At 40.4% G+C, this 72089-nt stretch overlaps 1 protein-coding gene across 9 annotated transcripts; it reads right to left on the bottom strand.

The window, feature by feature from the left end:
* Positions 1-412: 412 nt before the first annotated feature.
* Positions 413-34337, bottom strand: ECI2 (enoyl-CoA delta isomerase 2). 9 transcript variants are annotated; one of them, XM_075142606.1, is made up of 12 exons: positions 34175-34323; positions 19658-19713; positions 19072-19185; positions 15178-15340; positions 13781-13879; positions 11962-12153; positions 11075-11144; positions 9086-9188; positions 7325-7445; positions 4022-4111; positions 1777-1920; positions 413-959 (listed from the first exon to the last, which is right to left on the bottom strand). In XM_075142606.1, the coding sequence occupies exons 4-12, from the start codon at positions 15283-15285 to the stop codon at positions 804-806; spliced, it is 1083 nt and encodes a 360-aa protein (XP_074998707.1). In that variant the 5' UTR covers positions 15286-15340; positions 19072-19185; positions 19658-19713; positions 34175-34323; the 3' UTR covers positions 413-803. The 9 variants fall into 9 exon arrangements, with proteins under 9 accessions (XP_074998707.1, XP_074998706.1, XP_074998708.1 ...); XM_075142605.1 differs by having other exon boundaries at positions 15178-15389; positions 34175-34292; XM_075142607.1 differs by lacking the exon at positions 19658-19713 and having other exon boundaries at positions 15178-15389; positions 34175-34337.
* Between the last annotated feature and the right edge of the window lie 37752 nt (positions 34338-72089).

Genomic DNA, 72089 nt, shown 5'->3' on the forward strand with positions numbered 1-72089 from the left:
TTCTTCATGATTTCCTTTTGTTGGGATGAGCTAAATGCCCACCTGCTTCAGCAGCCTGACCCTGTCCTCTGCAGTGCCTGGTACACTCTCTACCCAAAGACATCCACGAAGCGTGGAGAAATTTTCTGTTGAAAAATAATTGTTTTGTTAATTTAACTCCAAAATGGCTACAGTAAAATGTCATACTACCTTTAATAGGATTTTTCAAAGAAAAAGGGCAATACGAAGCAATTCATGGAAAAATATATTTAAGATTAGAATCTTAAAGCTCACAAAAAACATCTTTGAGAATCTTCAAGTTAGTCAAGTGAATATTTTTTGTAAGACTATTATATTAACACACCTCCAGGAACTTACTTTCTCTCTCACTGAGGATGTTTAACAGAAGAAGTAAGACTCAGCACAACAGTAATTAAATACTTCTATTTATTTTTTCATTAATACAGTATTTCCTTCCCCACAGATGAATAAAAAGCATCACTTATAAGACATTTATTGAAGAGCTATCAAAATATGGTGCTATTGAATCTGTTGCTTCTTTTGGAAAACAATCTGCTTTAGTATTACTCAGAAACATCACTGCTGCCTACAGAATAATGAACCTTTTGTCCCCAACTAAATATCCATAATGGATCCAAGGCACATAACATTGTATTAATTTTATGAACCAGTTTTAAGCCAATACTCAGAACAGAAATATACCACATCAAAAGGTATAAGAATTATTATTTGAAGAGAAAGTTCATTAACGGTAAGGGCAGATTAAGCTATTGCCAGAAGGTGAATTATTCTACTGGTGAAGATTAGAGTTTTGATTTCTTCTGAAAGAAGCTGATAATAGCATTTGCACATTCATCAGATAACCACCTCTCTTTCAGGACTTCACACTCTTTACTGTTGACTGCATGGAGCTTCTCCTTTTCCATACTTCGTAACAGTTGCTTTGACACTGCCAAGGACTGGAGGAGAAAGAGAGGAACATCAGGAAGTTATGTTTTTTATACTTTAATTTAATGTTTCAGAAAATAGCACGATAAACACATTGGAATTCAAACAGAATTGTATTAACTGTACTTTTTAGCTTTTAGTCAACCATTTTGTTGGAAGTAATTACTGCATTTAATTACTAAGACTGCTAATGAGGTGGAGGAGGTTCATGGGAAGCGAAACAGCAGTCCATTAAGTGCTCATAATCAGAGTAGACGGGCATAAGAAGCGAAATTTGCTGAACTGTCTGCAGTGCCAAATGTAACCTATGTTATCAGCAGTTGGCACGAGCGTCTCCTCTTGTCCAATGTAACATAATACCATTGTGACTCAAGTAGTTTTGCAAAACCCAAACTAGTGAGCAGGATGACTGAATTCAGCAAAAAGTAAAGCCACCCAGCGTCACCTTGAGCACCCACAGTGCACACAGTACAATTAATATTGCAGAACCAGTGGTAAGGCTCTTAAACCTAAACTATTGCCAAAATAAAAATCTAAGAGAAGGCATCCAAGGCACGCACACAGAGACTGCAAATGGATTAGTTAGTTAGTTTTTAAGGCTTTTCAGCCATTGAATCTCTGTGTACAGTGCACTGTCTTAGATTCTGCCAGGGTAGAAGAGTGGTATCTGTTTCACAGCAGCAGAGGGACAGGGACAGATCTGTGCTTGAAGGAAAATATATTGAGCCTTGTTATTTCAGTTAAGGATGAAGTGAAACCAACTAACAGGATAGTTTGGCAGGAGGATTGGGAATGCTTACAAGGTGGAGAAAAATTTAAAATACTGACATTTTTGGGGAGGCTTGCATAAGCTTCTAATCTTGCCCAAACTTCCTTCTGAAAAGTCCTGTCGGGGAAGACTTCAGTCACAAGTCCCTGGGCACAGGCTTCTGCTGCAGTCAGCTTTTTATTGAAAAGCAAAATCTCATTTGCCTATATAACAAAAAGTAGAAAGTGTGATTCAACAAGACACAAGAATTGAGTAATCTGACAGAAAAGGTATAAACTTCCAAGTCACATTTATTTTACTCTCTTGCTCGTTAATGTCTGCCCTCTGAAAAGAACACAGAATCACAGAATAGATGAGGTTGCAAGGGACCTCCAGATACTGTCTAGTTCAAACCCCCTGCTCAGGCAGGGTCAGCTGGAGCAGGTTGCCCAGGACTGTGTCCTGTTGGGTTTTGAGTATCTCCAAGGATGAAGTCACTTCTCCAAGGACGAAGATTTCACAGCATCTCTGCACAACCTGTTCCTGTGTTTCACCACCCCCACTATAAAATTATTTTTTTTACATTCAGATGGAATTTCCTGTGTTTCAGTTTGTACCGCTTTCCTCTTGCCCTGTCACTGGGCACCACTGACAAGAATCGGTCTCCATCTTCTTTACACTCTCCCATCAGGTATTGATAAACATTGGTCAGATTCCCCCAAGCCTTCTCTGCCCCAGGAAAAACAGTCCCAGCTCTCTCAGCCTCTTCTCATATGTAATATGCCCCAGTGCCTTAATCATCTTTGCGGCTCTTCGCTGGGCCTGCTCCAGTATGTCCACGTCTCTCTCGTAGCTGGAGCCCAGATGCGAACACAGCACTCCAGCTGTGGTCTCACCAGTGCTGAGCAGAGGGGAAGAATCACCGCCCCCAACCTGCTGGCAATGCTCCGTCTCATGCAACCCAGGATGCTGTTGGCCTTCTTTGCTGCAAGGGTGTGTTGCTGGCTCACGGGCAACTTGTTGTCCACCAGGACACACAGGTGCTTCTCTGCAAAGCTGCTTTCCAGCCAGTAAAGTCCCCAGCATGCACTGGTGTATGGGATTATTTCTTCCCAGGTACAGGACTTTGCCCTTTCCTTTGCTGAAGTCTATGAGATTCTCCAATTCTCCAGTCTGTTCAGGTGCCTTTGAATGGCAATGCATCTGGTGTATCAATCATTCCTCTCAGTTTTGTATCATCTGCTGAGGGTGTACTCAGTCCCATCATTCGGGTCATAATGAAGAGGTTAAATAAGTACTAGACCCAGTATCAACCCCTGGGCTACACCACTAGTGACTGGCCTCCACCTCCTGTTGTTCACCAAGAGTCTACATGTCTTTTTGAGCAGAGCTCCAAGGTTGTTACCTGAAATTACCACATCATAAATGTGTTTGTTCACTTCCCGCAGTGACTCCAAGATTTCTAGAACATATACTGGTAGGTTATATCTCACTGAATTGACTACCCTTGATACTTGGATGTTTATGAAGCACTTGCTCTACTTCTTGCAGATTTAAAACTTGCTCAACAAAAATACATCCTATTAACACAGGCAATTATATCAGGTAAGTATTTGAAACTATCCAGTTGTTTTCTGTGGGATATCAAAAGTAGTAGAAAGAGAATTATGCTGTTCAAAGAAAAGAAAATTTAGATTCTGCAGTCTCTTCTTTTTTTAATTTTTGTGGGTTTTTTTTTTTAATTACTATTATTTAGTTTCCTTATTTCTAGAGTAGATAGAGGAAATAAGAGTATAGACAGAAGACCAATATATATTAGAACAAAATAGATCATCTAAAAGGTCTGGAAGTAAATACATAAATAGATTGCTTCACGTTCACATTTGGAGGAACGGTTGAATACAAGTTTCCCACAGGGTTGGCAGAAACCACTGCAACACTTGCTCCCTTGCCTGATAAAGGCAGCCTACCAAGACATTTCTTAAGAGTGCTCTTATTTTCTTTTTTTAATCCTTCTTTACATCATTCCCTCCCATTGCTGGAAGAAAGATACAACTTTTCACATATAGAAATTGTCTCAAGCAGGTGGAGGAAGCCATGAGAAAGAAAACCTTCATCAGTATCGCAGTATGGCTTTACAAGTGGTCACTACTCTGTTATGTTGCCTGTGCTGACACTGTCATTACATTTCTTGATCTTTGTTTCAAAAGATGCGAACAGGAGCTTTCTTTGAGGACTCTTGCTGTGACTCCACTTGCTCTTACAGTTGGAGGATACCAACACACAAAAGTCAGATGATCCCACATACAGTGCAGACATTCTTACCTTAGCTAAGCCCATGATTTTTGGAAACAGGTACGAGGAACATCCTTCTGGGCTCTGTCCAAGTTGACTAAATGGGCTGTGAAACGTAGCCTGGAAGGAAAAAAGAAAAAAACCCAAACAAATGAAAAAAAGAACAAAACAAAGCAAATCTCACAACAGAGCACAAGACTAAAGTACTAGGATTTGGTTTTCATTTTAAAGCTTCTAATGTGACAGAGTTCACCAGAAATACATTTGACCTGTTTCCATAATAGTCTTTAAATACCATCCAGTAACACTGCTTCATCCTCTCAATGCACCTAAGAGCTGACTTTGTCTGTGTAATTCAATTCCCTTATCATAACAACCCCATTGATGAAGTTACCTTATCTGAATACAGTGCTTAGAGAAACTAGTTTGCATGTGCAAAATCTTTACAGAAAAGATGTTCATACACATCTGCGCTAAAAGTTATTAAATACATAGCCCAAATAACTTAAGAGAATCATAGAATCATAGAATCATACAGGTTGGAAAAGACCTCTAAGATCATCGTGTCCAACCGTCAACCCAACACCACCATGCCCACTACACCATGTCCCTAAAAGAGGTAAAGAGCATTTTGCTTTCTGAAGGCACACTAAGTTTATTCTATTCCTGAAAACTTCAAGTCATTGAATCTTATTTCCTCAAATTTTATGCAAATTTAAGAAGAACCTGTGGCAGAAATGCATCATGGGATCATACAAAACAATACCCTAATTGCAAGTTAGAACCGAACTGCAGAATTTTATGTTTTGACAACTTGCTTCAAGCAAGAAAGACAAAATGATTGCCTGTATTTCCATTTAAAAATATGAACTGATACACAAAGAGAGCACAAGTTGCCAATGCAGCTTTCACTGTGATAGAAGGTAATCATCTCTTACTGTACTGCAGATGGCCATACAGCAAGACAGATCAATAGACTTCCTAGGAAGAAAGTGACAACTATATCATTGTAAGAAAAGATTAGACAACATCTGCCAGGATACAGGCTAGTGTAATTGGTCCTGCTTTAGCAACGGGAGATGAACTATACCAGGGCTACAAACTGGTACCCCAGGAACTGGAGCAAAATCCAGTACAGAAAGCAATGTTAACTGATCACCCAAAATGCCGATCTGTTGTCAGACTGGGCTGCACAGTGTCCCGTAAATGTGGTTGGTAATGATCTCCTCTGGGAATACCTGGCTGAGAATAAACCCAGATCCTGACATAGCAAAGCTGGCCACTTCTGGAGTAGATAGTCAATGCCTAAGGCACTCCAATCAAACTACTAGAGAATGTGCAATTAAGTAGGAATTTGGTTGAGAATGACCTTACTGCACGGGAGTTCACAATCCTGGAAAGGGAAGAATAGACAACAATCACCTTTGAGAAGGCGTCAATAAACCTGAAGTTAATAGGAAAGTTCTCATGAAGACTGATCAAAGTGAAAAGCTAAGTTAGACCCTACAGAATCCACAAGCAAAAGCTGTCCCAGTGGAGGTAGGAAGGTACTAACAGATTGTCTCAGCTCTCGTCACTGACCTTAAATACAAGTACACAGAAAGTGAAAAATACGTCAGACAACTAAGTATGAAATGAATATAAGCATGCAGAGATTAAAAAAAAAAAAAAACAGAAATACAAGGCAAAAATAAGATGCATTTACCAATGATTATGTATATGAGTGTAAAAGGAAGTTCAAGTATGAATCTCAAAGTATGAAGTATGAATCCTTCAAGAAAGAAGGATACTATTAACAGGACAAAACTTTTAATGCTTATTTGGATTAAACTTCAACTAAATCTATACTAACTTATGGCTGTAGGAGATGTTATGCCGAGGGCGAAGTGATTAGAATTCAAAATAGTCTTAATAAAGTGGAGAGGTACAAGTAAGATGCTATTTAATACGGACAAGTTAAAGTTTGGCATGAATAACTTCGTGTACAATATACGATAGGAACAACTGTTTAACTGGCAACTCTACGGTAAGGGATCCAGGTGTTATAGCAAATCACAAGTATGTAAATTAAGTAACATTGTGGAATGTCAAAACAGAAATACAGTCTGCAGCATGTGGAGAAGTTCTTCTGCTCTACTTTGCATCAGTAAGACATGAGCTGGAGTGATGTGTCCAGTTTGTACCACTAAGCTTAAAGAGATGCAGAACTGGAAGGAGTCCAGAGGAATGTGACTGCAGGCCTAAGGAAGTACATGAGAATAAACTGAAAGAATTGCAGCTGTTTAGCTCAAAAAAAGAAAAGATTGAGAGAGTGGATGTAAACCTGAGATATATCTAACAGTTGTAAGTACACTGATGACTAAGTACACTTTCGGCTATTGTAAGGGAGGATGAAAATAGTCTGTTCTTTAAATTCAGGAATGAGAAACAACAGGTTCACCAAGCAGCAAAAAAAGATCAGATGGGATGGGAGGAAGAGGGAGAACCCAACAATCTTCTAGTGTAAGAGGAGATCTAGGGACCAGAATAGATTGAATAAATCATGCATGTTATACAAGCGTACGTCAGGAGTGACACAGTTCTAGCTGATCCTGTAATGGGGCAAGCAGAAGGAGTTGGTCCCTTGCCGCTCAATTTTCCTAAGCCTCATAGTGACAAACCCAATCCAACAGGGACTTTGACAAGAAATCTGACACAGTGCTGAAACAGGAGTCAAAGTACCACCCATCACAGACCCTTCTGCAAGCAAAAGCTTGCCTAAAATTAATTAAGACCTTAGGTTAAGTTCTATATCTGTTTAACAACCTTATACAAATGAACAGCACAGAACATAAAAAATAAGCTATATAATGGGATTCTGTGCTATGCCTTAATATAGCTTTTGGTTATGTATTTGGCAAGTTACCTGAAAAGGAATCTTAAGTTGAAAAGCTTAAGCAAAGCTTTTCCAAAGTTACCTTGGAACACAGATTAGATAAAATACCAGTTACTGCACTTCCATTCCATAATAATCTTTCGCTTCCCCTCTCATACCTGAAAGGGGCCTTACAACCATCATTTCACATCAGCTACTCTTTACTTTACCCACTGATACAGTAGTTTCTAAACTGGAGTCAGCAACTTGAAAACGGTAACTACAGCAGGGAAATTCCATGCATGTTAACCACTGGCTGATGCACCCTTGTGCTGGTAATTAATATAGGTGTTCCTTGACATGATATAAAAGCCTTTCACTTGTGTGTTCTTTTCTGTCAGATTACCCCAAATGAAATAATATTTGCTACAGAAAGAGGCTTAAAGACTGCCTTGGGATCAGCTATGTAATGTACTTACCCTGTCAGAAGCATAGATAACGTCACACAATCCAAGGATTGTTACAGAAATTCCAATAGCTGGGCCATTTACCACTGCAATCAGTGGTTTAGGAAAATCAATAAAATGACCCACAAACTCTCTAGAGAGAAGGAAAAACAGAATGTAAGAGACACATCCTAGTCTTCTTCATCAACTTTCAAAACACATGATTGGATACTGCATAAAAAAAGCCATGAGCTAGATTCTATGTAGGATGTGTTTTTGTCCCTTTCCCAAACGAATTCTGACACAGACAATAAGACCTATTTGAAATACGTGCATTTCCTTACCAACTAAGAATCAAACACGTACATGACAGCACAGCTTTCCTCGTTCCTGCAATCAAGTTATGAAAGTGCTGTCCTCTTCAGCTACAGTTACTGAATACAGCCCACTAACAAGAACAGTCTTTTGCCCTGTCTATCTGCCTCTATATCCACACCAACTCCACCCATGGGATAGCCGTTCCTTTCACAGATTCTGTTCCGCAGTGAAGCCCCAGCAGGCACCAAAATTGTGATACTTCCACAACGCAGAATTCCCTAGTGCTGTTCTGCCTGGGTTTGAGAAACAGTGTTTTGTTTCATTTGACAGCTACTTCTCTATCCAAGAAGTGCAAAATACGTTCTCAAAATATAGTATTTTTCAAAGGTGAACAGTGTTGTAAAAACTCCACTTCTCTGGCATCTTTGTGCACCAGTTGTAATGAAGCACTCACTGTGCTTGTGTAATAGTAATAGCATAGCAAATACAGTCTTCTCACACGAGCAAGATGAAAGACCATAAAGTATACGTGAGACTAATCATTGTGCTGAACACCCTACAAAACACTGCAAGCTGGAACGCTTGCCACATATCACTGAATAACACCTTTGCAAAGGATTCGGACTGCATGATTATCACTTTGTAGGGGCAATGGTGATCCACAGACAGCTTGCCTAAGTAAAAGCTGCAAAACTGAGTACTTTACTTGCAGTTCATCTTTAAAATATAAATCAAAAACATAGTTTGCTTTTCTGTGTATTTTAGATTTTCCATCAATCTCAAGTGCTTGAGGAAGCAATCCAACTTGCAAGAATCTCTCAGAAGTAATCATAACATACAGAAGTAAAAGAGAAGACAAAATCTGCGTAAATAGGGAAGAAAGAAACATGATGTTTGTCCCAAAAAAACATTTCAGCCACTGAATCAAATGATGTCCCTGATCTTTTTGGCCTTAGAAAATAAATTAGTCTAACAGGTAGATTCAGACTCAAAGATGGAACCAAATCTCAGAATTCCTGGGCGATTTTGAACAAGTTCATTACACCTCGTCTCTATTCAAAGAAGTCTGACAGTGGAAATATTTTGGCACGTCCTGCTAGTGTAGACACTGTTGGGTATCAAAAAAACCATAAATTTTTCATGGCAGCTTAAAAACTAGAGAGTCAAAAATCATGTTTTTGTCATTTTATCTGCATATACTTTGGAGACTAAAAAATGAAATTGAGTCTTTAGCATCACTGTACTTGAAAAGATTTATAAAATTCACCTCATTTCCTCATTTATTTCACACAGTTAATACTACTTCTCCCACATGATCTTTGTGTTTATGCACATGTGATCCCTTAAGACGCAGTCATCTCAATGGATGTATCATAGCATAACTGGGTCCCTGCTGTCATATTTTCTAATAATGCCTGCAAATTATATTTTACCCATTACAGTAACTTATGCATATATGAAACCAAGATGTTCTACTTGAGTAATACTGCTCCATCTTTTGCCATCTTCTCCATTTCACCGGGCTGGATATTAGTAAAATTATTCAGATCATTTCCACTACTATAGTAGTCTCCATTTCCTGCAGAGAACACATATGAATAAATGCACCAATGGTTTCTGAGAAGGTAAGAGAAGACAAGCTTCCATTTATTACATTTACAAAAGAATTTCATTCTATGTGCCTCACATTATTAGGTAATTAGAGGGATTGTCTCAAAGTATACACACTACCTTAAAGGACATGGTTTAAAAATAAGTTTTGACTGACAATTCACTGAAAAACAATAGGTAAAAAGCCAAGGAATATTAAATTTGAAAGATTTGAGGGGGGAAAAAAAAATTTCTTTTTTTCCGTAACAGTGTCAGATGGAAAAAAAAAAAATTTATTTCTTTCTCTTCATACTTGCTCAGGTTTTTTTTGTCAATTCACAATCACAATTCACACAGTAAGATGTGAGAAACTTTTTTTTTTAAAACAGGAAAATGGAAATGTAAGTTTATGCGTCTCCCTTCACCCCACCTTCAAACTGATGAAGGAATCAAAAATAGACACAATAGCCTATTTAATATGTAATAGAAGTTTCACGTTTTTTATGACCAATTAAGGAAAAGGCATAGCATTCTAAGGATAAGACTGACAGCACTGCATTGAAATCATTGTACGGAAAGATGTATTCTTCAATAAGAAGCAGATAACCTGTTAGTGAATGTGTAAGTCAGCTTGAGGCACCATCAAAAAGCAAGAAGTATTTAAAAGCTAGACTGCATGATTTAATTGTCTAAATCATCCTATGTTCCATGAGGACATTCACAGGATGGGACTTTTCACCTGTTAGCACATCCATTACTTTACACTGCAGTGCTCTTACTAACTACGTAAAATGGAACAGAAAGTTTTGTGCAGGTTTGTCCTAGCTATACATGTGTTAGACATTCCAGTTGTGTGAACTACCCTTCTCATTTTGTGAGGGTTGTTGTGCCTAGTCATTGCTAGTGAAAGGAAATTCAGCATCCTGGGAATACAAGGTGTTGGTAAAGAAGACAGCGGAGAAGAATACATATGCAATACGTATACCTCAGAAGTAACAAGTAAACAGGCTTAAGGCCAAATTCACCTTGCGACCACGCTACTTAGCTGCCAGCCAAAGCTCGAGCTTTGGCTAATTTCCTAAATGCACACCTATCTGCAAGAAAGATGGGCCAGACAGGCAGTGCCTGCCCTCAGCCATTCTGTCCCTCCTGCCTGCCCTTCCCACTGTGTCGTTCAGTCAGCGTCAGGGACGGACCAAAGGGTCCTCCAGAGAATCCAAATGACATGTCCCCAGAACAGCTAAACTTCACAGGCAGCATGAGTTTGGGCTGTCCTTTCACATTGTCGCTGCAGTCATCTAGCTGCACACATCTGGTGACTGGGATATATACAGCTGGGCCAGGTTGCAGCTTGCCTGGCCAATCCTTTCCTATGGCAGTCACAGGAAAAAAAAAACCAACATAAAGTATCATTTTTTTCTCATGAACATAGGTAAATATGCAGTGAAAACTTTCTACTGGCCATGCCAGTGCAGGATTTGAGGGGCTTGTTTTTAATATGTTTCAATGTATCACAGAGGTAGAGAAAATTGACTAAACCCATACCAATGAACTTCAAAAGCAGTAGCAAAGATGCTGTGGAGCAGATATATCAGCTACTCAAAAGTAATAAAGCCCTTAGGATTATTCCATGTCTATCTTCTCACCTCAGAAAAATGTTCTGATGTAACAGCAAGCTTGCTAAAGAATTTGAAACACCACCTTGAAAGAATTTTGCCAAAACACTTTGGAAGAATCTTTGGTCTACACTAGAAGAAAGAATTTCCTCACTTACACAATTTTATCTTAGTCTAAATATAGGTAGATAGTTCATGTCAGTACAGTACTTCGGCATAATATAAAACAAATATAAGAGAGGCATATGAAGTATGGTACCAGTAATAACTGCTATGGTAGAATCATCTTTTCCAGCTTCTTCAAGTGCTTTGATAATTTCTCTGTACATCTGCATAAGAGGAAAATCAACAAAGTACAAATGTGATGCTGCAAAAGATCATAAAAAGGAGATTCACACTGACAACAAGGAACTTGAGAGACAGATTAACTACGGTCCTTTTAAGTATGAAAAAAAAATTTGCATCCACAGAAAGTATTACATGTGAGGTATTTCTGACCATAAAGACACATGTTTGCAATACTCAAGACTTCCGATGCAAACCTAAAGGACAAAATAAGGTTCTTTAGAAAATAGACATTAACTAGAAACAGCTAGTTTTAAAACCTGAGAAGCAGTTTAAGTGGGCAAAATAATATGTTAAAGAATTAGCAGTAGTGGGGTGAAGTCTCTGTTCTGATATCTTTGCAATTGTGAAACGGGATGATCACATTCCGAACAGGATGGACTTCCTCATGAAGACAGCTATGGGAACCAGAAGACTATATGGACGTACACCCAACAGTGCTGAGCCAAAGTAGGCTGCACACATACTTTGTTATACATAAGGCTACAGTCACAAAACAGGCCAGTCTTCCTGCAGTTTGCCATTTTAGTTTAGTGCAGACTGTAATCCTATAATAAGTTTGGAAAAAACCAAGAAACACAGAAAAGTCCAATCCATAAAATTTTAGCTGAATGATTTCATTTTGTACTGGATATTTATTCCTTCGGTTGTCATCGGAGTCAAGATACTAAGCCCTCATAAAATTCAGACCACCATGCTTCAGTCAGTTCTGCTAAACCTGTAGTAAAGATTCTTTAAAAACTTAAGTAGCTTACTCAGGAAAGAAAAAAATCACTAATCCTCCCAAGTTAATTTCTTTACCTTATGGTTGATGGCGTTTTTCCTATCAGGTCGGTTAAACATTATCTTTGTGATATTGTTTTCGGTGGTAACTAGTATTGTTTCATAGCCATCATGTCTGCTCTCTTCTGGAGAAGCATCTTTCTTCTGGCCAGCAGATTCTGCAGAGACCAGACTTGAGACAAGTTCGCTATATTTCTGTCTGGCATTATCCTGTAATGAAAGAAAAGGAAAAAAAAGAAAAAAGTCACACAGGATTATGAAAGACACAAATGGAAATCAGTTTGTTATGCTATTTATAAAATGGGTACCTGGGGTGGCGGGAAGGGGACTGTGCTTTAGGACAAACGCCCAAAAAAATCTCCATTAGAAAGCATTCTAATTAGGATGAGAAGAGGAACATGCTGTATTTAAACACTGCAGATCATGCTTAAAGTCAAGTGGAAAACAGCAGCAATGGATCCGCAAAATAAAAGTGAGTAGATGCTGGGATGATGACATTTATTTTGTTGGAGAAGCGCCCCCATCCACGCCTAAGACTACCAGAGACCTTTGTCATATTCCCAGCATTTACACATTTCTATGGATCTTTTGTTTCTGCTTTCCAGTTGGACATTTCTCCAACAAAATGAAAGTTTTTATTTTAGAACATGTGTTGCTGAAAATAAGAGTGCTGAAATGGGTCTATAGCATTTTAAAATTGCTTCAAGACTCTAGTTTTCATTTAGCACTAGCATGACATGCAAAAGCCTAAAGCATCCTGCCTCCCTATTTCTACAGTAAGCAGTGATTTAAACAAATTGTAAGCTCTTGGTTGTTATAACCTATTTTCTTGAAAGAATAATATACTTTGAACAATTCCATGATCCATAATCTGTAGCACATGAAATTGTCTACTCCCTCTCCACTATAACTTCAAAAACAGATTCTTTTCCTTAAGTGTTTCTTGGATGTTCCTAAAAGCTGCAGAGCCATTTCAAAAAAAAAAAAAAAACAAACAAAAAACCAAAACACACCCCAAAACCCCAAAGCAGCACAAGAATATGTTATGTTCATGAAATTATGCAGGCATGTTTTCTTTTAAAAGAAAAAACGCAAAAAACCCCTCTGTATTAAGTAATATTTTTGACTGACCTCAGAAACTACTCCTAAACAGCAGGCCTAATGAAGTAGTGACACAGCTGATTTGTAAATCTTATGCTTCCTTCATTCAATAGTAGCTGAAGAAACTGTGGTAGCTATATGCAATGTCAGACTTACTACAGTCTGCATGAAAAAAGAACGCTTATGTATCTTTGCATGTATACTCTTCCTGCTCGCTTCACTTGGAAGTAAAGACTTCTTTAAAGGTTATGAAAGGTATTAAAATGTCAAGATACACTGAGAAAGAATGAAGAGAGGCTCTTAATACTCCACTTTTTTCTAGTCTTTTAGTCAGTGGCATTTTTAAAATGACAAAGTTATCAATATGCTGGATTCACAAATTTGCTCTTTGTTGTAAGAACTGAGAAGCTCAATCCATCTTTCTTAAAGGGAAGAGCAGAATTGAACATAGTGTGAAAAACACTATTTTTATTGAAAGTCAACACATATGTAAGATATCTTACACTGGTACAAGCTGGTAGTAATAATGTAGAATTAGGCTTACACAGTAAAAAATACTCCAAACATTGAAGCAGTGAAATGACTATAGAATACAGTGCAAAACATTTTGGTGTCTGAAGCAGAGTCGCTCAGCTACCATATAATATGTTTAGACATCAGTCATTCACTTACAGGCCATGCTTTTCAAGGTAGAGTAATCTACAAAGTATCTAAGTGAAATTATAGGTATTGTCACCTGAGACAAATTGCCAAGAGAATTCCATGCATCCCACTTGGCTTTCTTGACAAAGTCCAGCATACCTGGTTTTGGAGAATTGCAGGGACCTTCAGTAGCCTGAAAAGAGAGTGAAACAAAACTTATTTAAACCTTTGATTAAAGTTCAGATGCCTTGGTAGAAAAGATGACAACTGTTAGGAATTTTTATCTCATGAGGATATAGAATTCAACTCTGAGACAGAAGGAATACCTAGTGGTTGGGCAATATTCAGACAGTTCAGAAGTTTTCAGTGTCTGCTATTCCCTAATACCTGGTGCTGGGCTTTCAGAAGCACCTAACCAATATGAGACACTAGTTTGCAAAATGCCCATGCATGTTAAGTTCTCCTTTCTCAAAAATTGTGAAAGTTTTATACTTAAAAAGAAAGTTAAAGACTTGTAAGCTGTGTGAACAAAGAAACCATTGCATAGGACCTATTAAGCTGGATCTTACTTCAAAGTTGGCTCTACTATGAGCAAGGGCATTGGGCCAGTTGAACCGCAAAAGTCCGAGCTATCCTGAAGTATTCTATGATCAGTTTTCCTCAAGAAAAGTACACTATTGGAGAGAAATATTTCAGGTAGGAGGCAGGAAAGAAAGAATATATTTATGAGCTCATTATTATTAACTAGTAAAACTACCTGGAACAGTCAGCTAAGTTTTTATTTGAAGAAGCAATTGATTGCCTTCTTCAATATAACAAGCCACAGCCTGTACTGACCCTGCAGGCAATCTTGATCCACAAATACTTCCCCAAATACCAGTACAAGTCCCACTAAGGACTTGCAGCTATTGCTACAAAGGTCTCCTTCCATAAAGTAGTAAATAACCTTCACTCAAAGTGTGGAGGAACAGTTCCTTGAATTAAAAAAAAAAAAAAAAACAAACCAAACCAAAAAGATTACAATGACCACGCAAAAAAAAAAAAAAGAAAGAAAGAAAAAACCCCAGAAATCAACCTTCAAAGGTCAATACCATTATATTATAAGCCCAGCTGACTGACTGTAGATACAATAAATTTAAGAGGAAGCATGTGGTATACTTTTTTTTCCTAGGCATAAGCCATTTTCAGAGCTGCATCAATATATGCTATATTATATGGAAGGCATCACACAATTGATGTAAATTGGCTCTATTTCTTTGAATAAAGGTTTCTATTCAAAGCATGATTTACAAGATGAAAGGTTTGGCCTCCCTCAGCATTCAGGCAGGGTTTGAGGGGCTGGTATTTCAAGAACAGAATTTGAGTACCTGAAATGAAGAGCTTGTTAAGACACAATACATTTGAATGACCCCTATTTTAAGTAAAGTATTTTACAGGTCCATCCCCTTAGATTATAAATGCTCCTTACGAAACAAAATAAGTCAAGCCTACCTGTTTAAACAAAGCATAGAGCTTCAACTTAGTTTCATTCCCAGGATCCTTTTTCAAAAGCTTCAGTTGTTCTTGAGCCTTTTCAAAGTCTTTCTGGCTGGCTTGCATGGTGGCTGCAGTCACGTGCAGGTGAATTGCTGGAATGCAAACAGCTTGCGCTCGCCTGGTAGTAAGTGGAAAAAAAATCCCATTGCTTGGGTTTTTGTGTAAGACTAGAGGAGAAACAAATATATTGCTTTTTAAAGACATTCAAAGTAAATGTAAAACATTAAATATTCTACCTGCACTGATTAAAATGACAACAACAAAAAGCAAGATCTAAAAATTACAAGAAAGTTGCTTTAGAAGTTTGCTTTAGCTGCAACATAATTAACTTTTGGAGAATATGACATTATCTCTCTCTAGTATGTAGTGCTAGATTTAATGCTGCCAGATGACAAAGAAAGTATGCAGTAATATACCAGATGATCACATATAGACCACTAAATGGCAGTAGTGGTAAACTAATGTTTTGCTGTTTCTGGAATAAATCAGAGCCCTTCTGTCCATGACAAACAAGTAACAAACACAGAACAATTTTATTAATGGTTTAAATCTCTGTATGTAACATTAACAGCTTTATATGTCTATGAATTAAAACAAGTATGCAGCTTGTCTGTTTTTTGTGACCTTTTAAGGTTTGTGTGCTTCTATCTAGAAACCTTTCAATCTGAAAGCATGGCTCTTCAATCAGGGCAACATAAGTGAAGGCTAATTTCAAAATGTAATTTGGGAAAGGACTGGCTGTAAAACAGCCTGTAGACACTTGAAAAAAAAGAGGTGGTCAAAATATTCTGGGAGAAGAACTCTCCACCAGGAAAAAAGGTAATTCCATTAAAAAAAACCAAAAAAACAAAAAAACCCCCAAAAACCCAAACCCCACATCAAAGAACCAAACCTAACCCAAGCCTATAATGTTTTGTAAAAGCAGGTTTACTTCAACAGAGTTTGGAATCAAAAGCCAAGAAGTCTAATAATTTTGGCTTGTTTCAATAGGGCAAAAGCATGTTGTCTCAGCTTTCTTTGGTTAAATTAAGTATTTTACTATTTTTAAAACGTTAGCAGTTTACGTATCAACGTTCCTTCTCTATTTTAGTAAAAAAAGAACAAAAACCCCCCAACTTTCCCCATTCTAACTTACAGACACAGCTGTCATGTTAGAACATCATATATGATAGACTTCATAACCAGTCACATTTGAAAAATTAATGATTATCTCAAATGCAGGCAGATAGAATGTTTAATCATTAATTTAATCTGTTAACATTTCACTTACAGAACCATCATTTAAAAATCATACCTAACATGCAAATTCTGCCTTTTCATACACACCTAATGAGAATTTTAGACAAATTCTACTGCCTACTTCAAAAACATCCTCACTGCTTTTATTTCTTAAATAAAATTTATTTTCTGTTGCAAGCCTAAAAGTTGCAGGCAGGAAGTGTGAAGAATGCCAACTGTGTCCAATTAATTTTATTACTCTTTCATTTCATGCAGATAGGAGGTTTTAGTTGTCTTGTAAAAATGTTTGTAAGATCTATTAGTTTTATGTCCTATTACAGCCGTTCTGTATTAATAAAATCTAAGTTCCTGGTATTTTGGAGCTACCAAGTTTGAATGACAGAAATGGAAAGAATATTTTCTGTTACATAAATACATTCTTTCAAAAAGAAAGAATTCCAGAATCTGCTTCAAAATCTTATGCTAGTGAAAAGAAATCTACCTGAAAAATACAAATGGAATAATAGGTTATCAAAAAAGGCTGCAGGAACAGAAAGTCTTCTTACTTAAATTGATCAGCTGTAGGCCTGTATTAACATAGCAGTGCACCCAGACAAACGTGGGCTAACCATCTGCCAGTTTAACCAACAGTGAAACTGATGTGTTCAGAAGACTCTGTCAGAGTTTAACAAGTTTATCCCTTAACCAACTGGGAGGCTATTTAGCCTTGTGGACTTCACCTCCAGCATCAATAAAAACCTTTTGACAGAAAAATGTGTATCTAAATGAATACAGATACCAGTTTTTTAATACTGAGTTTCTTTGATTAGTCTGTCCTGGAGTCACAGAACGTGATGCTCACCTTCAGATCCTACTCCCAAACATGTTTGTGAAGTCACATTTGCAGGAACAAGAAAATGAGAGTGCAGGAAAAAGACTAGTGGTTTCTTTTGGTTTTGTTTTTTTTTCCCTCCAATTTTGGTAGCCATCTTTGGAACTACTTGAATGCTGCTGTTCCCAAGATGATCCGTGTATCTGGTATATTTTTTTTTTTGTCAGTTTAGGCAGTGACTATACTGAAGTGGATTCAATGTTTAAAAAGCGGGATTTGGATTTACAACATGTTTGACAATCTGGACTTCACTCCAGCTTGGCTATGGCCAATATTATAAATAGGCTTTAAGAACCTCTTTTATATACAATTTGATAGTGACTATAAGTTAACAAGAGTTGAGGACAGGCAGCTGGGGAGAGGGGAACAGCATAGCAGCCAGTCTCAAGGTATGTATGCACATATATTCAAGGTTGAGGGTTTTTGGCATTTAGCAAGTCACAAGTTCTCTTCCTTATTAAGGATGCAAAGTGGACAAGTTAAAAGAGGATGAGAAAACAATTAGGTGAATAAAAAAAATCTGGCTGGGGAAAAGTGGAATGATCTTTCAGTAAGTCCAGACTCAGAGCTACTTTGCTTTGCTGTTTGGTTATATGCAGTTTTACTTCTTAGCTACAAAAATGTTTGGGTAAAATATATTATCTATCCACTTCAAATACTCTATCTTTCATTCTTCTTTTCCTCCTTACTTACTGCTTTGTAATCGGAGATTGTGCAACTTAGCTGTTTATTAAAGCCTACAGTTTATAAGAAAAGGCCTCTTTTCTTCAGTTCTTCCTTGCTGCTTGTAGCTCAGTCCTCTGCAGGAGATCTATGATTCACTCCTTTCTCTCTGCCTTCTGATCTCAGAGAACATTTACTATATGTTAGTGATGATCACCAGTTCTCAACATGCTAAGGCTAAACTGACTGCTACTATTTCTCTATTAAAATAACAAAGAATAAAAACACAAAGGAAAAATTAAGTTATTTCACAATTTATTCATCTTGGGCAGGATCTCATTCTTCAGAGAGATACACAAATAGCAGGAACAGAGCTCCTTGACCTCAAGTAGATGACAAAGAGTGACGAGGAGATGACTCGCCACCTGTCAGCACACACAACAGCACTGCCATCTCTGGGACCACACAGTGACGCTGTGCCACAAACCCAAAGACCAAGGAGCAGGAGAGGCTGCTGTAGCCCACTATGGGGAGGACTTACTCCCTCCATCTGCTGCTCCCTTGCTGTGACACCGAATCATTCTTACTCCCTCACTGAGCAAATCCATGCCTCATTTTAGCAGCCTCACTGAAACCACACAAGATTTTGCTGAAACCAAACAAGACAGGCAGAGAGCCTGGAACCTGACCTACAAACTACTGATGTTGAACCTGCACTTGTTTCAATCCAAGCAGAAAAAGAAGCCTAGAAAAGGCAATCAAAACCCCCTCTGTATTCGCCCTTCTCATCTACTCGCTGCAACAAAGTTAAATGATTTCCTTCGCAAAGCTTCCTCTCTCTATTGCTCTGCACCTTGCAGGCAATTAGCTGCCACTGCCCCACTGCTACAAACGACCTTTGCTGTATTGGCACCCATGGAAGAGTGGTGAGGGCCTGGCACCCTCCCCCCGCTGGGTAAAAAAACCAAAACAGCTCCCCCGCGCTGGGTAAAAAAACCAAACCAGCTCCCCCCCACTGGGTAAAAAAACCAAAACAGCTCCCCCCCGCTGGGTAAAAAAAACAAAACAGCTCCCACCAGAGAGACAGAAGCAAGAGGTGTCACAACTTGGCAGAGCAGCCACAAAGTCCACGACAAATGCCTGCGCACTCCTGCAAGATCATTCACTTGGTACTTTTCAAGCTGTAGACTCTGAAAAAAAGAAATAAATCCTGGGCATCACTGCCTGAACCTGAAACATCCAGGCTGACAATCGTTTCTTATTTATTCCCTTGCCTTGGACATCTCTTTGTTCCCATTCAGTCATGCTGGATATCTTGCAAGCCCGTCATTTATCCTGTTCACATAAATGTCTCAACCATTCAAACATAAGGCTCTTAATTAAAATTGTAAAAGTCAGTTACACTGAAAGTAGTTTCTCACTGTTTAGCAAAGACTGCAAAGCCTGTTAAAGACAGGGGACCTCATTACAGTGTAGTTCTGTCACTTGCATAAGGACTTTTATAGAGTTAAAAATGCCAACTTTTTGTAAAATGCTGGCTGCTCACTTTCTAACTTGTAAAGCAACTTAGCAGTTTCCTCATTAAGACTAAACAGAAGCCAAAAAGATTTCTTTGCACAGGAAACATCAGACATGCTCAGCAAAAGAAAGGGATGGATATACCTGAACTCCATCTTCCATTTACTTAATAAAGGTTTTCTTTTAAATGTTAGTAGATCCTGGGGAAATAAAGCACAGACAAAAGCAGTTAAAAATCCTATTAGGATTAAGAGCAGCGGGTGGTGCTAGAAACACGTGGGTTTAAAACTCCTGACAGAACTGGAAAATGCTCATTTCACATTATTGTAACTAGCTTTAGAGAGACAAGGAAGAAAAAGAATAGGAAGTGTTGTCAGACAGAAGCAAGCAGTACATTGAAGTGTCACTCGGATGAATCCTGGAACATATGTTCAATAGAAGATGTGGGTATCTTTTGCACATTACGTGTAATACTTCAGATAACGCATACGACATCTCTTCTTTGCCATGATCACTATCTCAAGGTGCTGTGATCTTTTGTGCTGCTCTTTTCCTCATGCAGAACAGTGAGCAGCACAGTAACTGTCCCTTGCCATTTCACACAGACCTGGAATTACAGCATCTGGCAATATTTCTGCTCATGTTCTTTCCATCTTAAGAGAAAATTAAACAAAATACTGTTTTGCTGCTGCTACTGTAAAAAGAGTTGAATGGGTTGTTTTGGGTTTTTCATTTATTTATTTATTTATTTAGGATACAGAGCAATCAATTCCCACAAACCTCAAGGCACCAAGTGTTTGGTTATAACCTAAAACAAGCTTCTGATTACGTGCCTTTCCAGAGTCCCTCCCCAAAGAGGAGACAGCACACGTTGCCCAGCCCATCCCATCACTGTTTCTGCGCCAGCCAGAGTCTCAGCTGTTCTACAAGGTTCAGGAGTCCAAAAGTTACCCCGAGCGCTTCACCTGGTCTGCTCCGGCACCAGCAACCACTGCTGTGAGAGGCTGCTGTGAAGTCAAGCAGGAGAGCAACCAAATGAGACCTCCTTGCTCCCTGTCCTCCTGCTGTTGGGACACACGCAGCCACAGTGGAGGAACCAGGAGCCCTCCCTGGCGGGGTGACTGGGGCAGTCCTTGCCTGCTGGCACCTGGCCGTGAAGTATTCCCGCTCCAAGTAGAGTCTCAGGCTTCAGTCCCCCTCTTTCAGTAGCACTTCTCCCATTTTGATCCTCCCTCAAAATTATCCTAATTTTTCTCCATGGAGGAGAAAGAAAGGGTCTGGAGAAGGAATAGCAACCTTTGATCATTAGTTCAGCTACAACAAGGGACGCAGGAGCAGAACTAGTGGGAAAGGTTGCCACCGTTGGCAATTGCAGCAACTGTTAGGAAATGAGGCATGTGAGGGGAATAGAAACCAGTACTTAAACTGTAACTGTGCGAAAAATAACTGGAGCATCTGGAAAAAGATATTCAACCGAAGACACCGACTTCTCTTATTTTTCCCCCAAGACTTCATATTAGAATCTCTAAAAAGAAGATTAAAAAAAGGAAATAGAAAGGTTGATACCCAAATAATGACAACAAGAAAAGCATTAGTACTGCCAGCATTTCATAGCTTTCTCTGTAACTAGGAAAATAATGTTACTGTTTTTCATATTCACTTGCAGTATTTTCTACATGCAACAAATTTAAAGTTGTACTTCACTTTATTTTGCTGAGCAAGAAGAAGCTACTGTCTATGCTGTTAACACAGAAATCATTACAAATTTTAATCTGCAAGTTGCCCAAATCACCATTCATCATGACATTGGTTACATACTACTGAATCCAAACAGTTATTTACATACACAATAATGTTACACTAAGGATTCATAAATTTTCACATAGCCGGAGCACTTACACATCAATATAAGAGCTTTCCCCATATAGCTGAAGATGGAGACAGCTAATGTCAAATTTCTCCCATACCTCTCAGTCCTCCAGTTATTCTCTGCATACAAGCTACCTAGAGCTAAACCAGGAAAAGAAGAGGCACCTGACAGTGCTAAAGCAAACTGAGCAGCCTGTGACATGTTTGGAGCAATCATTCCTCCTTTGCTGCTGGAGGAAAAAACAGAAGTGGCATGTGGGGGTGGATAGTTAATTAATACAGAAATTCTGGGTGGAGGTTCTTCGGGCTGTAGAAGCAAAGCAACTCTCTCTTTCTTTATGTCATCCTGTTACAGGCTTCTCCCAAAGAACTTCGTATCATTTGACTACATACACTATTTCTTGTCATATACTCTTTTCAGGTTGTTTCCTCTTTCTTTTTTTTCCTCTTTTTTTTTCTTTTTTTTTTTCTTTTTTTTTTTCCCCTGCAGAATTATTTTGTTTCTCATGAGCGTCTATCAAACAAATACGATGTCTGTTGCAATATCTTGTCAGACTTTTAGGTGGAAAGCAGTATCCCTGTAAGTTGTACAGACAGACTTCCTTACAAATAGGAGTTGTGTAGTAGGCAGTGATGGTGTCACACTAAAGAACCTCAGCTTGACAGTTCTTGCACTAATAAAGTCAAATTACTTCAGCTGTTAACTTCTAGTCCTGTCCTTTCAAGTTTCTTCTCTTATACTGGGAAATGTGGAGTAACCATATCTGACACATGAACATCTTCCTTTGCAATTTGAAAAAGCCTGCATCTGCTTCCGCAACCATCCCATGTGAAAACTTCCGCTTCCCCTCATTTGTATGCACCGCTTTCAAAACTAAAACAATTCAGAACACGGGCAGATGAAATTCAGTCTTCATTCAGAAGATGGAGCAGCAGAGACTGCCTCTAACAATTTTTGTCCGTTCAAATTTCAATAATTGGTATATTTTCTAATATCTAGCAACTACAGAAGAAGGAAATACAGTTAAATAATCGAGTTGCTCCTTCGAGTTAAACCCAAAACCCCACACCTTTCATGACAGCGACTTTTACACCTTACAATCAACAAGTTAATTAACTTGCAGTAACTACTGCACGCAAAGCAGTCTATACTTTCCCACATAAGTTCACAGGCTCACTCTGTTGAGTCCTGCATTACTATCACTTGCTAACATGCACCATGGCAGTAGGTTAGCAGTAATCCAAGTTAGCAGGTTGCAGCAGGTTAGCAGTAGGCTAACACCAGCTTAGCAGCCAGAGTCGTTTTATTTCTTCGTGCAGCAAGAACTAATGCACAGGTCTGTTTGGTAAAGCAACGCTACTGTTCACCAGGCTCCTGAAAAGACCTATTGTAACAAGTGCATCACCTCTTAGAGCAAAAACCAGTACCCTAAGAAAGTCTTATCAGCACCAAGGTTATTCTCTAGAAATCAATGCATTTGGTTCACTTGGGGAAATACAAAGTTGTATTAATCATGGTGATAACATGGAGGCGTTGATGAGTCAGTAAACAGAACTCCAGTTTTCCTAAAAAACACAAGAAAATAACTATCCCTCCCTGTTGTACCAGCACAGTCGCTGGCACTACCCCATTATACTGTAGCTAGTATGGAGTAACTAAAACATACTGCTCTCAGGTAATAGGAATGCTTCTAGTGTTCTGGTATTTCCAATACAGTTATCTAGCAGAAAAGATCAGTGCAAATACCCTATAACCAGTTTGCTAACTGCTGCTTTAATAACCAAAAAGAAATGAAAGTCAAATTATTTCCTCCTTTACATTAGAACATTTCAATAGTTGTTCTAAATGCAAGTTTGGTATACAAATCCTTATCAGCTTTTACTATTTTACACTCCTACACTGTTTTGACATATAAAAACTAGAAGATAATGATGTGTCTGTTGGCAAATTGAAGTGCTGAATCACTGTTGTTTAGTCTAAGTGGCTCAGCTGTACTTCATAGTTTTTTTTTTCAATATTAAAGAATAGCTAAGAATCAAAAGATGTAGATTACTATTCACTGAGATCTGAAATGGGCTGCTCTTTGTGCTCTATACAGGCACAGTTAATATTCTCTCATCACAGCTGCTGGGAGGGAAAATGGGATCATCTCCTGAAATCTCTGCAAGAGCTCTCTCCAGCAGACTTAAGTTAACTGGACATGGTGAATGACTAAACCATGAGAGAATTTCCTGTACATCCTCAGTCCCTGTAAGACATCTCTGCAAGCAGCAAGATTTACAGACAGATATCCTCTGAAACACATTCGAAAGTTATAAATGTGAACGTTAGCAGAAAAACATAGAGCTGTGATACTCATACACATGACATTTGCTGAGAATCACTCAAAGATTACTGTTGTACTTGGAGAACAACAGACTTTAACAAGGTGACTTTAACAAAACAGTTACGAACGAATACTCAAAATAATTTTGCTGCTAATGGAGAACAGAAAAAGCCATTTTTGTTTGGCTTCTGGGGACAAATCCTGCTGACTGTATGGACAGCAAGAAAGTGTACACTTTGATGTTAATGGCTTTTAGCCAAGGTAGGTAGGTTTCTGACAAGGATACAACCAGCTGCTGAAGCCCCCATCCGTATTAGAAAACCTACCAACACTCTTGCTAGTTCAGCTGAACCAGTAAATGAAGACAAACAATTTGTCTGAAGCTTACTTTCTCTCCTGAATCCATGACACCTAGATACAATGGGAATGGACACAAAGAATACTGAACAAGCTATATGACAATAATGAAGCAGTATTTGTCAATGGCTTATCCTGTCCAAATCCAGAATTCTTTCAGATAACTTAGAATTAAACAAATTAGGTCTAAACACAAAGTAGCACACTGCTCTTGGTTTTGGCACTATTTCCAGCACTCACAACCAGACAAACTTACAGGTGTCCTGTAAAGACCCGTGCCAATTTACTCGATAAAAATCTGATGGTGACTTGGGCTTTGAGCTGAAGTTCTCACATACATGCAAGACTTGCAAGTACATTTCTGTCACAGCAGAATTTACAGCTGCTCTATGATTAACAATGTTATTGAAAAGTTTTATATATTTCCAACTGACAACTTTCTCTTTAAATACCCTCTGTAATACACCTTGCTCTTAGTTTTATCAGAGAACAATTGAGCTTGTAGATGTGACACACTACCAAGTCTTGCGTACAAAATAAAGCACTGAGAATGTTTAGAAATGAAAATTATACACGTTCCAAGGGACTTCAAGTCATGTCTTACTAATACACTGTAAAAAGCTTAAATCATAGCATTTAGAAGGCTGCCCCTATACCAGCAGCTCCCAAGACCGAGTCAGAGGCTCACGTTGGATCGTGGCAGTTATTAGTGGGGATGTAACATGTACAGAGTCATATTGGCTTCTGCTATCATTGTAGAGATTATGAAGAACTATGGGTCTGGGAAAGTGGCTGACAACCCAAAAAACTTGGAAGTTCTTCCCCAGAATAAAAGTGTGTTTCATCTGGTATCTTACTGGCAATTAAGAAAAACAACACAAAACCAACCAGAAAGATTCTTTTGTTTCCGGAACAGACTTGCTATACTGATGTATTTGAAGCAGTAAGCATTTTACAAGCACATTTATCATGGTATAAAACGATAGCATATTTGAAATAAAAATTTTACTCTGTTTTAATGGTTGACTTCTAAGGACCAAATTATTCAAGAATTAGTGTGCGTTCTGAAGTTATATACCTCTTATACCATCTTTTCAGAATAAATATTATCAGAGCACCTTACTACAAAAACAGTACTCACTTTTTTGGAGGGCCAAAGAGACAGCAAAGAATCCATACAACATAATCTAATCCTCAAAAAATCATTTTTATTCCCAATTAAGAATGGAAACCCTCTACTCAGTACTGGTGAGGCCACACCTGGATTACTGTGTCCAGTCCTAAGCTCCCCAATACAAGAGAGATACGGACATACCAGAAAGAGTCCAGCGAAGGGCCACAAAGATGATTAAAGGACTGGAGCATCTCACCTACGAAGAGAGGCTGAGAGAGCTGGGACTGTTCAGCCTACAGAAGAACAGGCTCAGGGGGATCTTATTAATGTATATAAATATCCAAAGGGAGGGTGTAGGAGGGGGTAAAAAGGACAGAGCCAGGCTCTCCCCAGTGGTGCCCAGTGACTGGACAAGAGGCAACGGGCACAAACTGAAACATAGGAGGTTCCTCCTGAACATGAGGAAATACTTTCCTACAGTGAGGGTGACCGAGCACTAGCACAGGTTGCCCAGGGAGGTGGTAGAGTCTCCATCCTTGGAAATGTTAAAAAACTGTCCAGAGATGGTCCTGGGCAACCAGTTCTAGGTGGCCCTGCTTGAGCAGTGGCGTTGGACCAGATGACCTCCAGAGGTCCCTTCCAACCTCAACCAGTCTGTGATTCTGTGAAAAACAAACACATTTAACCTGCTAGCTATAGTGAAGCAGTACACAAGTGGCCCACTAACTTTAACAGTTCATCTCTAGACTAGACTTTGAAGCTATAGCTCTTCTCGCCTTCACGTGAAAGCCTTCAGAATCTGTTTCAGGGGAGGAATCAGAATGATCTGTTCTAGGACACTCAGAAAATAGGAAGACTACATTCGCTATTGAACTGTGACTGTTTAAATTCTCAGCTGGCAGGCTTACTCTAAGTCAATCTACATTCAAGGACAAAAACAGTACTGAGATGAATGTACACATCCAGTCTTTGTAGCCAGGAAGCCAAATCATAAAGATCGATCTGCAGGATCATGACAGAAAAAAAAAAATCCCCCAAACTACTGACTGCCTAAATTAGTAAAGATTTTTCACAGAGCAAAGTACACTATGAACTCCTTGAAATCATAACACTTGCAAAGTTCCCCCCTCTGCCATTGCTCAGACAATCACAGGCTAAGCTGGGATGAAGGGCGGGTGCACATGCCCCCTGCCACAAGGAAAGAGGTTCATCTGCAAGGTACCCTACCTATGGGCAAAATATGTGAAATATCAAGGGACAAATCTTGTGTGGCTTCCTTCTCCAACCTCACCTTATTTTTGGCAGAGCAGTAAGACTACTGGGGGGGAGAAAGAAGGAAAAAAAAAAAAAAAAGAGGGAAAAAAGGCAGGGGGAAGGGAAAGGAGAGAAGAGGAAAAAACCTTTCCCTCTGGGGAGTCAGATGCCAATAGAAGATGACACTTCTGTGAGCAGGTTAAAAGGACTCTATGATATTCACGTAGGAGGAAGTTTTTGGGTTTGGGGGTGGGGTTTTTTAATTTGTTTTTAAACATGGCTTTGCACTACCATGGTCAAAAAGCTATTATGAACTATGTGGTCAGATAGCACTGAGGGCAAAGTTGTGTTTACTTGTTTCTAAACCAACACAGTGATAATTTCCATTTAATCTTTGATTAAAATAGACTTCCTTCACTGATTGGATCACAGAAGTTTCCACTTGGAGTACTCCATGTTATCAGAAAAAAGGTAGCTTTCATACACGCAGCAAAACAACAATATAACAAAACAATACACAAGTTCTCTCTGGATTTCAGCACAAATGAAATCTGTCTACCTACTGAATTTACTGCTATGTAGTGCTGTTATCCTTTCTGTAGGTATTTAGGTCAACATGAAAAGTCAGTAGTTTATGAACAAAATTATGAAGGTATTAGCTCACTGATAATGCTTATGGTCTCCTTTCTGTGGCTGGCTAACCTGCATTACTTAACACTGCTCATATTAAAAGCACTAGCTGATAAAAAACTATTCTGACAATTGCAAGAGTGATTTTTTTTCTTTAATAACATTGCTTTCACTGATAAAAGACTACCGCCAGGATAACTTAAAAACCAGGATGTTGGCAAATTATCAAGTTGCTACATGTTAATCACTGCCAAACCTCTTCAAAACCAAACAAAGAGCATCACTTACTCAGTGACTTAAAGCCCGAGTTTTGATGGAAGAAAGAAACCTTAACCAGAACCCATCCAAGAGAGCTTTTGCTTCCTCTTTTCTGGTGGAGCACCTAGTACTGAATTACTTGGCAATCACTTTCTCTGTGAAATAAAAGATGGTTTAACAAGACCTTTAAAATCTTAGCTCACAGTTTTTGCTGGAGTGTACTGATTACAGTCTAAATTTTATTATAATGAACTTCAAGGGAACCAGAAAAATGTTCGCTGTAATCAGCGGGCTCATCACAATAGAAAGGCTCAATCATTTACTACACCAGAATAATGAAGAAACATCCAATCTGAACTGAATATAAATATACAATAGTTTTAGGCAGATTATTTAACATTGATCAACATTTAAATTATTCTTTTAAAATAGAACAGTCAGGAAATAGGAAAAAATCACAATTATTTTTATGCTGAATACAACAATAAAGTGGAAAAAAGAAGAGACTGACATAACTGGTTCAATCTTCCATATGTGCTTACTCTAACAAAGGTAAGTCTACCAGTGAAACCTCTGGGGTGTACTTTGGCATTACTATAAATGGAGGTTCCTTGTAAATAAGGTTCATTACAGTGAATTAAGTCTGCATATCAAGCCCTGGTAGAACGTCATGTTTTGCACTATGAATTCTGAATTCCTGACATTCAAGTGTTTTTTCTTTTCTTCATAGGTGCAATATTCCAAAAATTTTGCTAAAAATAAATAAGACCAATTTCCATCCTAATGAGGACCGGTATGCAAGAATGAAGTATAGCTTGCTTGCTCTCTTCACTACATTGCAGTTGCAGACAGAACATAATTTGCACAGGGGGAGAAGTACAATGGAAGAAAGAAATAAGTACCTTCTTAGAATGGTACTATTCAAAGACAGTATCTTCTACCCTAGCAAAAGCTCAAAATTAATTCCTAGCACTATATTAAACTAAAAAAAAAACCCAAACATTTGAAAATGTATTAACATTCTCCTCGAGAAACTCATAACCAACTTCTGATGAGGAGAGAAATCTTAAAGAGCAAGGGCAGAAAGAAACTGTGGTTCTTCATGTCAAGTGGGAGCTATTTCTCACTTTGGAGAGAATGGCTGTTCAAGCCTAGCAAAATTCAAGGACAAAAAGTGTCGTTAACCACCACCTTATTTGCATTCACATTATGAGATTCTTTTGAACTCGGCAGCAAAGCTACTACAGAACCACCTGGTGATCACTGACTTAAGCAGACAAAGCTGACAAGGTCATGCTGACTTCAGGGAACAGCTGCTTCAAAGCAACAAACTACAACAGAAAGCTGTGTTCCAAGCCAATCCATCTTCAAGACTTCCAGACACCTTGGCTTGATATTAGCTGTGAACTGTCAAATCCGGCTCAATTACACACAGTTAGTGAGCTTGTTGCTCTGGATTTTGTTTTGTTGGTTTTAACTGCCATGTGTATTTCTGTTCAAAACAGTTTAAGAGGGACATAAGTTTATTAAGGTGCTTTTCTGGATGACTGTTCAATCATTTCATCATGTCTTTTAAGTCGTATTGGTAAACCAGCATCTTGCAAACAAGATGTAGTAACTCAGGCAATTAACATTAGTATTTGCAGAAAAAGCCTCCCATTAAGAGATTTAATTGTTTATTTTCCATTGACTAGTTAGGCTCAGTATTCAAAAGACAGTGGATGAGTTTACTCTAATGGCTATGTTTCAGAATCCCAACCCTTAAAGAAAAAGAGAAATTCAAGATTCCTCAGGAAGTCTAACTTTCTTAAAGACTCTGAAAGTTACCTTACAGTCACAATGTTAGGGGAAGCTGATTTTACCAGTACTTTGCAAAAAGTTACTGCAAAAGTCAAATCCGGCAAGGTTTCAAGAACAGAAATATGATGATTTTTAATTTTTTTTTAAAATATAGATAAAGAGAAAATTATTACTATTTAAAAAGTAAGGGAAATATGATGAGCTCTCTAAACTTTTTATTGACCTGCACGAAGACAAAAAAGACTAAGCTTGCGGGGGAGGGGGCGGGGAAGAGGTTTAAAATCAAGGCAGTTATGTGCTCTGATTGCTTTTCTGGTGGTCAGGCAAGGATCTGTGGTCCACAGTTAGTCAAAGGTTGGGCAAGACAACTTGGCTCACAAGCATCAACTAGAATTAGAGGCTTGACCTACCGATGGGAAGTTTGAAGAGATAAGCACAGTTATCTCGAGCAGGAGGAGCAGAGCAGAGTACCTGAGACCCACAGAATCCAGCGTAAGCCAAGGAGAGCTGATAAACAGAAATCTGTCACAGAAAAAAACATGTTGGCTGGCTGATAGGGAATAGCAAACAGCTGAGCAAGGCAAGCTAGTACAGCCTGAGACACAGCACCGAGGCATGACTTACGAGACTCGGAAACCAAAGCACAAGAGCCCACATAAGACAGCAACAGGGAGTAAGAAGCGTACTCCACAGGGCCTCCCTGGTGTAGGATCAGGGTATGCGTTTTGTGCTGTGGATAAAACACAACCCTGTACATGGACACATTTCTTATGTCAACGTGCCAGGATACATTCCCACCCAGCTGCTAGTGGGTGGGGAAGTTGGTGGGCAGACACTCAGGAGGCTGCAGGACACCCGCTGCCTATGCCACACTCACATCAGGAGGGAAACCATATCCAACTCAGGCAAGACCTAACATCTGGGCAAAAGTTTCAGGCATAAAAGCAACTTGTACTGCCAGCACCAGAGGTTTTGGCACAAGATCCACAGAGCCTCAGGAGTGCTAGCAAACAGGCTTTTTAAGAATATAGTCTGATATATTACTTGAGAGCAACACTACAAAAATCCAGTCCTCTTCCTTGTAAAAGGGGATTGGATTGGATTGGGAGTGACAGCGGACAGTAGGAAAGAGAAGGAAAGCAGCTGCTGCAATACAGAAATAGGGCCTGGCAGTGGGAAAGTGGGTGAGAAGTGAAGAGGCAATAGTGTCCTTTTTGCTCAGCCAGCATGAGAATATCAGAACAAAGCTACTAAAATTTGTATGTCCGTATCCAACCACAGCTATCTGAATAGGATTGACAGAAAGGACTAGACATTTCCCACTACAGGGATACAGGGCAGACTCCCTCTGAGCTGATTAGCTCCTCATGGCCAAACCTGGAAAAAAGAAACAGGACAGAAGAAGGGATACCACCAAACTTACTGATAGTAGCCTCAAAGAGGTTTTCCACAAGGCAAGGCTTATATGCGCTTTGGGTGTGCTGACATCTGCAATTATCTCCAAATGCAGGAAACTTTATTGCGTATCTGTAGCAGTGGAAGACTGTGTTTCCATCCTCCTCACATATTAAAAACAAGCAAATAAAAACCCATGACGCAGTTGACAGACGGTCAATAGCAATAAAAAAGTATTTTCAGGGAATGGCCTGGAATACTGAGCCTCTTTTCACTGAGAGAGGTCCCAGAACACAGCCATTCGATGAAGCCAGAAATAATCTCTCAGCTGCAAGAGATCAGTTCTTCCCCCACCCTCAATGGAGGAGTTTTTTCACAATGCGCACAGTTCCAGGGCAAAGACAAACCCTCTGGGCCTTTTCCAGGGCCTTACATCTGACTGGCTTAGTGGGAGGGAAGGCAGAAAAGAGCTATAAGGTCTGCAGTCAGAGACAGGAAAAGGAGGAGATGCAAGGGTTATAATGTCCTGTTTTGCTGTAAATGTATCAAATGGCCCTTGATATAATGACCAAAGAAAGCAACTGCACTACCAAGTAAAGGATAAGCAATTCAGGGAGCAGGTTCAATTAATCCCAGACAGAAACAGAAGAGGGCTGCAGAGACTGAATAAGGACTGTTGCATATTCTGCTGGGACTTAATAGCACCTGAGCTCCTGCCGTGTGGGTGGGCTGTAAACATGCAGATGTCTTGTCATGAAATGATGCAGAGAAGTCAAGAAGAGATTTGGGACACTGCTCAAGAGTCAGGATGGAAGTGAACTTGAACTCTCAGACTGCTGCCTCTCAAGCTAAAGAGCAGATACTGTAGTAAAGACAGATTTACTGTAAGCAGGAAGTATTCCAGGCACGGGCAAAGGCCAACAAGGCCACATAAACAAGGACAAGCCAACAGCTTAAGAGAAAATTAACCGTTTTTCAATCCACTTTATTTAAAGACCAGCATTTAATAGTGTTCCTCTGAAAAAGGCTCTTTGGAACTGCTGAGAAATAAGAGAGTAGCTCATGGAAAGATTGGTCTTTGATAAGATCTGACCTCCTTTAAAGTTGCTGAGATAACTGTACCAACTAGGAAGTTAGGGTGTGACTATGTTACTGTCTTAGTTTGGACCAGGAGAGCGCTCTTGGAGCAAGTCTCTAAGTTGATGCCAACTCCATTCCCCTGGTTTGTGCTGCAGAGCTGTCTTGGCACATGAGAGTTAGATCCCTTCTAGATTACATAAAATTAGGAGATGTCCTCCATCCACTGATGGGCATTCAGTGCTGGGATCATACTACAACTAACCTGAAGGAACCCCCCAAAACACGGTAGCGTGGATGCAGGTTTCCTAGCAGCAAACGTTCTGCTCCCAGTGGTTTGACCTGCTGTAAACGCAGATACAGCCTGCCTCATAAGCAGCAGAGCTGTGGAGCCTCCAATCTCAAACAGCTGAATGCAAAGACTGTCGAATGACTACAGCCCCAGTAAGACTCTTCTGAACGTGCATTTGTGTCAGTGTTCCCCCTCCTCAGGCAAATTCAAACTTGGAAAAATTACATATTGCAACAGGGCAGGACAAGAAGTGGGCACGTGGGAGAAGAGCCCATGGAACTCACAACTCCATGTCTTAAAGAATTAGGAATGTCCTGCTTAGGGAAAAGAAAGAAAAAAAAAAAACACGAAATAACAAAGTAAGAGGAATTCTTGCATTTTGTCCTTATATTTGTATGAGTCTTCCTCTCCCAGTGCTCCAAGGATATGCCTCTTTTTTTTTTTTTTGAGTTTAGGCTGCAAAAAAAGCTTCCTAAATTCATTGGCGCAGCAAGGCTGCCAGTGTCTTTGATATAATTCTGCTAGTATACTGTTGATACAGAAAATAAAGCCCACCTGTCCGGTGTTCCACCATTGGAAAAATTGCACCATTTTCCTGTATTATATCTGATTATATACAAAAAACATTAACCCATTATTAATATTGATTTATGACCTTATTTCACATACAGAATCTTGCCGTTTCAGATACATGACTCCACTAGCCTAATGATGTCCAGCAGGTCAGTCTTTTACATGTTTTCCTATTTAGAATTGCTTTCCCTCCCTCTCATTGTAACAACTTAGCTATATTAAATTAATATTATTTATCTGTAGAAAGCTTGCCTAAAGAGTTACGTTTTTGAAATGAGGGCAGAAGTCATGTTGATCACACAATTCGCATTCTCTTTGTTTCTCCTTGTATCTTAAGATGTTCATGTACATACTTCAACTAATTTCTCAGAAAGCTTTGGGAGAAAAATATTACAATTTAATGCATAAATGACTACAGTTTTCTGGTCAAGATGCACTCATGCCTAATGGAGATACTTGGATACCTGAGTAAAAGCATTCCACTTACGAAAGTGTGCATTATAACAGTCGAATTTGCATGTTGTTAACAATCAGAGTATCACAGGTCTTTAATCTATTGTTATGATGATGCCTGCTTCACTATGCTACTTAGGAACTTGCTTACCGAGTATACCTAACACCCCAAATGCTTACTTTTCTTTAACTGTGTATTTATTAGGCTATTTTTGATAGGAAGCGGAAATTCTACGAACTGACATCTTTTGTGATTCTTATTCAAACACAAGCAATTTTACAGTGGAATTTCCAATTTAACCATCTTCAATAAAAACAAAATGTCAATCCTGCAATTTTAAGTCTACTTGCAAGTCAAGCCATCCTTTCTGCTTCCCACAGCCCAACTAACGCTGAAGGTGCGCAGCTGCCACAGTGCACGCATGTGACAGCTTAAAAGTGATATGTAATAAAGGCACACCGCAGGAGATACTGCATCACTCTTTGGAAAGCCAGAGTAGTCTTAGCAAGAAGTTTTAATTAGTTGGACACACAATTAAGCTTTTTGTGGGACTGACAAGGGGAAAAAAAAAAAACACCAAGAAAACATAGAATCACAGATTCTTCTCTGTATTTCAGTACTGTTTCAGATGGCTTACCCCCAGCCTAACCAACAATTTCTTTGGTGGTTAAACATTTGCCTCAGGAGACGGAAACAGGAGGGTGTAGGCCCTGTTTGAGGAAGGCACCAAATGCAGGTTTCCCACTGCCACAGTGCGTTCAATCACTTAAAAGGCGGGCGGTAGGGCGGGAAGGGTCCCTCTCCTAAGCGGGAAGTGATCTCCCTCGTCTGAGGATGAGAGCAACGTCTCATCCTGCGCATTAACCACGTACCAGGGGGCCATACTGAGAAAGCTAACCCAGTCCATCAAGCGGCACAGGCGGGAGGGCACCTGGTTTCCACGCCGGGCCCCGGCAGGGGGGAGATGGGACTGCCCAGGCCTGAGGCAACGGCCGGCCCTCCCGCCGCCCCACGGCACTCACACCCCCGGCCCCGCCGCTGCCTGCCCCCAGTCTCCTCCGGCTCCTGTGAGGCGGCCGCGGCGGGCAGCCCCGAAGGAGCAGGGCGGCGGTAGGGGGAAGGCCGCCCCGGGTCCGCTGCCGGCCACTCACGCCCGGAGCGCGGCGGGGGAGACAGCGGCTCGCGGAGCGGTCCCTCCCCGGGGCAGGACGGCGCCAGAGCCCCCGGCCACAGGGACGGTGCGCGGACGGTCGGGGCTCACCTTATTTCGCAGAGCGGCCGCCAGCATAACCTCCGGACGAAGGTCAGGGCCGGGGCCGCCATGACGAGGGGGAGATAGAGCGGGAGGAGTAGGAGGAGGAGACGGCAAACCCCGCCCTGCCGGAGCCGGCGCGCCCGCGGCTGAGGAGATGGCAGCCGCCCACTCCTTCCCCGGGGAAGGCACCGCCTCCAGCGCTGCGGGGAGGCCGGGCTGCGGGCGGTGGTTTCGCCGGGAGCGGCTGAGGGCTAGCGAGGGGGCTGGGGCGGGCTTGGTGGGAGCCGTGAGACGGCGGTCTGGGCCTCTGCCGGCGGGAGAGGCCGGGCGGCAAGTCCCCCTCCCGTGGCTACGAGCAACCGCGCACAGCTGTGTGGCAGCGCTGGGAAGCCATACCCTAGAAAAGGCACTTCGGGATCAGACATGGAACGGGGAGACTGCGTGTCGTGCAGACCTGACGGGCAGCCAAAGTCGCTAGAGCGGTCTAGGGAAAATGAACGGACGTGAAACCAGAACCCCTCCATGGGCAAAAGTCATGGACTCGGCTCAGATCCCCAAAAGTGCGTTGTAACATACATCACGTTATTAATCAGGGCCGTTACTTATCTTTCTATTTTTGCAAGCTAGGTAGCTCTTAAAAATGTTTGCGTCGTTGTTTTTCCACACGAATCACCTGGCAGGCTGCTGAACAGCCTGGCGGCGGTACCTCAGAAAGGTTGGCGCTGTGCAAAGGTGGAATAAATGCTAGCGTCTGCCCCATGTAATTTAGAAGATACTGCTATTTATTGCTAAGTTTCTGCTCTTTCAGCTTCAGCTCCTGAGGGTATATTTAATTTTTCCTTGCAGACGTTATCTGCTCTGTGAAAGATGTTTCTGTGTTCGGTCAGGTGCTGGGAAGATCTTCACAATTCGGATACTCGGCTCTGTCACTCTCCCTTCAAAACTCGTCCAATAAAGTCCTGTTGGTGGGTTTTTTTTTCCCTCTCCCCAAAAGTAAATGCATTTAAGACTTTGAGTTCTCCCTCAAGGATAAAAGTTTCAAAGCTGTTGATGAACTGTGGGGTTCTCCTTTCTTAAATGTTCGATTACAGTTTTCCAAAAGTGTACATAACTGTTAGAGACTAGCAGTTAGGACGGCACTTTTTTTTAGCTCGTACTGCCAAAGTCGTGATGTGTGACCCTGGTCAAATCACACGTAGCTGACTTTTTCTAACATAGCCTTAGATTTCAAGTATGGGTGTTGTTCTTTGAACTTGATACACCTTGAATTTTACTTATGATTACAGCTCCAAAAGCCTATCATTTCTCAATTACAGTCACAACCTTTACTGCTTTGCACCTCTGGCTGACCTACTTAAAATAGGTATTTATTTGCGTTTTAGCCTCTCAGTGGGAATTTCCTTCTCTGCTACACAGGGCTGTGAGGTGAAATTAATTCGCATTTGTAGAAAGCTTTGAAAGCACCTTCCCAAAGGTGTAGTAAATGCTATTGGCGATCTATATGCTTACTTAGCTCTAATCAAGCAAAACTTACGGCTTTTAAGTATGTACCTTGTTAGACAGAGACAGTATTTTGAATGCATAAAACCAAACTATGGGCTAAATTTTACTCTGAGATAGAGGAATGAGGCTTTCTGTAAATAAGAGAGTGGAGAATTTGGCTCTAAAATGCTAGCATTTGTTTTGTCAAAAAATAACACTTCTTTTACTGAAAGCTTGTGCACACAATGGTTTTAGTCTTGTAGTTTGAAAAGGCTAGAAAAATTATTGCAGAAATGTAATATAATGAACATCAGTTGAAAGTTTACTGTAGTAGTATTGTTAGCACTAATGTAATGAATCTAGAGAGGACTCCCTAGAGAACTCATTTGGTAAGTTGCTTCAGATTTATTGTTTGACAAACAAGTCCCTAATGACAATGCCCTCTCTAGCATTTTATTGTTAATGGTAAGATGAAGGGTTTTTCCTGGCTGTATTTTTATCCTTGTGTAAAATTCTCATATTCTTTCCTTTAGTTCAAAATAGTACAGCTTCACATTTTTTACTACTGTCTAGAAGCTACATAAGAAGGGAAGAAAAAAAGTGCACTTCTGAATTCTCTTTGCCTTTAAATTATTACCCTCTTAAAAACATAAGAGCCTTTTATATATTTGCCTAGTTGAAGATAACTAACAGTAATGAAAGAGACCCATTAGACCCATCTCACCCATTTCAATTCCAAGGCAAAATAGTCTCTTGCAGTATGTTTTCTATAGCCTCTATGCAGGTGAATACAAAGCACAGCAGTTGTGCTTTATTTGGGAGCTTCCTTCTCACCCAATAGCACTTGCAGAAAGCTTTTGCTGTTAAATATCTGAGATTAAATATCTTAGATTTTATTTTTCTTAATTTCTTTCTATTGAATGTATATCAGTTTAAATAGGTCTGCCTTTTTAATAAAGTCACACTGGAACTTTTGACAATGAATGAACATTTTCCAGTTTTACCTGAAGACAGCAAAAAGGCATCTCTGGGTTCAGTCAAGATGGATCGTGTGCTATAGGGATTAAATACAGACACCGGCAGTATTCAGTGCTCGCCAGAGAGGGGCATAGAGAAATAGTAACCACAGTGACTTCTTTTTTCTCATCACCTCCCTAAGATACATATCACAATCCATGTACTGTGTCTACAAGAGTGCAATTTGCTGTATGTGTCTGTCTCCAGAAACGTATATCTCCTTCCTTTTTTCTTCTCTCTTTTTTCTTCTCGTCTTCCTTTCGATGACTTAGCTACTTAACATTCATCTGACTGCTCAGGTAAGCTAAAATATTAAAAAAGAATTTTGTGAAGAGTGTGTCACATAAACATCTTTCTATTCTGTCAGTGGTGTTATCTTTGCCTTACATACATGATATTACTTATTTTCTTAGGATGCTTTTAACCATTTCTTCTTTGCAATGTATTCTTACTCGTGGGAGTGGGATCTTGGGGAAGCAAAGTCACATACCTCGTAGGATGGGATTAAATGTGGCTTAATATTACACACTTTTGTTCTGGCCCTTTGTATATGTGCATAAGTGCGTTTCACCATATATGTCCTGTCATAATAACTATAAGCTTTGCGTATGCTAGAGAGGCTCTTGCGTCCTTATTACGACACACAAAATCACGCAGTAAGTTTTCAGACCACTGGATCCTTAAGTTTTGGTTCCAGAATGAGTGGTTTGGCTGTTGTAACCTATATCTATGTGCTATGTGTTTCAGCATAATTGCAGGTTCTTTGACACGCTGATACAAGCCTAAACAAAAAGTGTCTTGCGTAACTTCATGGTGGAAGAGAGGAATGGTGCTGATATCATGGGAGCTGATTCTAATACATCAAGGTGATCACTGTATCATCTGCATCTCCCGTTTCTTCAAGATTGCAAAATATTCTACAATCTGACCAGCACAATCATCTTTTTTTTGCTGTAATGATAATTTTTCTCTCTTTGCAATAATTTCTGCAGTCTATGTCAAGTGTTTGCCAGTTTTTCCCGTAGATTTTCTGAAATATGCTTTCTGTAATGTCACTGAACTGAACTCAGTATTAAGGAGTTGAATAATTGTTATCCTTTACCATGACAAGGCAGCTGTTCTCTCTTTGATAGAAATTGTTTATCCAGGAAGCAGATGTGTCGGATACTTTATTATTCAGAATTTGATTTCCGTGGCAAATTGTTTTGCATTATCACTACAGGGAACTTTAATACATATTTAACAGAAAGTTATCTTGATGATTTGTTCACCTTCCCCTTGAAAATCAGTCCAATAAATCCTGTAGGACTTACTTGTGTGATGATATTATCATGTTTTTTGCATTGATGATGACAAGCCATTTCAGACATGTGGGAGAGGGGTTTTCATAGTTTTGCTGCTACAGTGTAGGAAATGTTGGCAAAGGGCATTAATCACTGACGTCTTTGTAAGCCTGGTTTTGGAACCCCCTGTTTATGTGGGCCACGTTCTTACCTCAGCGTGAAACGTATGCTCAGTTCCAGACATCCAAGAAGAAATTAGACTTGGACCCATTTACTTAAGCAGAGATTTTTATCAACAGAGAAATATAAACATGAGCTCTAATCAGCAGCTAACTAATTATACAGTGCTGTACTCCACTTTTCTTGGCTGGATTGCTGGTTCATTGTCAGGCACTCCACTGACCAACCGGTGCATGCCTTGAGCTCTCTGTGTCTTTTCACACTCTGCAATAATGTTCCATCCAAAAACATCCTTGCTACTCCAAATCATTGCAGTTCTTTTACCATGAACGCAAATTAATTTACCCTATCTAGCTGCAGATTATCCTCTTCTAATAAAAACGTAATCTCTTCTATCTTGAATTATGAATCTTTCCAAAACTCTCAGCGTTCAGTTGGACAACACATACCATTTTTAGTAAGATCATAGGAGCTGGACTGCAAGTTTAGGCCTACCTCACTGAAATATTTTCACAAATGAGGATCTGAAGGGCTAAGCCTCATGTCTGGAAAGTGCTGTAATTATTTATGCACTTTGCCACTATTGAAGGACTCGCTTCAAGTGTGCCGTAAAGTTAGTTGTCACATTGTATTTTTATTGCTTAATCCTCCTCTCTATGTGCTGTACTGTCTCTCAATATTTTCTCTCAGTATTTCACTGTACAGTCTTTCTGGTCCCTTTACAATACGGCTACAGGAGGTGTCTGTGTTGTGCAGGGTCTAGTACAATTTTCCTTAGGTAGAACATGGGCAGATTCCTATTTACTTTGGTCATTCACCATTTGCTTCCAGTATTCAGAAACAGGGGAAGGCTATATATTCTGTATTCACAATAACCTTTGTGCTTCTTATCACCAGCACTAAGCTGCTCTTACAAGTCACTGTTGCATGTTTAAGTAAACTATTTGGTAATCTTCTTTTGAGGCTTCCTCTGTAACTAGTGTGTTGGTGTTCAGAAATCACTACACTTACCTCAGCAGGTTTCTCAGTGTATTGACTGCACATTTAAACTGCATAGGAATATTATTCTTAAGATATATAACCAGAATAGAAACAAAAGTGCAATTACAAACAATATTTTTTTTTAGGAAATAACATACAAAACAACCTCAAAGAGATTTTGTAGAGGTTTACCTGGCAACCAGCAAATCTATATATTTAGCTTTTGAAAGATCTATATGTTTTTAAATATGTTGTAGATTTGCAACCCCTATTAACAATCTATGAAACGTGTACATTCTCATCCTGCTGTTCTGAAGTGCTACAATTATTTGTGAAAGGTTACATATCATATCCTGTTTACCAGGACTGGCAAGATATCCACTTAAAAATAATCTGTGAAATGCAGAAAATGAGAAAGTACTCTTTGAATATATCTAAAGAGGTATGTTGGGTTGCATCAGTTTTTCACACTAAGAGCAGCAGGGAAAGAAACATTATTGGCAGGAGTTCAATCAGGAGATGTGGTTACAAGAGTCTTATTTTACATATGAATCAACTAACAACAGAATTGTTGTTAATTAAAGGAATTGAAATCTTCCTAAGCTGGAGTCCTTTTTTGTTTCCAGTACCATTAAACGATGCAGGTGTTGGCTGTGGGCTCATCAGACTCTTTTGCCAAGGAACTGGCACTCCTACTTTTTGTCTTTCCACTTTAAAAAAGAAAAGTATTTTGGGCCATCATTTCACGTTTAAACTTTAAGCCAGCATAAGCAAACACTGCTACTGAAAGGGAGGAGTCTTTCTATTTTCCTCAGTCCCTCCCAGTTCACTCCCATGCCTTGTTTTCTGCTGACACGGCTGTTTTCATGGCCAAGCATTGAACCGGTTCAGGGAATTGATCTGAGTTACAATTAACCAGGCAAAACCAAGTAAGTAAATGAATAAAGGTTAATTGTGACCCAGATCAAACCCCTGATCCTTTTCATCACACAACTGAATGCATGCTCGTGTCAGTGCCAAGGAGGGAAATGTAAGGGAGCCTGACAGGCAGTAGGATTGCTTCTTTCAGCAGCAGTGCTTTGTTACATCAGCTTATGACATTAAAGCATTAACGCAGCACCTCTGAGGGGTTTATTTCACTTTCTGTCATAGCGTCTGAGGGATTTGGTACCCTTTCTGTCTTGGGCTGTGTATATTGCTAAAATGCTTTACTCTCATATCGCAGAAGGTATCTCCTTAAGTAGGTATAAATGAGGCTGTTAGCTTGCTCCTCTAGGGAGTGAGTTATAACGCGATAGTAATGTGCACCTATTAGCATGTTAAAACCAAAATTGACAGAGGGGTAGGGGAAGACACTAAGTCCCTACACATTTTTTTGGCTGACAGAGGAAAGTGAAACTATTAATGGTCCCAGTAAGCAAAAGACTGCATCATGAGCTTCACCCTCTATCAAACAATTGCTGTAGTAAACATTTTTCTCATGTGTGGGATTCTCTGGGCCTCGATGTATTGTTAAGTGGCAGCAATCTCTACCTCTGTTTGTTTGTGTTCAACCTTGCATAGCCTGTTGTGCTGTGCCGACACCCATATTTGTGTGGGCATTCAGTGAACCACATCAGAGAACTGATCCAGTTAAAAAATAACCCATCCAAGAAAACCCATCAGCTGGACCAGTTTCCCGTTTTCATTTACTCTCTCCACAAAAACAGTGGAGCTGACACAGCTCAGAGCATAGTCACTATTCAAGATGGCATGATTGCTGAAACATTTATATTTGAACTACATCCCTATGTATAGCAAGACTTAGTTCCTTCACTAGGTTAGTATGTCTCACTTTCCATGTGGTGACTGCAGTCTGACTGGGGTAGATCTCTGCCTGGCTTTATTAACATGAACGAACATTAGTGAAAAAGGTATCAACTATCTAATGACTCCTACCAAGCTGCTGAATTCAGGGCAGCATAAACTTAGATCAGTTAAACCATTTAAGACTTGGGTTTACCAGTGTTGGACTGCACCTCCTACAACTCCAGCACTTCAGCAATCCCAGTTTGGCCCAGTGAGCATCCAGACTGCAGGATGTACATGCTGCCTTTTGGCTGCTCAGTGTGTAATTTGCTTTACAGGCTGCCTGTTGTGCAGGACTAGTTTACTTGTCAAGGGCAGAGTTTTTTTCAGGATGGTCTCAATTCGACTGCTAAGTAATTCAACATGTTTTTTGTCTGCGTGTTCCCAAAATACTTCAGCACATACTTAATATATCCTTTTCCTAAAGGAGGATTTCTGATCTGATTTTCTTCATCTAGGGCAATTCTGTTCCAGTAAAGGCAAAATTCACCTCAAAACTTCCCTTGTGGATCTCTTTAAGATAGCAATGTCCTTCTCATTTGAGGGAGGGCAGACCCCTTTCCATCTCTCTCTGTATTAGCTTTAGGAGGTCATAGGTAATCACATTGTCTCCTAACAAAGTCTAACTGTTGGCGTTCTTTCAAGCTATAACTTTGCAGTCTAGCAAAATGTGTCTGTGTTGCTTTGACCTTTAGCATATGCCACTATCCCCTTTTCTCCCCCAAATCTGATTGGACAGTTACTCATTTGGATCTGTTACAATGCTTTCCTGCACTTCCTCACCTTTCCTGACATAAGGCTTGGATAATACATTCAGACAGTTAATCTATGGTGAAAAAAAAGAAATTTTCAATAAGCTATAAAATAATGTCATTTCAGTAATCAGGTTTCCTACTGTGCTCTAATGATTATTCGTTGATATCTACATTGCACCTCCACAGCCCTTAATCTTCCTCTGCTTTTGTCTAGACCAGGATATCACCAGGATATTCACCTTCCTTGATAGCATCTCTCCTGCTTTCCTGTAGAAATGTTTTTGGTTAGCCAAAGTAAACACAAACAAAGTCTATGAAAAATAATAATTATTAGTGTGCGTTATTTTGGATTCTTTTCAGAAAGAATGTTTGCCAAAATGTTTTGGGCTCATCTGCTGCAGTGCAGCTTACTGGACTTAGCACTGGTCTTGAATTTCATTCCAGCTGGCATTTTCAGATAACAGTGCTCATACTTTTTTTACTTCTTAGGATTTAGGTGATTTTTAATTACTCCTTGATTTATTCAGGTGCATGTTTAAATTGTCCCTTATGGTCAATACATATGCATGGTTTAGTTTGCATGTAGCACAGAACAGCTCGGAATTTCTCAAGGGGACTATGTGGAGCATTCATCTCTTCTGGAGGGTTGTTAAGCCCAAGTTTTGTTTCTTCGTTGTTTAACACTTGTTTTGTGGTAGCACGAGTCATAGGCCTGCTCCCCATAGTGATAGGTTTTGTACAGACACAAGACAAGAAAACATCACGTCAAAAGGATTAAAGTTTACAGTGTCTTGTAAGACTGTAAATCAAGAGACAACATACGGATATGACTGAGTGAGACAAGACTTAGCAGTGACAACACTGGTCAAAGGAGCCTGCAATGGTGTCAGCATGTCAGGTACTTCATATTTGTCAGGTACAAAACAGAGTATTAAAATACTTATCATTTTTGTAGCCTCAATTTATTTTACATTGAGAACTGGATCCATTCTGAGGTGCACTGGTGATGATACTAGGAAAGGTTAATAAAACAACGGTTCTGAGGAAGTGGTGGTAGATATGCATGAACTGTCACAAATTTTTAACCGGATGGAAAAATAAAAAACCCAACAAAAGAAATTCTAGGCCCTGACCTTCTAAAACATTCTCAGTGGAAAAGCATCTATAACCACAGTCACAGTGACATATAAGTCTATGTACCTGCTGACAGGTTCCAGCATCCAAAAGTGGCGTATAACTTGCTTTCATTTTATTTGAGAGATCTATACCTCAAAAGGGTTGAAGTGCCTCCTACTGTTGCCCAACTTTTAATTTCCCATGCACCTGTACAAGAGAAAAAGACCTCAGATGGATGACGTTAAAATTTATCTGCTGTTTAGGCAGCTGCCTAAAGCTCACCGGCATGAATTGCTAAGTTCAGGGGAATGCTTTCAGTCTCATTCCTCTCTAGAGCTGACACAGCGTTGCAGACCGGATCACCCTCCAATGAGGGATGGTGTCCATAGGATTCCCCCAAGGGTATGTACCTAACTTCATTTCTTGAGATAACTTTTAAGAGCTTGTTCTTATTTTAACATAGGAATGAAGGAAATGGCAGGGAAAGGGATGGAGCAGGAAAAGTAGGCATTGCCCATCTTTTAGATATTACCTACGGGTGAAAGCACCCAGCCAGGCCTTGAAAGACTTGGGTTCAAGCCTATAGCTCCTACAAAAGAGCCTTACATTTATTTTAGTATTGCTTTACTAGCATTCTGCAGTTTCCACAGCACTTAAGTCATGTACAGGCCATCCTTCTATATTGATTTTAATGGCAATAGGATTAGCATAGTGCAGATGGAAAAGAGAACCGGGCAACTTTGTATCTTGAGGGAGCTGCAAATGTGTTTTGAGCTGTCCTCTCAGCCTTGACTTCCTCAAGCTCCCCACCTGCAATGAGTGGCTGGTTTCTGCAGGATGCCCGTGGCTACTGCCCTGGCTCCTGCTGGCTGATTACTGCTGCACCTGTGACAAATTAAATTAGCCACAGCTGGGCTGGCTGGAGGCCATGGCAACAAGTTGTCAGGCAGAAATAGCTGGTTCAGATTTGGCCTGGGTTGCAACCTCAAGAGAAGACAACTGTTATTTGTTTTCCTTCCAGGTAAGGATTTCTATATTCATTAAAAAATCAAAATTACCACTAGATCTTGGTTAAGCCTTTTTCACTGGAAGACACCAGTCTTTCCTTTTGATTGTAATTGTGCTGTATAGCTCATAATTTCCAATTGATTAATTTTCCTAAGTCATCAATTCTGTAAGGTATGGAACTGTAACATGCTTTCTATTTTTGCTGATCTCAGTGGGACTGTTCAGCTGAACAAAATAAAATAGATGTGTGCTGGCAGCATAGCAGCCTTGGTATAGGTTTATTTAAGTGCTGTTTTGCAATCATGTTCTCTCATTCTTATTGTTTATATTAATATCAATATTTTCTATATATTTATCCAAAAGTCTAAGAATCACCTTCTAGTATAGGGATAATTGATCTTCCCATGAATATAGTCATGTATCAAAATTTTCATTCTTCTAGCTAAGAGCTAGAAGACAGGTGTCAGGAAACTAGGGAAAGAAAGAATTTTAGCAGTAAATCACAACTGGGTTGGAGGTAAGTGGGGCAGAACATTCAGCTAGGACCAGTGTAATTGGGGGATTGGCTCCTACTAATTCACTTCCTCCACAGCCCAGGGCTTAGATGACCTGGAAGACTCCAGGCCACCACAAGCCTGTTGACAATGGTATGATGTAGATCAGTGTCAGGAGCTGTGCTTGAACTGCTTGCAAAGTTCAGGTGTTCACCTGTCAGCTCACCCCCTTTAAATGTGAGCTAGTGGGTTTTTTTGGTGGTGATGATGTTCTTTTTTGGTGGTGATGATGAAGCTACCCTAATACATAACATTTTTCCTTTGTAATTCTTCTTTGCATTGTCTTCTTGCTTTAGGGTAAGTTTAGTTTTGAAATGTGATTTTAGTCAGTATCTATTAAAAGACCTCTTAATTACGTGAGATTGATAGAAATTATAAAAAAAGCACAACATTTGTAAGGACATAGATAAATATGATATATTCTTTTGGCATGTTTTTTCTAAAGAGTCATAGAATTGTTAAGTTTGGAAGGGACCTCTGGAGATCATCTAGTCCAAGTGCCCTGCTCAAAGCAGGGTAAATTTAGAGTAGGTTTCTCAGGACTGTGTCAAATTGGGTTTTGAATATCTCCAAGGATGGAGACTCCATAACCTCTCTGGGCAACCTGTGCCAGTGTTTGACCACTGTCATAGTAAAAGTTTTTTCTTATGTTTAAATGGAATTTCCTGTATTTCAATTTGTGTCCATTGCCACTTGTCCTGTCACTGAGCAGCACTGAGAAGGGTCTGGCTCCATTGTCTTTACATCCTCCATCAGGTTTTTACACACCTTGATAAGATCCCCCTGAGGCTTCTTTTCTCCATAATCTCCCAGCCTTTCTTTGTACATCCGATGTCCTGATCCCTTAATCATCTTGGATGGTGGACCCTCTCCAGCATGTCCATGTCTCTCTTCTACTAGGGAGTCCAGAATTGGGCACAAAACTCCAAATGTGTCTCATTTGTGCTGAGTAGAGGGGAAGAATCATCTCTTTCAACCTACTGGCAACACTTTCTCTAATGCAGCCCAGGATGCTGTTGGCTGCCTTCACTGCAAGGGCACATCCATGGCTCAAGGACAACTTGTCCACCAGGACCCCCCAAGTCCTTTTCTGCAAAGCTGCTTTCCAGCCACTTGGCCTCCAGCCTGTTTTGGTGCGTGGTCCCAGGTGCAGAACCTTATTGAACTTCATAAGATTCCTGTCTGCCTGTTGCCCCAGCTTGTCCAGGTCCTGCTCACTGGCAGCACAACCCTGTGGTGTATCAGCCATTCCTCACGTTTTGTATTATCTGCAAACTTGCTGGGGGTGCGCTCAGTCCTGTCATCCAGGTTAAAAACCCCTGATGGAGTTATTCACAGTAGGAACGATGCATGCCAAAGGCAAAGATGTGCAGAACATTATGATATTGAGTGACTGGATGATAAAAAGGCAGATGAATTCAGTCCAGATAAATGTTAAGTGATATACACGTCAGGAAGAAAATAGTTATTTTGAATAGAGATGCTAAAGTGTTTATTTCTACTCAAGGTCAAAATTTGAGTTATAATAGATAGTTCGAGTTATAATAGATAGTTCCATGGTAACATCAGTTTTGTGCTGAATAGCAATTAAAACAGTTGACTCTATGCATCTTTGTTCCACATCTGTATGAATTGGATCGAAATGCCTCTACATCATATGCATCTTATGAGGTTAAGTTGAAGTATACTTGCTACCTAGATGCTTTGATACTAGGCATACATTACTCTGAGCTGATGGGGTATTTTGTGTAACTAATCTGACTGATTTCTTTCATTTGTTTTGAAACTCTCCATTTTTTAAATTGGGTTGATAAGCAGCTCGTATAAAGGAATCTATTAATCATTAGAATAATAGCAGTACTTTCCTAGGGGAAATCCCACCCTCCCTTTTAAAGAATCCTATAACTTAAGAGTCAATTCAAGTAAAAACTTACCATACTTGGTCAAAATTTTCAGATCTCGATACTTAAAATCTAGTCTTCCTTTGCTTTCTTTCAAGTAATTTCTTTCTTTTCTTCCTGTAGGTTTTTCTTCCCTTTTTCTTGTTTCCTTTTCTCAAATTACCCTCTCAGTCTTTATTCTCTTGCACTCCCTCCCCCCCGCCCCCCGACCTCAGACTTGCCTCTGTGTCATTAGTTGTTTTAAATCAATTCAAACAATAATAATCTAAGACAGGGTAATCCACATGGTGGAGGTGCTTTTCTTAGAGGGGAGTGTTTATGAAAATGCCTTTTCCCAATTATGTTTTAGAATATTTTGGTTTTGGTGCAAATCCCTGGCTGCTAAAATCATGGGAAAAACCTTTAAATCATGAAGTAGTTGTAATGGAAACTCAGGCATTTACCAGCATTTATCCATTTGGCAATGATCTGACCCTCCATTGCTACTTTCTTTTCCGTTGCATGGAAGCACCGCTAATGAAATCAGAGGGATCTCATGACTATGAATGAAGTGAGAATCTGGGCTCCAGCTTCATTACAGAATGAACTGGGGCAATCCTGGGGCACTGTACTTCTCATTGAGAGCACCTGAGCATCACCAGTGAATGGCCTTGAGTTGTAGGTGAAATGAAAGGCAAGACTGCTTCCCCTCAAAAGGGAAGCCCAAGCTGCATGAAATGGATTTGGCATAGCTGGCAGTGGAAGAAATTAGCATTTTTCAGTCTTTGGTTTATGGACTTCTTCGTAGCTTGCTGAGTAACAGAAGATGGCCAGCAAATGACTGGGAGAGCAGCTTTAAAAGTGGCAAAATGTTATATTAAATTACCTCTTGAGATCCTGTCAGGTCCTAATGTCACCCGTTTTGTTCCAATAAGTAAGACTGTTTCTCGAACAACTAGGTAAAGTTTTCTGAAAAATTGATGATGCCTTCTTCTTGCACATATGCACTCAATCTGTACATCCCACCCATGCTATGGACACTGTGGGCTATAAGCGTTGCCTCATTCTTAAAGGGGCAAGCCATGGCTGACAAAAACCTTAGTGTTGTCGTAGTAAGTCAGTAGAATTTTACTCTGTCATGTTGGAAATGCTTGGTTGAGGAAAGGATAAGGGCGTTCTTCCTCCAACATATAGTGGACATTTCATTGTCCAGCTCTAAAACATACTTCTGGTCATGTGTGGAGAATGTTTTCCAGCTATTTATCTTAGCATTGGACTATTACGTATTTGGAAGGTGCAGAGCCATAGTATGCCTCTCAGAAGACTTCAAGAGATTTATCTTTGGAGACCCTAAATATATCTGTTGTGGATTTTGGATTTGTTCTGGCAATACACAAACAAAATGGAGTGTTATTTTATTGAAAGAGTGTATGGTGTATGCAGTTATATTAATGACAGCAACTTTGTTACGTATAGTTCCAATTCATATGAGGGCCTAGAGACCCTCATCATAAGTGATGAAAGCTATTAGTAAAACATCTCAGTGCTCCAAATTATCCTGTTTATTATAACACTGAAAGCAAAATTGTAAAGTTCCTGCAATTAAAATGAAACTTCATTATTGACTGAATGTCCTGGGATGATGCATTTGAACAACATGTCAAGTTTGGAAATAGGCATTTCTTTTGCAAAGTAAAATGGAGTCCTAAAGAGGCATATGATGGAATTAGACCGAGCTTGCTTCTGATTCCTAGCAAATAGGTATCCAGATCATACCAGTCACTAGCACCAGTTGTCATGCTGGTAGACAGCAGCATGCAGTAGAGAAGCAAAAGGATGAACAGACCTGAAGAATGAACTGATTTCTACTGCTCATACATTGGGAGAAAGAGAATGAGAAGGAAAGGTTGGGACAGAAGAAATATCAGCAAATGACTGAAGTATCTGATTCAGGAGAGAGAAAGCTAGATGCTGAAACACAGAAAACAGGATGAAAAGAAGAAAGATATAGTGGTATTATTTAATTTATATACTTATTTCCTGTTGATTGGTAAAAAAAATGTGGTAATTTTCTTATCCTTTTCTGTTTCATAAAGAAATGTCATTAATTTGAGTTAGAAAAAAAGTTAAAACACTACAAAGTATGGTTGGCTTGTAAAATATTTGTTATGACTGTTGCTTTGAATAGCATGTTCACAGTATGCTATTGGTGGTTTACATCTCTATAACTAAATAGTAAAGCTGCTGTAAAATGGAGCAGGAAATAACATAAAATTCCGTAGGCTTCAGAAAAAATTCTTGACTAACTTCTCCTCTGGGATTTTAAAAATAATGTGTACACTAGATTTTTGGAAGACGTTAGAATGTAATATATGCTAATCCATTTTCCCTGCTTCTCTGGAGACAACTCAGCCAGTTTATTACAGGCTTTAGCTTGGGGTAGACTAGTCCACTTGAAAAAAAAACCCTCCGGCACAGAAGGGACCTTTGCACACACACACGTATGTGACTGTGCATGAATCCTAGTGCTAACAGTTGGTTCTACTCATCCTGTGTTTGGCAGAAGAAGTGGAAGCTAGAAATAATAGCTAACTCTTTTTATTAGTAACCTCAAAAGTGTTTTTTAAAAGAATAGAAATTGCATTGGATAATTTTAGGAGACAAGAGTCTAATGTAGCCTTTGATTTTCAGCCATGCTAAGTATTCTGATTATAAATGTTGCTGTAAGCAGTTGGCTGAAATACTTGTTTCCAGTAATGGCTGAGTCTGGAGCAAACGTTTGCTACTTGTGTGTTCGACGGTAAATTTTCCGGCAGTTTTCGACCTCGTTACAAGGCACCGTACAGCTCCTCCTGGTGGTAAAGCATTGCAAAATGAGGACAAGGAAGATGTTAAGACGGTATCCTTTGTACGGAGAGCAAATCAAATACAGTATTAAAAAAACCACCAATCAAATGATTCCTAATCTGTCAAATCCTTAAAGTAACTGAGTGTGGAGAAATAAGTGTTGTGTATGCTTGCTTTCCTGTAGAACAGCTTTCAGACTGCAAGCTGCAAAGAATAGAAAATGCAGGGCTGAATGCAACCCCAATGAGTAAATGAAGTAAGATCAGAAACATTGGCAATCGGTAACATCTGAAGCATAAATTCTAATTATGCTTTCTGAAAATACATCTCTACGTCCAGTGTTTAGTAGCCTTTGGTAACCTGGGACATAGCAGCATTGATGTGTATTTTTAATGACATAACCCTCCCCCCTACTGGCAAACACAAGTTGCAATGCTTAAGTCGTGCTTCTTTAGTAATTAAAGATTCTTAACACAATCTAGGACAAAGAACACATACCCATTGTTTTATAAATAAAACACTATCTTTCTTCTTGGAGAAAGGCCACTAGATGTACTGTAAGTTAATTATAAGGAATTAAATATAAACTTGAGACAACCTACTAATTTTCCTCCCACTAATCCACCTCAAAATGATCTTTAGAACCCTTTACTTCACTGGTCTTTTCAATAGTGTAAGTTTATAGCTAATACAGCTCTATGTTCTAGGTCATTTGCTGCAAGCCAGCCAGTTAGTTGTCTGGAACTGATACTGTGGGCCAATACTGCAGAAATCTCCCAAATCCAGCTTTACTTTTGCATAGAGCACACGCTGGTATAGGTAGCTTTTGCACAGCAGGAGCTGTCTGGAGTGAAATAGCAGCTATTTCAGGAGAAAGAGCTTCAATTCTTCTCTATAGAGCAGAAGAATTGCTAATGCCTTTCACTAGTATCAGTTGCTGCACTTTTAGAGACATATAGTTGATGTGTGAATTCCTGCAAATTCTGAAACAGAGCTGGGAAAACTCCAGATTTGCTGAAGCTCTTGAAGAGATCTGCTGATAAATTCACCTGTTTGCAAAAACTAGGGCATTTTCATTTTTCCCTAGCAGTGCTGATGCAACTTGTAAACAGGAATCCTGCAAAGACCAGTCACTGGTTTGCATGTATCAATTCCAAGGGAGCATACTCTCTTATTAAACTTTGGTTTGGTTTTCTTCCCGCTCCCTCCTTTCCTGGTATGTTGTGTACAATTTCATTGCTCTACTCCCGCAGTTCGAGTATGCGGACATTTGTGTCTTCAGAAATGACTGATTTGTTTGTACCTATTGAGAGCAAAATAACAGGAGTGCATCTCTCCTCCACAGATAATTTCAGGTGTTAGGCTTCCTCACAGTGATCTTTGGCTAGCTTAAAGCAGAGGAGCTGATACTACTATAGATACCTTTGTCATGTTTATGCTTGTAGTATCTTTTTAACTGTCCTTTTGGTCAAACATTTGATAAAATGCAGTTTATTGATGAAGCTATGCAAAAAAGTATTCATCTATCATATTGGGATCTGCAGCTGTGTTCTTAAAACACTTTCGTAAGTCTTTGTTGTACCTGTCAGCACATTTTATTGCTATGCCCCAGCATGTATGGATTACCACATCAATTCTAGGTTTTTGCACCATTTTGCTTTGCCAATGACCAGGCACTTTCCACAAACTCTGCAAATTACTATTAGCAGTGTTTGTTCTTTGGCTCAGACTTACGCCAGCAATAATACCAACCTGGCCTGGGGCTGGTTTTAGCACGACGTGCATTCTTTACCGCTCCTTCTCTTGAAGTTGCTTTGTTGTGTTTTTTTTAATCATGATCTACAGAAATTGAGCCTCCTATGGGGGGAGGAGGGCAGTTCTTAGAGCGAAAATAGGACATTAGAGCAACACTTAACATGGTCCAAAGAAACCTGTCTTGTTTGACTATGACATTATTTCCTGAGAGCTCTGCACCCTTTTATTTCAGATGAGATCCAAAACCGTGTCAAGTTCTAGCAGATATATTACTATGACATTTTTCTTTTTTTTTCAAGGCAGATCTGGAAGCTGTCTTCTCTTTGCTCCTAAGAAACATAAGACAGCACTAGTTTCACAGGCTGACAGCCGCCTGATCACTGCTTGCTGGATCTATCCAGTTGTTCTTGAGTATTTTGAGCAAGATGGCAACATCCTCTTGATCTCTTTGAATCCTAGGCTTCTGTCATCTGCAAGAGTTCAGATTAATTATTCAATTGTATTGTGTTTATCCAAATGTCTGTGTACAAGTGCTTTGGTGGTCAGCAATTCTGTGATACCTAGTCCTCTCATAAAACTAAATCCTTTTAAAACCCCTGAAGTCTGAGAAGCATTATTTACTACCTGGATTAATGGAGTACTTTCAAATGGGCTTTGAAATACAATCTGAACAAAAATCTTCTATTTCAATATGTGTGTAGGCAACCGGATGGCTAGCTGACAAAGGAATTGTATGTACATTGTAGACAAACAGATATCATGGATAGTTCAGCTTGTCTGGCCCGTTGTGCCTTGAATCTCTGACTCCTTAGTAATTACACTTGTAGCATCCAGTTCCTTTTATTAGATGCCTCTACTCGTATGGACATGATGGGCATTGTACCGAGGACAAACATCCAAAAAACTATTAGGTTTCCATTACCATGATCTCATGGGTAAGTAAAGAATGCTTCGGTAAACGTACGATTTGTGAAAATGAGTAAGTCTGAAAGATGGTATTAAATTTTTCTTGGTAGATGTCATCATAAGTACTGCTGATTGGTTGAAGTGCCCACTTCAAGTAGAAAAGATCAGTGAAGTAATTAATCTTTTATGATTCCTTTGTGCCTTGAAGCATTTGTTTCTTGTCTGACAAAAGAAACATTCTGCCTCTGTATTGTTTCGCATGAAATTTGTTTGTCACTTCCTAGAAATTTATTTCTAGCTCAAATTACAGCTGCCTTGCTCTTTTCACACAATAATATTTGAACACTTTTTCACTGAGAACAGGGGTGCAGCACTTTATTTAATCCATTTTATTTAAGTCGTGTTCAGGTGTTCAGGCAAATTGTGGATTTACAATATGGTTGAAGCTCTGGGGAGCTCTTAGGAGAGTATCCCATGAATTAATGCTTTGGAGTAACACTAGATGGACACCTGGATCTTCTGAAGCTGTGTGAATTTTATGTTACGTGTTCTCATTTAGAATGCCATGCACTAAATCCTCCTTCAATGCTACTTCCATACCTTTGGCACTTATCATTCCAACATGCATTCAGTATTATTGTAAACAGCATCAATTACTTGCTAGCATTATGGAAATAATTGCAGCACCAGTAGGTGCAGGAACAACACGGAGTTTGCTGCACTCAACGTTGATTTCAGTGACCATCTCGGAAAAGCTGCTCATATGGAAAAACCGCCCTGTATACCATAAGACTCTGATAATCCCTATAAATAGGCTTGGCACAACTGCTGATTCATTGGATTTTTATCACCCTAAGGGACTTGATGTTGGCTAGGAAAAGGCAGCACAGTCTTCTGCCTCGCATGATGTCCTGGTATGGCCAGTACTGATGGGGTGAGGCAGAAAACTGTCGCTTCATTAGTCTCTTTCCCCTTGTAAGTCCTCAGCTGAAATATGTGGAGTACTGCAAGGTAGTAGAGATGTGAGGGACCCTAGTCTCAGTGTAAAACAAATAAGAAAAGTCAGCCTTGTAAGATGATGCACAAGAATCCTTTGCTGTTTGCAGGATCACTTAAAAATGAGCTCAAATTATCTTGCTGTTTCTTTTTACATGCAGTAAAAGGAAGTCATGTCCTAAGGTAAGGTGGTTATTAGGACCATCTCAGAAAAACTAGCAGACTTGGGAACAAATTATTAAATGATAAAAGAAACAAACTCTGAGAGGCAGACCTTAAGTGTTTTGCAGGAGCGTTACAGCTGCACTTCAGACATAATGCTAGTTCCTTAGTTCTTCGATCTTTGATAGAACTGCATGGTGTAAGGTAAATGCGATGAATTTGCTTCAGGAGTTTATTACAGACACATTTAATACAGTTTACAGGCCTAAACAGCTGAAATTTTGAGATTCATGTGGCATAAATGCAGGTTTCAGAGCACAAGAGGTTCTTTCAAGAAAAATACACACAAAGTACAAAATATTATGCAAGTCAGGCTTCAAGAAAGGTCAATTTTTAGTTTTGCAGTTGCTTAAAAGTGTTGGGAATTTATTCACATAGCTGAAAGGAGAGACTAATTTATTCAAATCTTGCTCAGAATAGATAGTCACTGCTGGAACAAAAAGGTGTTCCACCCAAAGTACCACCACAATGAAAGGGTTCTGACATATAGACACAAATGACAAATAGAGTCATTCATCGATATTCCTGAAATCACATGCTATTTTGATTATGCTTGAATAGACTACATAGCTGTAGACTCTGTTCTTAAACACTGCAGCTGTTGGGATGAGAGTGACTGTCAGTAATGAACTGTGTGACAAACATGGGTCAGGTGTCAGGTAATTGGACCACCTCTCTGTTGACCTGAGTAGTGTCATCTCCAGAAGCAAGAGGTATATATTTTGTTGCCTCTCCCCAGGAGGTAGTGGCATTTTAGGTAGCACTTGCCAAGCTTTGGAAGGAACTCAACTTACCAACTAATTGCAGAAGGAACAGTGTGTGTACCTGTGAAAAGGGGAAACAAAGCCTTTAGAGACAGACTTTCTGTTTTTACTTTCTTTAACATCCATGAAATGTGCACCTATGCTTGTGGGGAGTGTGTAATTTTTTTAAAGGTGAAGTTTATTCTGCATGACTGTGTGTCATTGAAGGCATGATGAAACACTGGTGTTCTGGTATTCCAAAGCTTTAAAAAATAAAAAGAACCTTGCTCTGGGCCTAAGTGCATACTGTAAAAACTTAAGTACAAATATGCCAATTCTTCAGTGGCAGTTAATAAGAACTCTCTTCCTCTCTCATAAGGAATGATATCATGTTCTTTCCAATTTGTCTTTCTCTTATTTTTGAACAAAACCACTCACTGTAACAAAGATTGTTTTGCTTTCTCTGGCAATAGCAGCCCATAACTTGGTCATCTTTTTGTGCCTCTGTCGCTCTTCAGAAAGCTGATTGTATCTGTAGATTACATATTGGGCAGTATTTACATTACATATTTGAAGAAGAGTATTTGGAACAATCGTCTGCTCACTGCAGCTGAAACCACTATCTTTGGGAAGATGTGTGTGGTCCAGTTTCTGGAGTTTGACTGAGCTGGGTAAAAAGGGTCTAAAATGTCACCTATATAGATATAAAAATAGAAAAAAATGCACGAACATGTGTTGCTTAGGGTTATGGTAAAGCTTAGGAACCTCATTCCTCATTGTGTTGGGTGCTGTCCAAAAAAACCCACCACAAAACAATGAACAAAAGGCTTTTCTGCCACAAAGAGCTTACAATTTAAGAGACAACAGGGTGGAGAAAGACAGTGAAGCATAAAGAAATAAACAGCTGCCTCTGAATTCATAGGAGACTGGTACAGTTGTCATTGCTGGGCATTTAAAAGAAAGTGGATAAGAGCACAGCTTCAAAACCCCCCAGTGCCCTATTCTATAAAGAATAAATGTATTTATGTGACATGTCAGGATTGATAACTTTATCTTGTAAAAGCTGATATAAATTCCCCTAAATGATGAAATTCATATATACACACAGTACAGCCTTTGCCATTTCTTACATTTTTTAGGAAGGAAAAGAAAATAAACAGATTTTCTGCTGCACAATGAACCTTCCTCTGCAAGTGTTTTGAGTCCTGGGACTTCAGCCTTACAGGAGTGATCTCTACTACGTGTATTGTAGGACTGAGTAACTCTGCCCTTTGAACACTATGATCTGAGATTATGTGGTTTGTTGATGGGATCAATGGCAGCCTTGTCCCTAACCACCATGGAACAGTGATGTTCAAGATCCTGAGGGGAGTGAGGTAGGCAAAGGACAGGGGACAGACCCTGGACTTCAGAAGAGCAGACTTTGGCTTATTCAGAGAGCTGGTAGGTGGGATCCTGTAGAAGGCAGCACTGAAGGGCAAAGGAGCTCAAGAGAGCTGACTCACTTAGAAGATATTGTCCTTAAGGAGTAAAGAGTTGTCCATGCCAGGACTCAGGAAAATGAGTATACGTATCATAAGACTGGCTTGACCAAATAGGGAACAGGTGACTGAGCTCCAATGTAAAAAGAACATACATAAGAGGCAGGAGCAGGAGCAGACTACAAAGAAGGAATATAGATGTTGCCTAGGATGGCATGGGTGGTAGCAGGAAAGCAAAAGTTCAGCTAGAGCTGAAACTGACAGTAAACATCAAGGGCACACTTACCGCTACATTAGCAGCAAAAGAACAAATGAGGAAAATGTAGGCCCATGGCTAAATATGCTGGGTAAATTAGTGACAGCAGGTATAAATAAGACTGAGGTACTGTCCTGGTTTCGGCTGGGATAGGGTTAAATTTCTTCCTAGTGCTGTGTTTTGGATTTAATATGAGGAGAATGTTGATAACACACTGATGTTTTCAGTTGTTGCTAAGTGCCCTCCTAGTCCAAGGACAGCTCCCGTGCCTACTGACTGAGCTAGGTACACAAGATGGGAGGGAACATAATCAGGACAGCCAGCCCAGCTGGCCAATGGGGTATTCCATACCATGTGACGTCATGCTCAGTATATGAAGGGTAGGCGTGATCCAGGAAGTACCGATCGCTACTTGGTTATCGGTCAGCGCGGGTGGTGAGCAATTGCATTGTGCATCACTCATTTTGTATATTCTATCATTATTTATTATCATTATTCTCCCTTTTCTGTTCTATTAAACTGTCTTTATCTCAACCCACGAGTTTTTCTCACTCTTACCCTTCCGATTCTCTCCCCGTCCCATTAGGGGGCGGGGGGAGTGAGTGAGCGGCTGCGTGGTATTTGGCTGCCTGCCAGGTTAAACCACGACAGTCCTTTTTGGCGCCCAACGTGGGGCACGAAGGGTTGAGATAACGATAGATCTGACCAAAGTGTGTTAAGGCAAAATTGTTATAAGCATCCATTATATTGATTGGTCACAATGTTGATGTATTGGCTGTCAAAGTTGTGGGGCTGGCTCTCAATGTTGGGTCATGTAATACCTTGCTTGCAGTATATGTTCCCTTTTGTGCTGTTTATCATTATTCGGAACTGGGCCAAGATTATCATTTTGTTGCTGTTTTATGAGGTGATAAAATCATTGGTCATAAGTCTAATCTGGTATCTGTACTCGGCACTGCCGTCATTTCTGTACCTCGGGAACCACCTCTTAGAGATTATTGGTAATTGCACTTGTTTCTCCTCAGAGAATGAATTTAAGGGGGAGACGGGATGGGACACTCTCTCCCACTTGTTCATCTTCCCTTCCATATCGTCAGAAACTCCTTTTTCTTCTATCCTCTTCACAAAGATGTCCACAATATTCCCTGAGAATTTTGAATATCCTTGGGATGCTCAAACAAGCATGTTCATATTGGTACTATGTCTCCTGAATGTGGTTCAGGCCTTGTTCAGGGTTAAACAACTATTCAGGAATACTGTCCAGAGATCAACCCTCAGGAACAAGAAAAGAGGGAGGGCAAGCAGCGGTGCCTCATCGGGGCGGGCGGAGCGGCGAGTCTCGGGGGCGGCTACAGACACGGTGGCTACTCAAAACCCCACGACAGGCACTGCGGCTACTCCAACCCCCATGACAACCCCTGTGGCTACTCAAACCCCGGCAACAGTCACCGTAGCTTCTCCAACCCCTGCGACAAGCACTGCAGCCACTCAAGCTCCGGCGACAGGCACTACAATTACTCCAACCCCCATGACAAGCACTGCAGCTACCCAAACCCCAGCAACAGGCACTACAGCTGAACCAGAGGACCAACCCTTGCTGGTATCCGTTGCCCCTGTACAGAAGAGAAAATCTTGGAAGCGGAGATCAGGTCGTTTAGAAAGAGATGATGAAAGAGCAGGGCCATCACAAGGAGGGGAGGAGGAAGAGGAAGAACTCATAAACGAGACGGAAACCACCCGATCCCTATCCCTGAGTGAGCTGCGAGATATGCGGAAAGATTTTAGCCGTCGTCCAGGCGAGCATATTGTTACCTGGCTGCTCCGATGCTGGGATAATGGGGCCAGTAGCCTGGAATTGGAGGGGAAGGAAGCCAAACAGCTGGGATCCCTTGCTAGGGAAGGAGGCATTGACAAAGCAATTGGAAAAGGGACACAGGCCCTCAGCCTCTGGAGGCGACTGCTGTCAGGCGTGAAGGAAAGGTATCCCTTCAAGGAAGATGTTATATATTGCCTAGGCAAATGGACCACTATGGAGAGAGGTATCCAGTACCTGAGAGAATTAGGCGTGCTGGAGGTGGTTTATAGTGACCTGAACGACAACCAAACGCCCAAAGATCCAGATGACGTCCAGTGCACGCGACCCATGTGGCGGAAGTTGGTACGGAGCGCACCAGCATCGTACGCCAGTTCGTTGGCAGTACTGTGCTGGAAAGAGGAAGAAGCACCAACGGTAGATGAGGTGGTTAGCAGACTTCGGGATTTTGAAGAAACTATCTCCTCCTCCCTTGTCTCGGCTGTAGAGAAACTGTCCCGAGAGGTCCAGCAACTCAAAGACAATAGGTCCTATTCTCCACCTGTACAGACCAGTATCTCAGCCATTAGGAGTCAGCGTTTTTCTCCTCAAGAGAGAGGATATCGAAAGTACACACCACGGGGCACCCTGTGGTTTTACCTGCGTGACCACGGAGAGGACATGAGGCAGTGGGATGGAAAACCTACCTTCATCCTAGAGGCACGTGTACGTGAGTTGCAAGGAAAAACAATGACACAAGGGGGTTCTCCCAGGAAAAATGCTGCTCCAGTTTTCAGGAAAACCCTGTCTCATGACGGTCCAGTTTCCAGTGAACAGTTCCCCAGACAGAGTAGAAGGGCTGATCTTACTTTAGACTGTAATGAAGGAATTCTTGACTCACGTTTGCAAGAAGTGAGAAGCGGATACTATGACCAGAACTAGAGGGGCCCTGCCTCCGGCCAGGTGGAGGAAAGGGACAACCGGGTTTACTGGACTGTGTGGATTCGATGGCCTGGCACATCAGAGCCACAGGAGTATAAGGCTCTCGTAGACACCGGTGCACAGTGCACCCTGATGCCATCAAACCATAAAGGGGCAGAACCCATCTGTATTTCTGGAGTGACAGGGGGATCCCAAGAGTTAACTGTGTTGGAGGCCGAAGTGAGCCTAACCGGGAACGAGTGGCAGAAGCACCCCATTGTGACTGGCCCAGAGGCTCCGTGCATCCTTGGTATAGACTACCTCAGGAGAGGGTATTTTAAGGACCCAAAAGGGTATCGGTGGGCTTTTGGTATAGCTGCCCTGGAGACGGAGGAAATTAAACAGCTGTCCACCTTGCCCGGTCTCTCAGAGGACCCTTCTGTTGTGGGGTTGTTGAGGGTTGAAGAACAACAGGTACCAATCGCTACCACAACAGTGCATCGGCGACAATACCGCACCAACCGAGATTCCCTGATCCCCATCCATGAGCTGATTCGTCGACTGGAGAGCCAAGGAGTGATCAGCAAGACTCGTTCACCCTTCAACAGTCCCATATGGCCAGTGCGAAAGTCTAATGGAGAGTGGAGACTAACAGTAGACTACCGTGGCCTGAACGAAGTCACGCCGCCACTGAGTGCTGCCGTGCCGGACATGCTAGAACTTCAATACGAACTGGAGTCGAAGGCAGCCAAGTGGTACGCCACAATTGACATTGCTAATGCCTTCTTCTCCATCCCTTTGGCGGCAGAGTGCAGGCCACAGTTTGCTTTCACTTGGAGGGGCGTCCAGTACACCTGGAACCGACTGCCCCAGGGGTGGAAACACAGCCCTACCATTTGCCATGGACTGATCCACACCGCACTGGAACAGGGTGAGGCTCCGGAACACCTGCAATACATTGATGACATCATCGTGTGGGGCAACACAGCAGAAGAAGTTTTTGAGAAAGGGGAGAGAATAATTCAAATCCTTCTGAAAGCCGGTTTTGCCATAAAACAAAGTAAGGTCAAGGGACCTGCACAGGAGATCCAGTTTTTAGGAATAAAATGGCAAGATGGACGTCGTCAGATCCCAATGGATGTGATCAACAAAATAACAGCCATGTCCCCACCAACTAGCAAAAGGGAAACACAAGCTTTCTTAGGCGTTGTGGGTTTTTGGAGAATGCATATTCCAAATTACAGTCAGATCGTAAGCCCCCTCTATCAAGTGACCAGGAAGAAGAACGACTTCAGATGGGGCCCTGAGCAACGACAAGCCTTTGAACAAATTAAACAGGAGATAGTTCATGCAGTAGCACTTGGGCCAGTCCGGGCAGGACAAGATGTGAAGAATGTGCTCTATACCGCAGCCGGGGAGAATGGTCCTACCTGGAGCCTCTGGCAGAAAGCACCAGGGGAGACTCGAGGTCGACCCTTAGGGTTCTGGAGTCGGGGATACAGAGGATCCGAGGGCCGCTACACTCCAACTGAGAAGGAGATATTGGCAGCATATGAAGGGATTCGAGCTGCTTCGGAAGTGGTTGGTACTGAAGCACAGCTCCTCCTGGCACCCCGACTGCCGGTGCTGGGCTGGATGTTCAAAGGGAGGGTCCCCTCCACACATCATGCAACCGATGCTACGTGGAGTAAGTGGGTCGCACTGATCACACAACGGGCCCGAATAGGAAACCCCAGTCGCCCAGGAATCTTGGAGGTGATCACGAACTGGCCAGAAGGCAAAGATTTTGGCATATCCACAGAGGAGGAGGTGATACGTGCTGAAGAAGCCCCACTGTATAATAAACTACCAGAAAACGAGAAGCAATATGCCCTGTTCACGGATGGGTCCTGTCGCCTTGTGGGAAAGCATCGGAGGTGGAAAGCTGCTGTATGGAGTCCTATACGCCAAGTTGCAGAAACTGCTGAAGGAGAAGGTGAATCGAGCCAGTTTGCAGAGGTGAAAGCCATCCAGCTGGCCTTGGACATTGCTGAACGAGAAAAATGGCCAGTGCTTTATCTCTATACTGACTCATGGATGGTGGCAAATGCCCTGTGGGGTTGGTTGCAGCAGTGGAAGCAGAACAACTGGCAGCGCAGAGGTAAACCCATCTGGGCTGCCGCATTGTGGCAAGATATTGCTGCCCGGGTAGAGAACCTGACTGTAAAAGTACGTCACGTAGATGCTCACGTACCCAAGAGTCGGGCCACTGAAGAACATCAAAACAACCAGCAGGTGGACCAGGCTGCTAAGATTGAAGTGGCTCAGGTGGATCTGGACTGGCAACATAAGGGTGAATTATTTATAGCTCGGTGGGCCCATGATGCCTCAGGCCATCAAGGAAGAGATGCAACATATAGATGGGCTCGTGATCGAGGGGTGGACTTAACCATGGACGCTATTGCACAGGTTATCCATGAATGTGAAACGTGCGCTGCAATCAAACAAGCCAAGCGAGTAAAGCCTCTTTGGTATGAAGGACGATGGTTGAAATACAAATATGGGGAGGCCTGGCAGATTGATTATATCACACTCCCACAAACCCGGCACGGCAAACGCTATGTGCTCACCATGGTGGAAGCAACCACCGGCTGGCTAGAAACATACCCTGTGCCTCATGCCACTGCCCGGAACACCATCCTGGGCCTTGAAAAGCAAGTCCTATGGCGACATGGCACCCCAGAAAGAATTGAGTCAGACAACGGGACTCATTTCCGAAACACCCTCATAGACACCTGGGCCAAAGAGCATGGCATTGAGTGGGTCTATCACATCCCCTACCATGCACCAGCCTCCGGGAAAATCAAACGATACAACGGGCTGCTAAAGACAACACTGAGGGCAATGGGCGGTGGGACATTCAAGCATTGGGACACACATTTAGCAAAAGCCACCTGGTTAGTCAACACTAGAGGGTCTGTTAATCGAGCTGGCTCTGCCCAATCAAGACTCTTACGTACTGTAGATGGAGATAAAGTCCCTGTCGTGCACATAAGAAATATGCTGGGGAAGACAGTCTGGGTTACTCCTGCCTCTGGCAAGGGAAAACCCATCCATGGGATTGCTTTTGCTCAAGGACCTGGGTGCACTTGGTGGGTGATGCGAAAGGATGGGCAAGTCCGGTGTGTACCTCAAGGGGATTTGATTTTGGGTGAAAATAGCCAATGAACTGAATTTTATGATGTCAATTGTTATATGATATTGTATATCATTATTTCTATGGTTGCTATCAATGGTGTAGCAGTGAAAATCACCCAGATTAGTGAAGAATGAACTAACTCCGATGAAACCGAGCAAAGTGCAATGATGATAGAACTGAACGAGTGCAGCAGTACCGAAATGAGAACTGGCTTCAGGATGCAACAGCCCAACACCACACACCATCCTTCTGGCCCTGAAAGACTGTTATGACAGATGGAGCCCAAAGTTGTGGACTAAAAGAACTCAATGGACATTTATATATATTTATGTGTATATATGTATGTATATGTATTATATGTATATATGTATGTATATGTATTATATATGTATATATATAAAAAGATAGTGGTGATTAATTGAAAGGTATCGAAAAATGTGAGACCTAAGCATAACGTAAATGGTATGGAATAAGGGGTGGGTACTGTCCTGGTTTCGGCTGGGATAGGGTTAAATTTCTTCCTAGTGCTGTGTTTTGGATTTAATATGAGGAGAATGTTGATAACACACTGATGTTTTCAGTTGTTGCTAAGTGCCCTCCTAGTCCAAGGACAGCTCCCGTGCCTACTGACTGAGCTAGGTACACAAGATGGGAGGGAACATAATCAGGACAGCCAGCCCAGCTGGCCAATGGGGTATTCCATACCATGTGACGTCATGCTCAGTATATGAAGGGTAGGCGTGATCCAGGAAGTACCGATCGCTACTTGGTTATCGGTCAGCGCGGGTGGTGAGCAATTGCATTGTGCATCACTCATTTTGTATATTCTATCATTATTTATTATCATTATTCTCCCTTTTCTGTTCTATTAAACTGTCTTTATCTCAACCCACGAGTTTTTCTCACTCTTACCCTTCCGATTCTCTCCCCGTCCCATTAGGGGGCGGGGGGAGTGAGTGAGCGGCTGCGTGGTATTTGGCTGCCTGCCAGGTTAAACCACGACAGGTACTCGACACTTTCTTTGCCCCTGTCTTTACCAGCATCTCCCAGGACTTTGTGCCTGGAGACAGGTTCAAACAGGAGAGGAACTACTGGTAGTGGAGGAGGATCAAGTCAAGGTTCACTTGAGAAATCTCAACCCGTACAAATTCATGGGACCAGATGGGTCAACCTCACTTACGTCCCTAGGAAATTATGGCACAAGTCCTCTTGGAAGCCAATTCTCAGCACATGAAGAAGAAGGTCACTGAGAACAGAGTGTGGATTTGCCAAGGGTAATATGCTTGACCAACCTGATTCATGTTATAATGAAATGCCTAGATCTATGGATGAGGAAAGAGCAGCAGATGTTGTCTACTGTGACTTTAGCAGGATGACAAGGTCTCATACAGCATCCTTCTGCCCAGGTTGGGGTGTTACAGTCTAGGAGATATAGAAAAACTGCCAGTTCTAATAGTTTCAGTTTATTCTTTCAGTTGACTTTTGCGTGTTTCCAGTAGTAGAACTTCTACAAATGGCCTTTATAGTGTCCCATATTCCAGTTGTTCCTACCACTACAATTAACATCAGGAATTTTTTTTCTATAAATGTTCCATTACAGATGTAATGATATGAAATAACTTACTCTGTCCTGGCGAACAAGTCATCCCCCCTCACTCCCTGCCCCACTCAGGATAGATAGCTGTAGGGTTTGGGTTTTTTGCCACTGTTGCCTTTTTTCTGAGTTAAGTGTCATTATTATATACTCTGGTTCTTCTCGGTGTTGATTCATGAAACACTTTTATCATGCTGGTAGCATGCTTTTCTGTGAATTACCGTCTAGTTTCAATATCACTTTTGTTGTTGAGTTACCAATTGCAGTGTTGATTTATTGATCCTGGATAAATAAATAATCTAAATTTCCCAGTTCTTAGAGTTCTAAAGAACAGTTACGTTGCTTAAACAGCTATTAGATTCTTACCTTCTGAGGTTATTCCTCCCTACACCAGTTTTTCCACTGATGCAATACTACTGACTTAGACACCTTGATCTTGATGTATGCAAGTTTGTGTCATCTGTATAGGCAGAAACATCTATTAAAAAAAAATCTGCCGTTTCTGAAAGTCCCCTCTGCAAAGAAGTATCAGCCAAACGTCTTGGAGTATATAACATTCATATCATAAACAGATGATTCCATGGCCAAGTCAACTTGGAGGGGAGCATCATGAGCATGGGTCTTAAGTAGGCTGGCCACTGGGGTTCTCACTGATTTTTAACATAGTACTGCAAATACCTGTGAGTGCTTAAACTTAGATTCCTTTTCACTGGCGTGATTCGTTGCATGTTCAAGATTTGGTGCAATGGTGAATTTTTTGCCTTTTATCTACTTAATAAATGCATCTGAAAATTTATTTCACTTTGCAATCTTCCTTGATCTTAATTCACACAGTATAAAGGAACAAAACATTAATGACTATCTTAATAAGGCTGGTTATAAATTAAGATTGACTAACTTAAATTTTAGTATACCGTAGACAGTTATAATAATTTATGCATTATAGAACAGGATTGGATTTTGAAGAAAACAGTTCTCTTGTGACAGTCCTTCACCATAAAAAACCCACAGTATTCATATAATTCACTAACGCCTCTTTAAATGGCTTCATCTTTAAAGGGTTTTCACATTTCATTTTCAATCCGAACTGTAGCAGCATCCACATTCACAAATGTCAACATGAATTTGTCTCCTAAATTAATTTAATTATCTAAATATCTAAAGTAATTTTACACCTGCAACTCTTATCTAGTTCACAAAAGGCAATATAACTATCCTGGCCGCAGTCTTCCAAACAAACTGTGGCTCTTGGTTCCAGCTAAAAGTTTTAGGTGTCCCAGAGTTTTTCTTAGTCTTCCTTTTCTTGTTTTAGCAGGTTTGGTGGCTATACAATAATGTTACTTTAACACCTCAAAAATGTGTTTAAAAAATATCCATATGACAGCATCTAAAGGAAAGAATACTTTACCATCTCAAAGTATATGAGTACCCCATTTGAAAAAAATGGTTGGCAGACAGAACAGAAATTGTACTAATTTTTTGCTGCATCCTGAAAGACCAAATGCAGAGATGTATCACATCACTGTCATAATGTATCTTTTAATTGTGGTTCTCAACAATGATGTGATACTGTTATGACTGCACTATAAAAGGCTTTTCTGGTACCTTCCTATTTTTAACTTTCAGTGACAGTTGAAGGGAATTCTAAATTTTTTTTAAAAACAACCTTTTTAATAAAGTAAAAGTGAAAAGAAGGTCTTGACGATTTTGGTTTTGTCTTAAGATTTTTGGGGAGGGAGGAAGGGAAGCGTAAGAACTGGATTTAATTAGATAAAAGGGTTGCTTAAATAAGAATGAAACAGACCTCTTGTTTTATCTGCCTTTATTATCAACAAGCAAGCACTGAGTTTTAAATAAGGGAAAGGCATATGCCTCTTCCCGGTCTTGTCCCAAGAACAAATGGGTATAAGTTGTCCATCAGTAGAATAACCCTGAGGTTAGCAGGAATGCCTTAGCAGGGCACTTGAACACACTAACTTACGATGTTCCATCTAGACCTGTGTTTCTCTGCTAAAGGAGATGAGAGGTTACTGTTCTTTTCCTGTCTTGAAAAATGGTGCTCCCCCCTCTTCATTTCCTTCCTTCCCTCCCTCCCTCCTTCCCTTCATACGTGCCCTGGAGCCTCTCTGCTGCTCTAGCTGGTGCAGTAAGAACTTGCCCTTCCTGTCTCGATCTATCTCAATCATTGTGCAAAGGAGTAAGTCACAACAGAAACCGGCTACCCCTGAACTCATTGTGGGTGGCTCAATATTTTACTTAAATAAAATTTGCAGGACTTTTAGTACGTCAAAAATCTTATTCCATGTAGGAAGACCCTTGTAAGCAGATCAAAAACTTATTTTTCCTGCAAACTGTTATTAGAATTATGAGAGTTAAGAAGAGTGCAAAAGCCTTTATAAGAGTCTGAGATGCAGTAAAATGAGGCTGGATACACGAATAATTAAGATCTGTAGTGGGAGGAGATGCTAAAAAAGCTGTGGGACTTGTGTTGCAAATAGACCGATGTAGGAACAGTCCTATTTTCTCCTGAATTCTCATAAAGTTTCCTGGAAAAAACTACTGTTGTCAACTGACTACCACTGTGGTGGTACAAATGCTGTTTCAAAATCCATCTGTATCTGTCTCGGAACAGTGCCCATAGCTTGCCTATATTGCAGATAACAATGCAGCAATCTCCAAACAAGTCCCCTGAGCCACTCTGTCTGTAGGCTGTAGCTCAGTCTAGAGTACAGATATTAGCTGAGATCTGGAAACAGGGAAGCTGCATCAGCAGAGGTTTTGCACCAGGTTTTTCTGCTGTCTTCGATGGTCTTTGACTCAGGTTCTTATGGACCTAAGTTTAAAAATGTCCTTTCTTAATTTGTTTACCCATCTTCCAAAATTTCTGCAAAACTGTTGAGGTTATCCCATGACAGTACTAATTGCCACTTCCTGAAACAACGAGGAAGTCTCCTAAACGCACCAACGCAAACTGGTGCTGCTGTTCTATGTGGGATTCAGCCACTTTTATAGCAGGTACAGCCTGATGATGGAGCCGTGTCTGACAGGCACAAAGGAAGTGATGGGGCAAGGGATCCAGACCAGCCTTCAGAGTGGTGATGAGACATAAGACTGGGCCCAGCTGGTTTGTATTTTATTTTAGTCAGGATTCCTCCAGGCGCTCACCTCTGGCTGTCAGTAACACAGCACTGCAGAGGTTGAAGGTGCTCTGAGTTGTAACAGAGGTCAGAGACATTTCCCTCTTTCCCTTTTCTAACTGGCCATGGTTCTCTGCTGTCCCTGCCTGGATCCCCAGCAGCCTGGCCTTTAATAGACTTGTCCTCTTTGCAGGCCTGCTGGTTCCTGGAGCCCCTTGTTTTACTCTACAGCTGTACACGAGAAGGCAGGAGGCAGAAATGAGGAGTCGGTGTGGTGTGTAGTAACCCAGTCAGTGCGAGTTTGGCAGTAAATGTCCACAGAGAGATTCAAGAGGTGCAAAAGATGCAAGTATTCAGTTCCCTGCCTAGTTTTCTAGCTTGAAGCTTTGAAGCTCTTCCTGAGGGGTTTTCCGTGAGTTTCCAAGTCTGGAATATTTCCAGGGAAGTAAACTCCTTGCGTTCACACTAGCTTCCTCCTGCTGTAGCTTTGACCTGGTAGATTGGTCTGTCCTCCACTTGCACATGCCAAGGTTCATCTGATCTTTCCTGCATTACATCAAGGCTGGCTAAGAAACGTGTGAAATATGATGCCTGTTATGACACTTATAGCTGAACTGTCCTTGGCAGCTTCTCTAAGTGCTGTGTAATTTCTATGTACCTCTGAGGAAAAAGAGTAAAAGAGAGAGAAAGAATAAGAGAGACTGTTTTCCTGCCAGGATTTCTAGGAAGAAAAGTGTAATATGAATCAAGGGGAAAAAACTTTTGTTTCAAATAAAAGTTGTGAAGAGGTTGATATTGGACTCAAAAGGCACGATTGTGGTCTCGCCTACTCATTTTACACTGCCTCCAGTTGAATTACACATCGCCGGTGCTGGTAGAAGACTAATCAGGGCCAAGATCCTGAGAGCCAGCAGACTTTATTATAAATAATCCCATAGTTTCAATCAGATTGCTTTGTTGTTTAGCCTTCCAGGAGCTAAACATTATTTTGGATAAATTTAAGGCCCAATTCTTTTACTTCCCCAGTTCTTTGACTTGCCCTTAACTCCAGAAGGATTACATAAATGCGACTAAATAGAACTTGGCTTGTACTCAGCTCAGCTATTGAAATCTGTAATAATTGTATTTTATATGAATAGGTTTATGAACAAATCATAGACCAATTTGGGCCCTTCCATCCTTTTTGAGCAAGCAAGAAACAGAATATTGCAAATGTTAAGGTATTTGTGCCTTCCTTTAAGTCAACTTCAGATATATTTAAAGTATGGTAAACTTAATTACTTTTTCAAATGCATGTTATTTTGTCTCCCCAACCTTTAGTTGTCAGTGAGTGCCTTTAACAAAAACATCATGAACTTCAGTTACTAAAAGTCAAGTGTACTAACGTTTTGTAAACTGCAGGAAAAATTACAGAGGACGTTGTTCTGAAAACAAACTTCACAGACGGGAAATCTCCTACCTATAATTACAAAACCTGATATTCCATAATAAGGAGATGACTTCAGTCGGTCCTTTGAGTATTTTTAAAGATAAATCCATAGCCTCGTATAGGATACAAAATTGGATACTCTTCAGTTTTACTGGAAATTTTACTCTGCTAGCTGAAGTTTAGGTGTTCTTTTTGATGGAACCCCACTTAAATTAGTAAGTTTGATAATAAGATACTGTTTGCATGGATAAAAATGTGTAGTTACATTTTAAGGGGGAACTCTTGGAAACTGTTGTGTTTAGTAAATGTGTTGTTTGACCGTTTGTATTTCTACTTAATATTTACTTATGAAAGAGCAAAACAGTAACAAATCACGCTTTTTTCCTTTGGATTAGAACAAAAGCGTAGTGCATTTTTTCAGTCTTGATCTAGTCATGCTCCTGACAGGCAAAGTACACATGCTTAGATGTGCTTCATTTTGCCTTGATTACACTTGTGTTGAAATCAATGGATGTTTGTGGGATCAGCAACTGCTTTTGACAATCCTTCAAATAGATCTTAAAATTCATTGCACAAGCTTGGTAATCTGTAGTTTACAGTATATGTATTACTCAGTGAACCACAAGATTGGTATCATTGCTTTTTCTGGGTAGTTTACTGTTGCTTTGGTTTTGCTGTTAGTGGTAAGTTGCAGGAGTCTTTTATTTGCATTTACTATTATCAGAGTCAATGTCTTCCTGAACGAGAGTTCAAATTATAAACAAGATAGGAAAATTAGGAGGGATGTTATTTTATTGTTTAATGGAACTCAATTCCAGTAGAATCCAGCATCAAACAGATGCTTTCAGTCAGGCAGTGTTTTGTGTCCAAGGTTTTTCTTATCAATAAGAGTATTAGTGCATAGCTGAGATACAAAGTCAGCAAGCAGACCTAAAATTGGATATGAATGCAATACTTTTCATCCACAGTGCCTTCCACAGTACTCTTCCATCAGCCTCAAATCATCAAAAGGTATTTGTTGTAAGTGTTATTGTAGATGACACTATTTGGCTTTAAGGAGGTCTTCGGGATGAATTGCATACCTCAAGGCTTTCTGAATGCATATAGCATAGAGGAGTTGCTAATCCGATGCACACAATGTGTTTTTCCGTGAAGGCTTAGTGCAGAAGCAAAATGAACAAGCAAAACTTGCAGTGCTCCAGCACCATCAAACAGATCTACACAGATTAATAGACTACAAACCCTTGTATGTCCAGAAACACATCAAACCAGTGCATGAAATCAATGTGAATTAGGCATCTAAATTGCATATTAAAAATTTGAGAGGTCTGAGACATTTTTGATGAGTTCACCTACCCATCAAAAATCCCATCCTGGATTTCTGAGCTTATATCCAAGGAGACCATTTTCTGAAAATCAGAAAGGATTCCTAATTTGTGGCTGTAAATACTTACTTTAATGTACTCTGCCTGATAGTTCCCTGAGATCCCGGTCAGAACTGACTGTTGGTGCTGGTTCACAAAAAAAAAAAAAAAGTAGATTTGTTCCCTGCTCTGAAGTGTCTAGGCAGATCAACAGCAAATAAAGTGAGGTTAATATCACGTAAGTTCATTTTTTACGAACGTTTTTTACTTTACGTTTTTTATATTGGATGTGTGTTGTTATGTTTGTTTATATTAGCAATTATTATATATGCTTTCTAGTGGCACCAGTCAATAGCATTATACTAGGACTATGTCCACCTCCAGCCTTGAGGCTCTATGGCCAAAACCATGTCCTGTTGCTAGTAGTGTGTGGGAAACAGACAATGATTGGTTGTGTCCTGTTTGTTAATGCAGATGTTAAGCAGTACCAGTACCAGTACCAAGATCAACATTTTAGAAACATCGCTAGTAACTGGCTGCCCTTTGGACATGGAGCTCTTTGAGGCTGGCAGTTCAGCTAGTTTTCCACCCATGCAAGCCATATCTTCCCAGATAGGCTGAAAAGATACTTTGGGAGACTGTGACAAAAGCCTTACTAAAGTCAAGGTGAATGACATCCCCTTCCATCCCCTTGTTTACTGAATCAGTCATTTAATCACCTTCATCTCCTTCATGCGTCCAGAAATGATATTCAGGAAGATTTGCTACATTTTCTTCTCAGGGACTGAGATAAGACTGACCAGCCTGTAGCTTCCCGTATCTTTCTTCATCAAATGGGAGTGACGTTTGCCAAAACAGCCTCCTGCCATGCCTGCTCGACTTACCGCACATCAGAAAGGACTGTTGTCTGTGTTCTGAGTTTGCCCTGGGAGGTGAGCCATTCTTCCGTTCTCTGTCTTGTTAGGAGACATAGGAGATGATACTATCTTGACTGTAGCCCTATTAAAATCAATGAGACTGTTCACATGCTTAAAATTGGACAGGGTATTAAATATGTGTTCCGCTGAAGTGCTGAAGCATTCTAACTTTCATTTCTAACTGGCATCAAAACAGGCATTAGAGAAAAGATATCATATTCAAATGTCTAATTTTGTGTCACATTTTCAGGAGTCAGAAAACAAATCAGAAAACCAAACCCAAATGTTTTGAGGAAAATTGATCTTTGGAGCCAGGCTTTGTTCCTTAAGTCTGTCCCTAGTCAACAGACCAATTGGTAGTACTTCATTTCTGAAAGAAAGTGGGAAAATTAGTTTTAAGCTGTGTCAGACAACCCACTAGGCTTTTCCTAACTGGATTATTTGTATCAGTGGGAGTCAGGTCTTCTTGAAATCCTATAGCCAATATTTCACCCTGAGAAATTTCAGTGGGAATAGTGCAAGGTTTTATCCCATCTAATTCCAAATTTAATGCATTCTTCTTCTATTTGCTGATGATACTTCCTGAAGTTGCTAAATGCTTCAAGAGCAAATATTTATAGCTACATGAAGCTCCTGAGTGCTCATAAAATGATCGGCCATACTCCTTAGCAAATAAGAATAGTCTTATTTAATTTTATAAAATCTCATTCTTTCAAGACTTCAGAGAATAAAAAGAAAATGCAAATGAAGGAACCCCTAACTGATAAGGGAAACGTATACTATCAAGGATGAACACTTTGTATATTTTATATGCAGTTTCTTTAAAGTATATACAGTCATTGGTCTTCTCCCTGGGTGCTGTCTAATGCGTGTGGAATTAAAATGCCATTAGAAATTTTTGTTTGTGGCTGGTTTGCTTTTTCATTCTGCTTCCTATATTGATCACAGATTTCACACTTGAGTACCTTTTATCTTCAAAGGAAACATTCCCTGAACCTTATGTAAGACATCACTGTTTTGGAGCTTTGCCATTTGCAAAATCAATTCCATCCTTCCTGGATTTGATCAAACTTGTTTGGCAATGAGCATTTGGTTTATGTACTTATCCCAGTCTTTTCAGCTTAGTAGATCTTTCTCCTCTTTTTCTTGCCTTCTCTTTGGCATATTGCAGAATTTTCTGTTGCAGAGCCCTGTGTTGTGATATTTATTGTCTGTGTGCTAGACAAGAGGTCTTTCACAATCTTATTTCCTCCTGATCCTGTTGTGTGAGAAGTGATGTTTTGGGACTTAACTGCAAAATGAGATTGCTTAAATGTCTATTTTTCAATATATGAGCTGAAGATGCAGTTTTGTACATTTTAAATCAGGTCAAACCTGCCAGAAATGTTGATTTTCATCCAAACCTGAAACTATTTGAAGTTTACCAGATTATCTGGAATGCTGTCTTGGGGAACCACAGATTGTTTCAGCCATATTGAAATAATTGTGCCATATTGTGATTATCTCTAAATTTAAAGTAGGAAAACAATTTTATACCTAGGCATGGTGTATGTCTTTATTATTACTATCATTTAGAAAGCACAGTTCTTTCTTAATAAGTCCTGCAAAAAAACACTTCTCCTTGAAAACTTTTACCTACTTCTCTCAATAACGTTGCTTTGACCAGTTAGACTACAAAAACCTTGCTCCCAAATCTGTACTCTCAACTTCTATGGCTTTATTTTATTTTATTTTATTTCACTTTAGATATCTGTAACAATGGGAATAGTCTTGCCAGGTAGCTGATTCCTTGTAAAGAAAAACACTTTTCCTGGAAGAAAGTTTTAACAAAACAAAATTATACTTTAAATTTCTGGCTGACTTTGTCTTGCAGTATAATTCATGCTCTTGCTGGAATATTTTGTGGGTCTCTAATATCTAGTTACCAGTTTAGCTTTTGTCTGCATACCTACTTCTTTCAAAGAAATTTGGAAAAGTGGGAACCATTTTCCTACATCACATTCCAGAGGATTCAGGTGGCTTTTCTCACCAAAACCCCCTGAATTTTTGGTAAAAATAAATCAGAAATTTTCCAGTGATGCAATTTTTTCCCCCCAGAAAATGACAATTCTGTGACTCAAATATTTCATTTGGTAGAGGCTGAGTTCATCAACCATATTTTTGATGTACCCAAGACAGTGTTTATCAGACAGACATTCAGAACTCATGGACTCTGAAGCCCCAGCCCCTGGAGCCCGGCACAGTCTTTTCCATGGGGGGCTAAGTCGGGAGTGCTCCTG

This window comes from Calonectris borealis, chromosome 2 (assembly GCF_964195595.1).
Source record: "Calonectris borealis chromosome 2, bCalBor7.hap1.2, whole genome shotgun sequence".
NCBI classification, from domain to species: domain Eukaryota; kingdom Metazoa; phylum Chordata; class Aves; order Procellariiformes; family Procellariidae; genus Calonectris; species Calonectris borealis.

Excerpts from the sequence above, each read along its gene's own strand:
- ECI2 (XM_075142601.1), bottom strand. The coding sequence starts at position 34,201 with ATGCTGGCGGCCGCTCTGCGAAATAAGGTGAGCCCCGACCGTCCGCGC. Across the intron at positions 13,880-15,177 it reads TCTATGCTTTGTTTAAACAG|GCTACTGAAGGTCCCTGCAA; the intron begins GTAGGCTTGACT and ends CTCTCTTTTCAG. Across the intron at positions 7,446-9,085 it reads GATGGAGCAGTATTACTCAA|AGAGTTTGTGGGTCATTTTA; the intron begins GTAGAACATCTT and ends CCTTCTCTCTAG.